General features: G+C 38.8%; 1 protein-coding gene across 1 annotated transcript; it reads left to right on the top strand.

The window, feature by feature from the left end:
• Nucleotides 1-29,412: 29,412 nt before the first annotated feature.
• LOC117871722 (TCR gamma alternate reading frame protein) lies at nucleotides 29,413-70,857 on the top strand. Its single transcript, XM_034759493.1, has 9 exons — nucleotides 29,413-29,457; nucleotides 36,461-36,506; nucleotides 47,568-47,873; nucleotides 48,520-48,603; nucleotides 49,810-49,949; nucleotides 61,289-61,388; nucleotides 68,073-68,378; nucleotides 69,912-69,965; nucleotides 70,716-70,857. The coding sequence occupies exons 1-9, from the start codon at nucleotides 29,413-29,415 to the stop codon at nucleotides 70,847-70,849; spliced, it is 1,215 nt and encodes a 404-aa protein (XP_034615384.1). The 3' UTR covers nucleotides 70,850-70,857.
• The last annotated feature ends 1,232 nt before the right edge of the window (nucleotides 70,858-72,089 follow it).

The following is a 72,089-nucleotide window of genomic DNA, read 5'->3' as shown; positions in this document are numbered from 1 at the left end:
AAAGGTGTTTTGAATACATATAAGACTTGAGTGAATAAATCATTTGGTAAACCTACTGTTCAAGCCCAATCCTGTATTCCTTGGTGGTTTTCAGAAAACTCTAGAATAGCCGGACAGCAGAAAAATAAGCTGAAATCATTTTAGAAAAGAAACCTTCACAAGCTTTAACATTAGTGGGACTACTCACAATGCATAAAATTAAGCACATGTGTAAGACTTTGTGGGAACAGGGCCTTAGTATTTATTAATCTATTTGTGTCTCAGTTGACTAAAGACAATGGGTGACATTATCAAAGGAACCTGAATTTCAAAGGGATTTGGGCACCTAAATCACTTCTTGCTAGCTTTAAAAATTCCAACCAATATATTTTGTGGGGTAAAGGCCAACTATTTTGTTAAATGGCCTCTAATTTTTCACTTCAAATTAAGTGTTAGAACAAATAGAGAATGCACATGATACATGGTGCCCATTTGGGAATCTTCGAAACTACTGAAATATCAACAACCTTCCGTTTCTTCTTTGTGATGCACGTTTATAACATGAGAATGTTGCCTCGTTCTGTAGAGAATATTTCTTTGGCAGTTAGCTGGGTTGGGAACCTTATTTTCTTGGTTGTATCCCACAGTGACAAACAGGAGACAGAAATTAGCAGCAGTAAAAGTGTTTTGAACCTGCTCACTTCTTGTGGGAACTAGTACATTCAATATACTGTTTTAAAAAAAATGTATTATTTAATGTCAGCCATATGAAATGAGCAGACAGTGATTTTAATGGGGAAGTCTTCTTTGGTCTAGTTCAGTATTTATTATTTCATGCACTTACACAAACACAGGGATCAAATAATCTTTTAATCCTTTCTAGTTCAGACTTAATAAAAATATTTTGGTTGTGTTTTATCCAATTTATAACAGGCAACAATTTTTAAAAATTTTATGAAGTGACAAAAATTTGTTTTTTTTTTGCAATTTTTTTGTGATCAGCTCTATTCCTAGAGTGACAAAATAAATACAGAGGCAGAATTATTTAAAAATAATTCAGGAGACACAGCAGACGTTAACTAATTGGCACTTCGCTAATCCACTCCAGGATTTGGACACAAGCAGCAACATCCCCTCTATTCCTCAGCAAAGATTTGATAGCTGAGTTCTGTTCAGGGCTGGCTCCAGGCACCAGCTCAGCAAGCAGGTGCTTGGGTTGGCCAAGGGGAAAGGTCAGCACGTCGGGCTCTTCGGCGGCGAGTCCCTCGGTCCCTCTCGGAGGGAAGGACCTGCAGCGGAATTGCCGCCGAAGAAGAAAGTAGCGCCGCGGCGCTGCCGCTGATCGCGGCTTTTTTTTTTTCCCCCGCCACTTGGGGTGGCAAAAACCGTGGATCCGGCCCTGGTTCTGTTGAGAGCTCCATTATTAGAAATGCTTCATAATCAAGATTTTCAGAAGTGATTGACTAAAGTTAGGCTCCTAAATACTTTTTGCGGCATTTAAGTGACTTGATTTTCAGAAGTGTTGAGCATTATGCATAACACTGCATTACATTTGCCAAATACATGACCAACGCATTTTAGGATGCATCATCCTTGCTAATTTCTTAATTGATATTTGTCATTGAGGGATACATGTTAATGTATTTACTGTAATTTTCCAAAATGACATTCAGCAACAGTTCCCCCGAAGTTGTATAGTCTGGGTCTGCTATAGAACATATCTTGTATGTTCTTATATAATTTTAAAGTGAATAATTAATAAAAAAAATATTTACAAAATGGTTCAATTTCTTAGTGTAGAAAAGGTTTAAAGATTACTTTTCTAACTCTCTTTTTAAAAGTGCTAACCAAGGTTCTTAAATTGTATACGCAGTTAGTTCAGGGCAAATTTATTTCCTGATAAAATATTCTAGTGATTTTTAAAGAGAGGCCTCATTAAAAGGTTTGTGGATTCTTTAATACCCTTCCCTTCAGGTACATCTACACTGTAATAAAAATCCTGTGGCACCAAGTCTCAGAGCCTGAGTCAACTGACTTGACTCATCGGACTCGGGGTGTGGAGCTAAAAACTGCAGTGTAGACATTCAGGCTCTGACTGATGGGATCTTAGACCACCTCTATCACTGGGTTTCAGTGCTTGCGCTCCAGCTCAAGCCTAAACATCTACACTGCAAATTTTAGCTGCACATCCCCAGCCCTGCAAGTCAGAATAAGGAAACTTGGGCCAGTCGTGGTCGTGCCACAGGGCTTTTATTGCAGTGTAGATGTACCTTTCCTCTCACTATCACTGTGTCTTTTATACACAAATTTTGGGTAAATAAAGGGGAAATTTTCAAAGTCACAAATTTTTTGAAATGAACCAGAACATAAAGCTGTACTCAGCATTCATTCAAAAAGTGTTTAATATATTTTGAGTTTGAAACTAAATTAGTGGGCACTCTCACAGATTCTTCTGTTCCACAAAAACCTGCCTTCAATTCAAGCACGTAAACTTCTGCAAATCCAACTCCCTAAAGCTGTAACTCATAAGTGGACAATTTACTCCCATCTTCAGAATTTAATAGGCAGTAACAATATGTTATAGACTTAAAGTAGATAAAATACGTTTGGCAATGAGATATCGTTCTCATGCTGAACTCAGAGTTAAGATTGTGTGCTTGCGTGCAATTTGGAGGAATTGGATGCAAGAAATGAAATTGCCTCTCTCTTCCACTTTCAAATCTGTGAATTCTTTCTTTATTGTTTCAAAAGCAAAGCATGATACGTATGATGCAATTCTGAATTTACTTAATTCCTAACAAATTCATTTCTCTCTCCAAAATGAATCCAGATATACAAGCAAAACTTGATTCCACCAAGATTCAGGTCCTACCTCTTTCTACTGAACACGATGGGAAAGTAGCATATTGTGGATTTTCACCCAAACGTTATTAAGGTGGCTTGGGAAGACGACAAGAAGAATACAGAAAAAAATGCAATCCACAAAGAAATTTGGCCCCCAATGACAATGAACAATCATACTCAATGAGCAGCTGGCTGACTGTAGATAAAAATAGCAACAAGAATTATTGCTTCAAATATCAACATGAAAGCAAAGAAGGTTTTGTCCCCACCAAATCTCCAGGTATATACTATATTATTAAAACTAGTTCTATATATATTTAGAGAGTTCACTGTTTCTTTACAATAAAATGTATTACTGTTCCTAAAAGGGTTTGCGCTCTCCAGGCCAATATTACTTTCCATTTCTCCATAAGTGGGCTATCACTGAAGCTTGTTTCTCCATCAAAAGCTCAGTTTTGGCTCCTCTCCCCCAGTTGAAAATCTTTCTATAATGAAAGAAAATGTTGGCTGAGCTCCTCAGCTAGTGTAAATCAATGTAACTCCACTGAAGTCAATGGAGCTCTGTAGATTTACACCCGCCAGAGACCTGGGGTAGAGTGTTTGGTTTTGAACAAGTGCTATATACTGCAACAAACGTAATAACACACACAGCACCTAGCTTATTAAAACAGACCAGAAGAATTACACAAAACAAAATCAAAAAGATAATGCAGGAGAAATCAGCTTCAGAGAAGTAATTTCTGTTTGGTTCTTATCTGAGATACAATAAATTAATAACAGCAGAGACAAATTTATCTCTTTCAAATGCAATGGAAAAGAAGGGTTTATTGACCTTCCCCCTCTTGCACATCAAAAATACCTAAGAGATGGGCCTTAGACTCTTCTCCTCATCAGGACTATTTTCTTTTGTCTTTTGTACAGCTATTAAATAACATTACCACTACCCGGAATGCCAACAATCTCAGGCTCCCTGAGGCTAGAGACAAAATTAGGCAGTCAGGTTTTTTCTGCCAAATATACGTACACATTGCAAAGGGGCAAACACAACTGGGTAATTTGGTGGGACAAAATGCATCTGGCGCTAAATGACCAGAAGCTTGCATACACAGAAGTGCCGACGTCCAGAACCTGCAATCAGTTCTGCTAGTTCCGACACAGGTGCTCAAGCAAATGCCAAAGACTTCAAGTGAGGTCGTTACAGACACAGAGGTCTGCACTGCCTGAGCATATATTAACTTTCCATATTTGAATCACTGTAGTTATAATACTTTTACCATCTTTCTCTTTGAACGTCTATCAGAAAAAGTATGACTTAATTTTCAACAAGAATCCCATTTGACAATTAAAGCCCTCTTTACGTGATATGCTTTTATCCTTTCAGACGAACATGTAGTGTCTCAAACCATAGGAAGTTGTATCAACAAACCTGAAAATGGCACCACACTTTCCACAGGTAATTGTTTCTCAGTTCTCATTTTCTATACAATACAGTTAAGAATTAAGCACTATTTGATATGGTTAAGACAAAACTGAAAATATTTTCTCTTTCAAAAAGGTCCAAACACAACTACTGTAGATGTGGAACATTGCTGTAAGCATAGGCCCCAACTCTGTGGGGGCTCCAGGGCAGGAGTACTCATGGAAAAAAATAGTGGATGCTGAGTACCCACCAACCACCTGCCGATCAGCTGTTTGGTCCGTCCAGCTGATCAGCTGCTCGGCAGGAAGCATTGGGGGGAAGGGCCAGAGCAGGGGTGGGGAAAGAGGTGGAGCGAGGGCAGGACGCGCTCAGGGGATGGGGCAGAGCGTGGGTGGGAAGAGGTGGGGCAGGTGCAGGGCCACAGGGAAGGGGGCAAAGCAGAGATGAGAAGAGGCAGAGCAAGGGTGGGACCTTAGCAGAAGGAGTGGAGTGGGGTGGAGCACCCACCCGGAAAGAAGAAAGTCTGCACCTGTTGCTGTACGTTAACATCTGCTGTGCGTTACCAAAAGGGTCCGAAACCTAATGCCCATGGGCAGCTCAGGTTAAACATTCTAGAAGTCCTACTGAAATACATGTTTTGGTGGTATTGTTGTGCTTTGTTAACATGCCACATGGGTCATTGTTCTTTAACCTGCACGTGCCACTGTTCCTTAATCTAACATTTAACATGTTAAATTATCAAAAGTATTCAAAGCCAAAATTTTCAAATGGTGCATAAAGGTGCTGAAAGCTTGAAGACCAAACAGATTTCAGTGTAATTTCAGTACTTCTGAAAATCAGACCATTTGATTGATCAGCTACTTGGACACAGATTCAGAATAAATTTAGGCACTCAGGCCTGACAATCTGGGCCTAAAATCATGGCACCAGCCTATTATAAGAAGCACTAGCATTCTGCTTACTCCTTAGCAGACACCAGCGATACCAGCACTGAGAGTGCCTCTTTGTTTCTCTCAGTGCTGCTGGATGGGAAGGTATGAGCAGAATGTAGACCTGTTTAGATAGAGTCAGATATTGATTTATGCATAATCAGATTAGGTGGTATAATTACTGCAATCAAATACAGGGGTGGCTCTATGTATTTTTGCCACTCCAAGCACGGCAGCCAATTGGCTTTTGGCGGCATGCCTGCGGGAGGTCTGCCAGTCCCGCGCCTTCAGAGTACTTGCCACCGAAACCGTGGGACTGGCTGACCTCCCACAGGCATGCCGCCGAAGGGAGCCTGACTGCCACCCTCACGGTGACCGGCAGGCCGCTCCCCGCGCGTTTGCTGTGCTGGTGCCTGGAACCAGGCCTGATCAAATACCATGTATACCTTACGCCATCACACACGGTTTTATATTTATTTTTCTTTGCAGCTAGAAGTTATGCAACGTTAACCACTTGTTGTTGTTCTATTTTGTGTAGATATTACAGAGCATTTCATGCACAGGACCGCCTATTTAATATACATTGTCCTACTCCTGAAAAGCACCATGTACTACGTCATCGTACTCTTCTTCATATACAGGATGCAAAGTCCAATCAAACATCGGGGGAAAAAACCTTAAACTTCTCCTTATACCTTCCAATGTCAGCATTTGTGTCTCAAATTTACTTTGCTTTGCTATAAGCCTGCTCATATGAAACACCTTGCTCTAAGACATGCATTTCAATTTGATTTTGTTGGTTAATTTTCTAATTAGCACAGATGGTTTCTTCTGCTTAAGAGCGAAGAGTTTTATATGTGACCATTTTTCCTATTTCATTATTTTAATTTTGTAACTGTGGAACTTCAAGGGCTGAGGCTACACTCCTTGATTTCAATAGGAATTTTACATCACAAAGCAGTGCAGGATGATTCTCTTAGTCTCTTAGCCTGCAAAAACACTTGTGCACACAAAGAACTTTTTCGATGTGGATAGGCCAATTTGCAGGGGTAGAGTCCTAATCTGTAATTTAAAATGATTTGTCATTTCATTTCTACTAAATACATTTATTTTCTTTATAAAACAAAAACAGGCTTTTTTTGAAAAAATATGACTAATTTTTTTAATTGACATATTAATGGATTTTAAATAAAATTCAGCATTGCAGAATTCTGTCCAGTTTATTTATTTAAAGGAAATCAATTCTAGGAACTGTAAGAGAGGGTTCTCTAGTGGTCAGAGACCCATTTGTTTCATCCCCTGCACCCAACCGTGTAACATATTTATATGGCTTTTACCACGGTAGTATTTGAATGCCTCACAATCACTAATGCATTTATTCACACAACACTGCTGTGAGATAAGGAAGTATTATTATGCCCATATTACAGATGGGGAACTGAGGTCTGAAGAGACTAAGTGACATGCCCAAAGCTACATGGAAAGCCTGTGGCAGAAGAGAGAATTAAACCCGGGTTTCCCAACTCCCAGATTAGCACTAAGCACTAGACCAGGCCTCCTCCCTTTAGCTCCAACTCTATCTGTGTCCCCCTCTCTCATATCCACCCCTCCCCTTCAGCTCCTATCCTCCTGCACATCCATGCCTATACACACCGATATTCTTCCCCTGCCACTCCCTCTAGTCCTAACCACCACCCGTTACTGACAGTCCATTTCCTCCTCTGCTGTCTCACCTGTCCCCTCCTCCCCGCACTGCTTCCTGTATCTCACTGCTTCCCCTCACTTCTGGCAACCATCCCCCCTCCCACTTTGCTTTTTCTCACACTCTGGCTCCTGCACCTATCTCTCCCTGTATTTCACCCCCGTCCCCATCTTTCCCCCACTCTTCACCCCTCTGCATTCTCAGTCAGGCTGCTTCCTATTCCTCCTCACCGCCTGGGTGCTAGCAGCGGGGGTGAAGAGGCATTGGTCACACAGAAGAGAGCGGGTCCTTGCTCTCAGATCTGGTGCTAAAGTGGCCTGCAGCAGCAACAGTGTTGTCAGCCTCAAAACTTGAGCTTTTGGCAAACACATGTGAAAAGTAGCCCCCAAAAATCACGGAGGTTGGTGACACTGCTCCTTCCACACTCCCCCTCCCCCGGCAGTAACATTGTTCCCTTCCTCCCTGCAGCGCTCTAGTGCATACGTCCCAACCTTTCAAGTGGCTAAAGTGGGCTACGGAGGGGCAGATGAGCCAAACCTAAGTGGTGCCATGACCCCATGTGCTAGGTCACAATGCCACTTGGTGGGAGGTCTGGGGCAAACAGAAGATTGTGGGTGTCTAAGGACAATCCCACAAAATCCAGGACTTTGGGTAATTTTGGTAATATAGTCACTTCCCCTCCTCGCAGTAACCCCCAAGGGGTGTACACATACAGGCTGTTGTTGGCCCTTGTTCTCCCCGTACCTGTGGCTGCAGCATCCCTTTCTCACACTGCTCTCTCCACTGCCTGCCTGGCCCTTTGTTTTCTGGTCCCCCCACCTCCCGCCTCCTCCTCTTCCTCACACGTATTGAAAGCAAACAAGCGTGATGGCTAAGGATACAGCTATGTCACGCTTGTCACCACTCTCACAGGCCGGGAACTTTGCTCGTTACATGGCCTCTGCTGCCACGCAGTATCAGAGAGTTAGGTCGCTTTGATCAGCTGCCACACAGTAACAGTTCGTGACTTCACTTTGAGCCAGTGGGTCCAAAGGTTTCCATGACTTGATCTGGAATGGAATGACTTGATCTGTTTTTACCATGACTGTGTTTGGCAAAGGTATAAGCAATTGAAAACAGGGTCTTCTAATGGGAAGTTTCAGGCAATGTTAACTTACAGTCATCTATACCTAAAGTGTGCCATCTATAATTAAAATGTTTGTCTATATCATGCACCTTGAAATTCAGGCCCTGCCAGTATCTGTCTCTTACCCCTTCATCCAACAAACCCATTTTTATTAAATGTAAACACCTATGTTAATTGTGTTGAAGTTCCTCCTCTATCTTGGTGGGTCCTACGCTTATTGGCGGATTTTCTTGTCTCCGAGATTCACCATGTGGGTTGGGGAACAGCCCAGAGACCTTCCCCTCTGGAAGAACCCACAGTCCAGGTCAATTGGGAGGTTTGGGGGGAATCCAGGCCCACCCTCTACTCCGGGTTCCAGCCCAGGGCCCTGTGGACTGCAGCTGTCTATAGTGCCTCCTGTAACAGCTGCATGACAGATACAACTCCCTGGGCTACTTCCCCATGGCCTCCTCCAAACACCTTCCTTATTCTCACCACAGGACCTTCCTCCTGGTGTCTGATAACGCTTGTGCTCCTCAGTCCTCCAGAAGCACACCCTCTCACTCTCAGCTCCTTGCACCTCTTACTCCCAGCTCCTCACACTCGCACCACAAACTGAAGTGAGCTCCTTTTTAAAACCCAGGTGCCCTGATTAGCCTACCTTAATTGATTCTAGCAGCTTCTTCTTAATTGGCTCCAGGTGTCCTAATTAGCCTGCCTGCCTTAATTGGTTCTAGCAGGTTTCTGATTACTCTAGTGCAGCCCCTGCTCTGGTCACTCAGGGAACAGAAAACTACTCATCCAGTGACCAGTATATTTGCCCTCTACCAGACTCCTGTACCCCACTGGTCTGGGTCTGTCACATAATGTATAATTATGGTTGCGCATTTAAAATAGAAAAACGAGGAGGCAAGAGGATGATTATTCTATTTCTCTTTTATTCACTCTCTTGGGTTCTAGAAGTGGGGAGATTTTGACCAGTCCTTACAACCTATCACAGAAACCATTGTTAGTCTATAGCCTTCCATGTCCTATTTTATATTGTTATTTATCGCTCATCACTGAAGTGTCTGAATGGTGATGCGTTAGGGTGATCCCAGTTGGCATGAGACAGGGTTATCTAAGCTGCTACAAAAGAGATGGGGTTAAACAGCTTCCCTTCCTGCTGTTGTAAGTGCTATGGAGGATAGGATTAAAATTCAAAATGATCTGGACAAACTGGAAAAATGATCTGAAGTAAATAGGATGAAATTCAATACAGACAAATGCAAAGTACTCCACTTAAGAAGGAACAATCAATTGCACACAAGCAAAAAGGGAAATAACTGCCTAGGAAGGAGTACTGTGGAAAGGAATCTGAGAGTCATAGTGAATCTCAAGTTAAATACAAGTCAACAATGTAACACTGTTGCAAGAAAAGTGAACGTCATTCTTGGATGTATTAGTAGTAGTGTGGTAAGCAAGACATGACACATAATTCTTCTGCTCTACTCAGTAGTGGATTAATGCATGGGCCCACAGAACTCATGCCCAGGGTCCTGGCCAATTTGGGAGCCCCCACAGGGGTGCTGAAACCTGTGTAAAAGTGTGGGGCAAAAAACACCAGGACTGTGACCCCACCCCCTGCTCCTCCTCTTTCTCCCAAGTCTCTGCCCCATGCAACTCCGCACCCTTTCTTGCATGACCAAGTCACTTATCCTCTCCAGGTTTCAGTTTCTCCAGCTGTGAATAATACCTGCCTCACATAGACATTGAAGCTTAATGCACTAAAGTACATTGAAATTCTTGGATGGAAAGTGCAACACCAGTGCAAGTTATTATGCATCATGATTAGACTATGGCTAAAATTCAGTTTTGCTCTCTCCATACTGGCAAGACCAAATCATATTATAACTACCATATTATATAATATATGACTATGACTTGGTATATTTGCTAGGTAAAAAGACAACGATGGATGTAATTTGTGAAATCTCCCGCTGTTGCACTAACATCAGTACAGCCCCACCAAGGACACCAAATGCAGAAGTGCTAGTGTCACTTAATCCTGCTCAGAGCAGGTCTAGAAGAAATAGTGGTAACAAGCGAGTGAATGCTATTGCCCTCACTACACCAGTTCTCCCAGGGCTCACCAGTGAAGATTCACCAGCACTATTGCAATGCTGGGAGATATTCCCAATAAAGTCCTGGGTGTAGACAAGCCCTTTGACACAACCACCTGCACATGTGGGAGGAACCTCTCTCTGTATGTTCCTTTTCAATTTTTCTTACCCACTGTCAGTTATTTCCCAGAATTATTCTGCAGGTGAGTGAGGTCGGGGTGTCTGTGTCTGTGAGAGAGATCAAATACTCTGGTTAGTTCCATTCCAGTTGCTAAATTCTCATCCACACCTAGTCTGAAATGAGGTGGGCTTTCTCAGATGTTATCTCTGTTCTGTTTTAAAACGTCTGTGTATGTAGAGGAAAATATTTTTCCCCGCCCCAGCAGCTATATAAAAAGATACCAGTAAATTGGTAACCCACAAACAAAAACAATCCTAACATACAGCAAAATATATATCTAGGGTACAGGCTCCCAGCTGCAGCCAATGGAGCTCTTTGTGCCAGTTGCTAGAGAGCTGGCTGATCACATAATGCTGGTTCCTCCTCATTACCTCTATTAAATTTCAGTAATACAGCTAAGAATGAAATTCTTTCCAGGTATCATTTTTGCAGGTAAGCAATTGCTATAGGGATGTGATGTGATTGCGGATGGGAGAAGGAGGTGGTCAATGCTATTGGGAATGGGACAGGGTTTGTATTCCATGAGATAATCTCTCTTTTCATATATGGACCACACGATGAAAATGTTTGAGAACCGTCTGATCCAACAGTCTATTTACAACATTAAAATGAAATAGAAGCCATCATCTAGTTTCCATTTTAAGGAGTGAGGATTCGTTAACAGAAAAGTTGCAAGGACATGCAAATAGAGTCACTGGGAAGAGAATTAATATATCAGCTGTACGCTGGCACACAAATGTGAAATTTGTTAAATTCTCCAAGCAATCTAGAGACCAAGAATACTTCATTAGGAGTATTTTCCCAGCTACTGGTTAGAGTACCTGGTTATTTGAGCAAGGACACAGCAGCATAAGTAAAGTACCACAGCTTATTGTAAAACGAAAAGTCAACGTGATACTTCCAGCTGGATCAAGGACTTTGGCACAGGAAACAAACTAGTTGTTTTGAGTAAGTGTTTTTATTCTTGATTGTTTTTCTTTTGGTAAATAGAATCAAGGGACAAAAAAACTGTACCGAATAAATGAATATTTAAAAAGGAATTTGCACATAGTCCATATATTGCTTTTGACCGGTGTATGGAACTCCCAAGGACACCAATGGGTTCACTGAGGGCAGTATATAATCCTAATGAGTAAAGTGAATACAAGAGTAAAAGTCTGGAATATTTACTGAATAACTATTAAGAATCAGGAAGGAGGAAAATGGAGAGATTTACATTTAAAATATTGGGCCAAGTTATTCTCTTGTGCAACTCCATTGAAAGAGTCCAAATGCCAGCAAGTATAAAATTCACAGCACAAGTTTCAATTTAACAGGTATGAGATTATTAAAAAAATTGTTATGGTTAGGACTATATCAGTGTACGATGATGAATCAAGGGAAATTGCCTGCGGTGCAACCGTCTTCAGGTTCTCAGTAAGTGGTTTTACTGAGAGTATCTTTTCCCCTTTGTGTATAATATTCTTTATCTGATTAAAGCTACAGAAACAGGACAATCAATAATATAACTGCTAGGTAACGTTGAGTACATAACAGTATTTATAATACATTGTCTAGCAAATGTCATTTTCTAAACTATATTTTAAGAGTATGTTAAAATGTGAAGTGAAGCACAGAGATTGTGATTTGCCAAAGGGCAGAGAGGGAGAGCCAGAAAAAAAGGCAAATCTCCTGAGTCTCACTCCGGTGCTTTAACCACAAGAACATCTTTCCTATCTAGGCACATTGGAGATCACAGGACTAAATCCTGCTCATCCACTGAAATTAATAGAATTGGGTGGTGACCAGGAAATCACCCCACTCAATTTGCCATGCAGTGATGTATGTCAAGGAGCAAAAAACATTTTTGGTAGCAAAAAGGAACAGGAATTCACAAAGTGCATAAACATGGTTTAGTACTCACACCATTAAGTGGCCGATAGCAAGTTTTGTTCAAAATTGTGGACTTTGTATTTAAAATATGAACTTTAGAATTTTAGTCTGATGAAATTCATAACTTGATCATTCATTAGTTTTTGTAGAGGATTTTAATGATGTGAGTATGGAGTAAAGTACTTTGGCTCGGGCACCAACTTGGTGGTTTCAAGTAAACTTCTCAAAATGTTTTCAAAGCATATATTTACTTTCTGTATTTACTATGCTTGTTACCCAGGACAAAATCAAGTTATTCATAAATATACTGGGTGAAATCCTGATTCCACTGAACTCAAAGGCAAAACTCCAATTGACTTCATTGGGGTCAGGATTTCACCCATAGTAGTCTCTCTATTTCAGAATGAACCAGTTAGACTTGTGTAATCAATGAGAATGATGTAAATTGCTTGGAGAGCTTGTTTAGTATTGTCACACTGTGCGATGATTATGCAAAAATATTCAGAAGTGGAACCAATTATTGTTAGCAGTAAATGTGAAATATTGAACTTATGTTTTTTCTACAATACCATATATTTAGCATCCCATCATATGAGTTGTTGAGCTTCTTTAATGCTCATTCATTTAAATAGGAGGTAAGGATGATCACTGCTTGGATGATCTGGCCATTAGGTAGCATTAAAAGGTACATTTCTATTAGTAATATCTTACTGCAATTGTGTTTTCTTTCCTAAAAAAAGCTACAGTTCAGGAAGGCACTTAAGCATGTTTCCATTCGTATTCATCAACGTATTTAACATGTGCTTAATTAAAGGCCAAATCAAGGCCAAAATGCAGTAAATTTGTTGATTCCATATAGTAATGGGGAATAAAGAGGTGTGCTTTTTTCCGTAAACACGAGGTATATGTGATAGAGTAATCCTTTTAATAAAATACAATAATTGATCCAATAATATGATTCTCAATTTTATTTTTAAAGATGATTTCCAACTGTTAAAATGTGTTAGCCATGTTTGGATTTCATGGGATTGAGAGAATTATATGACTTTAATTAAGCTTATTCTTCCCTCCAGATACTGCTAAATCGTCTTCCTGGGTGCCTAGTCCGTGAGACAAACAAATATTTCTGAAGAGCAAATGTTTTCTGTTAGGGAATATTTCTGATTACACCAAATGGCAGAAATTAGCCAAATTTTTTTCTCATGAATATACCCAATTTAAGAGCTATATTCTACCCTCAATCTGTCGTTGTCATTAGGAGCACTATCATGGAATGATGGCACCATGCAGGCTTAATTTTATAACCTCAGCCTATGGACCCTAATTTAAAAAGTAATTTGTTCCTTTCCACAAATTATTTGACATGCCCAAACTTAACCATGTTTTATCAGATTTATTTTAGGGGCAGATTTTCAATGGCACGTAGGTGCCCAGGAATGATAGTTAGATGTCTAAGTGTCTTTTGCCCCTTTGAAATCGCCTCCACAGTTTTCACATTATTTTACAAGCACTCTCCTTATTTACTATTTTATTGCAAGGCCAGAAAGCAATTTAAATAGCAAATCAATTTTTTTTTAAACCAACAACTACTTGTTCATCAATATAAAGATACTAGATCTGTACAGTATTTTGCAAAGGATTTGCTCACTGTGATACTTCTAGGGGCTATAGTATTTGGCTCTGGTACCAAGCTCATTGTAACAGGTAAGTTATGTGGTAATTACAGTAATGCAAAGATAAAGAGACTTATTGTGATCATAGAAAATCTTTTTATCACAGGAAAGGTCAACAATTGTAAGCTCGATCTTGTGAAGTACTAAGCACTTAATGTGAGGTTCTGAACACCATGAATTCCAGTAGATTTCAGTGCAACTTAGGGCTGTCAGCACCTCATAGGATCTGATCTCAAACACATCAACTTTTTAATTCCAGAACAAACCTGCAATTTTTACTGGTAGATTTAAAGTAGATTTTTTCAAGTTAATGATGAATATTTCTAAAGATCAGCTGTTAAATGTAATTTTTCAAAGGATGTGCCGCATGCAGGTCCTCGGGGTCCAGTTGCAAAAATTTATCTTAGCTTTGATATTACTCAAATTCTTTCACTAAAATTCATAAACATGCATAAAATTAAACTGTAAAATAAGTAACGTCATGCTTCTCAATTAAAACAAAAGAAGCAATCTATGAAGTAGTCAGCAACTTCCTATCTGAATACTTGTAGTTACACCAGTGTAAGTGAAAGAATTTGGCCCTAGAGATTGTCATCTTGTGTGAAGTACCTTGGCATTGCAGGCAAACTGACACTTGCAAATATTCTTAATAGTGTCTAACGATATATACTTGGGGCCTGTGTCTTCTTTGCCTTGCTCTTAGAAGCCATTTATAGTCACGAAAAGTCGATGGGAAATGCTATCATTCTGATTGAGTTGCATATTACACCCAGTTTGCATTGGTATAACAGACTGCACAAACACAGGACAAAGGAAAATCAGGTCCTTACTCTCTCAGAATTATGCTCTGCACATTTATATAAATCAACTAGAACAGTCAGTCTATTTTAAAGCTCAATTCACAATCAAGTTTACCTTAGTACCCCTATAGCTCTGAACTAAAGATAAATTGTTGTAATGCTGCCAATTAAAATTAATACACTATCATAATTAATTCTAAAAATATCAGATCAGGATCAGCATGTTAAGTGAATAATCTATGGTATTAAGAATGTAGATACAATTTAGTTAGAATTTTAGTTTACAATGGACAATTTTCCTAAATTGTCTTCCCTGTATAAGATCCTGCACTCTTTGACAGACAAAACTCCCATAGATTTACCAGGTGTTTTGACTATGTAAGGAATGGAGAACCATGTCTGTGATATGTATAGATTATTTATTACTGCATGAAAACCTACAATTCCTCACTTAATTTATTAGTATATTAAACCCGTAGGATACAATAAAATGTTTTAGTAACAAAATATCTTCTCAAAGAGAAATATCAAATATTGGCAAAAACAACAAGGAATCAGGTAGCACCTTAAAGACTAGCAGATTTATTTGGGCATAAGCTTTCATGGATAAAAAACCCACTTCTTCAGATGCATGTATCTGAAGAAGTGGGTTTTTACCCACGAAAGCTTATGCCCAAATAAATCTGTTAGTCTTTAAGGTGCCACCACACTCTTTGTTGTTTTTGTGAATATAGACTAACACGGATACCCCTGATATCAAATATTGGCTAAGTAAGTTCCTCCTAAGAAAAGAAAAACACCAAAAATCATGGAGAAATTCAGATCCTGGCACAATTTTAAATAAAATCAAAAGAAATTGTGGCTGTTTGTGCCAGTGCTGAATTTGATTCCAGAATTATAATAGTCGGGGCTTTTCCGTTCAAAGAACATGAGGTAAAATTCCAACGCCACAGAACTCAATAGCAATGACTTTTGGGCCAGGATTTTACCCATGTTGTATAACCATACTTTGATTTCCAGCAGCTGAAGATCTGGCCCAGGAGTTTTTGTAAAGCACATGAACACAGTGAGAACAATTATATCAAAGTCTTCGGCACAAAGCTCATTGTTTCAAGTAAGTTCTATAGTAGCATAGAGAAAAAGTTACTTGTGATAATATAAATTTAGCAACTGCCGAGCATAATTTATTCAAAAAGGATAACAGACAATTGAAATGTGATATGCAATCTACAGTAGAATGAATGTCTTTACTATCTAAATGTGAGGATAATGTACAGAATACAGAGTACAGAGTAAAACAGATGAGTGATCACATTGACAATTATTGATATAGAGGGTTGTTCTCTTGTGTAGGGGTCAATACCCCAGACCAGGAGAACATCCATAGTTCCATCCTGTGTGGGGGGCAAGCCAAAGAGGCAATTCTAGGATACCCTGTGCATCAAAGAACAGTTGGGATCAGGGGGAGGGGAGTGGTGAGGGCATGGAATGGGCAGTGGGTCTGTAACTTGTGAGATCAACTGGTTAAAACTCCAACTAAGTGAGTGGGCAACTGCATGGATATTACAAAAGCTCCTGGGCTATGATGTTCTAGCTAGGTTGGGGGAAAGATTTCATCTTCCGGTCCATCATATAGCTTCCTAGAGAAACCCCCTTTACTCTGCTTAGTGCGGTGACAAGAATTTAGCCTCTCGTATTTCAAGTATGTATTAATCAGGAGATGTAAGAGGTTAGGGATGAAATCTCAGCCCCGTTGATGTCAATGGAAATTTTGACATTGACTTGGATGGAGCCCGGATTTCATACTAATTTTTTTTCTCTCTTGTTAAGGGCATAGGGACAGGTGGAAGGTCTGGGAGAAAGGATGTGCACTGGAACCAAGAGAGCCAAGATTTGTGAATATTGTATATTTCATTACTGACATGAGCATTTTAGATTAGTATTGTAATTTTCTATTGCACAAAATCAGTTCAAATTCATACTAAAACATAAATGCCATCACATAAGAGTGGAGGGGTGCAGGAATAAAAGGGCCTGATTCAGCATCAAATTACCCATATTTTTAATAAGCATAGTATTGAGCCTGTAACATACACTGTGAGCCCAGTCCTGAGAGCTTATGATCTGCCATTGACTTTGATGGGAGTTGAGGCTCCTCAGTCAGAGTCAGGTTTCTTCTCTGACATATTGAAATACTATTTTCATAAGACAAGGAATTTTCCAAATTATGCAATAATTAGATGAGTGATTGTTCTCAAACACAAGCAATATGAAGGAAGATATTCTATCTGAATCAAATGCTTCTCTTGTTACATCAGTACAACTCTATCTCTGCTGTATTGAGAATTTGGCCCAACATGTTTTGTAGCCTGTCTATATCAGCCAAAGACTCTATGCAACATTTGCTATAGAAAGTCGAACTAGGATTTGGGCCTTCTTTCATAATGTTCAACAGAGCCATCTAGATTTACGTTGCTAAAATATGCATCTTAAAATATCTCTCTCCTTTGTCACTGAGACTTCATTCGGAATATAATCAATCCCCAAGCCTACTGGACTTTTACGATTATACTGCACAGGAAAGCAAAATTGTATTAGTTTTACATTTGAAACCATTCAGGAAACCATTCAAAATAGTGTTTAATGGGTGGAAAGATGTCATGAAACATCTTCAGAAAAAGGGATAGGTCACAGTGTACTGTAAAATGAGTATTTTTTTTCTAATTATATGTTTATTTATGTTGGTATTTTAAAAATGCACCCATTCGACCAATCTGACAGTACAGGGACAAAACCACTGAGCATCCAGCAGAATTTAACTGAAGTAGCCATTTCCATCAAACCACTAGGAAAGAGAAAATAGAACGAGTCCAACATTAAGTCTCAAACGTCAACCAGATCCTCTCTGTCAGTGAAATGAATGATTTTCTTTTGAACAGAATTGAAAAGCTACCAAACTACAGTATGTGAAAATACCAATACCAATACCAATGTAAGCTCACCCTGAAAAATACATTGAAATTTCCACCATTTCTTTGGTTGAAATAACTGGCTCGCAGTTGTGCCTATTTATGCTATGTTTCTTCAAATCTGGTCTCTCTGAATAGAAATGTCTTGGGGAGTTTGGGGAGTTTCAACATGGTGGGAACTGTGAAAATCTTTGGAACTGGCATAAAACTTGTCGTAACTAGTAAGTTTATAGACAAACTATTTTAAATGTTTCATAATGGCAAAATCTATCAAATTAAGCTCAATAATTTATCTCAATGCAAGAATGTACACAGGCTAAAATTTTGAGTTTAATAATTTATTAACAACACTAATGTTAATGAAATCAAAAGTCAGTTACTAGCAACAGAGAAATGTCATTACGATCCTTTTCTCATTTGGATGTAAATAATACCAGGTGCTGAGCACCCTCAAGGTCAGTTGTTTCAATGGGAAATCAGAACTTCTCAGGAGCATTCAGCACTTTGCTGGATCAAGTACATAATGCAAAATTAAAATTACAAGCATACCATTTACTTACCAAAACAACAAGTAGTTCTACACTGGAAACTATAATAGACTTGGAAATTAAGGTCTTAAAGTGTCTTATGCAAAGCCCATTGTAGCCAAATGAAAAAATCCAATTGGTCTTAAGGGGTTTTAGATCAGGCATAAAATGAGGTGACAAATTTAAAACTGATTTTGCTCATGCAGCTGCACATCCACTTATGCAAACACGCATGCTGCTCATATATATACAAAATTCAGATTTTATATTGGCTAGACACCCATCTAACCATGTGCAAATACAAAATACTACATGGGCTTGCAGAAGTGTCAACATATAAATGTGACTCCAATTTCTAAAAACATCTAATGATAAATGCCAGAAATAATCATTAGTTTTTGCAAAGCACAACATCACTGGGCAGGAAGCTATGTAAAGATTTTTTGAATACATGCAAGATTTGAGTGAGTAAATCATTTGGTAAACCTACTGTTCAAGCCCAATCCTGAATTCCTGGGTGCTTATGGGGCATATGGAATGTAAGATTGAGCCCCAAATGTTGAACTAATTAGTGCTGGAGCATGAGGATCGNTAAATCAATGTAACTCCACTGAAGTCAATGGAGCTCTGTAGATTTACACCCGCCAGAGACCTGGGGTAGAGTGTTTGGTTTTGAACAAGTGCTATATACTGCAACAAACGTAATAACACACACAGCACCTAGCTTATTAAAACAGACCAGAAGAATTACACAAAACAAAATCAAAAAGATAATGCAAGAGAAAAGAGCTTCAGAGAAGTAATTTCTGTTTGGTTCTTATCTGAGATACAATAAATTAATAACAGCAGATACAAATTTATCTCTTTCAAATGCAATGGAAAAAAGGGGTTTATTGACCATCCCCCTCATGCACATCAAAAATACCTAAGAGATGGGCTTTAGACTGTCTCATCATCAGGACTATTTTCTTCTGTGTCTTCTACAGCTATTAAACAACATTACCACTACCATGAATGCCAACAGTCTCAGGCTCCCTGAAGCTAGAGACAAAATCAGGCGGCCAGGTTTTTATCTGCCGAGCATACATACATATTGCAAAGGGGCAATTTGGTGGGACAAAATGTATCTGGTTTTACATGAACAGAAACTTGCATACACAGAAGGGCCAACGTCCAGACCCTGCAATCAGATCTGCTAGTCCAGACACCGGCACCCATGCAAATGCCAAAGACTTCAAGTGAGCTCATTACAGGCACAGGGCTCTGCACTGCCTGAGCGTAGGCATTTTTCCCAGTTTTATCTCTACTTAGTTTTGCACATCTATTATGTGCTGCTGAACATTTTTTCTGTGGATGGAATCTAAATGCTCATTTTTTAAAATATGAACTTTCCATATTTGAGTCGCTGTAGCTATAATACTTTTACCATCTTTCTCTTTGAACGTCTATTTGGAAAAGTTTGCCTTAATTTTCAACAAAATCCCATTTGACAATTAAAGCCCACTTTACAGGTTATGCTTCTATCCTTTCAGACAAACCTGTAGTGTCTCAAACCACAGGAGGTTGTAGCCTAAAACTTGAAAACAGCACCACACTTTCCACAGGTAATTGTGTCCCAATTCTCATTTTCTATACAATACAGTTAAGAATTAAGCACTACTTGATATGGTTAAGACAAAACTGAAAATATTCTCTCTTTCTAAAAGGTCCAAACATAATTACTGTAGATGTGGAACACTGCTGTAAGCACAGGCCCCAACTCTGTGGGTGCTCTGGGGCTGGAGCACCCATGGAAGAAAAATAGTGGGTGCTGAATACCCACCAGCCACATGCCAATCAGCTTCTTGGCACCAGGTGGGAGGCACTGGGGGGAGGCGCCGGAGCAGGGGGGGAGAGGTGGAGCGAGGGCAGGGCACGTTAGGGGCAGGGAGCAGAGCATGGGTGGGAAGAGGTGGAGCAGGTGCAGGGCCACAGGGAAGGGGGCAGAGCAGAGACGAGAAGAGGCAGAGCAAGGGTGGGACCTTAGGGGAAGGAGTGGAGTGGGGTGGAGCACCCACCCGGAAAGAAGAAAGTCGGCATCTGTCTCTGTACGTTAACATCTGCTGTGCGTTACCAAAAGGGTCCAAAACCTAATGGCCATGGGCAGCTCAGATTAAACATTCTAGAAGTCCTGCTGAAATACATGTTTGGTGGTATTTGTTGTGCTTTGTTAACATGCCACATGGGTCATTGTTCTTTAACCTGCATGTGCCACTGTTCCTTAATCTAACATTTATAAAAAGTATTCAAAGCCAGAATTTTCAAATGGTGCATAAAGGTGCTGAAAGCTTGAATATCCAACTGATTTCAGTGTAATTTCAGTACTTCTGAAAATCAGATCACTTCATTGATCAGCTGCTTGGACACAGATTCAGATTGGATAACAAACTTAGGCACCAAGGTCTGAAAATTTTGGCCTAAAATCATAGCAACAGCCTATTATAAGAAGCACTAGCATTCTGCTTACTCCTTAGCAGACCCCAGAGATACCAGCACTGAGAGTGCCTCTTTGTTTCTCTCAGCTCAGCTGGATGGGAAGGTATGAGCAGAATGTAGACCTGTTTAGAGGACACAATCAAATATTGATTTATGCATAGTCTGATTAGGTGGTATAATTACTGCAATCAAATACCATGTATACCTTGCACTATCATACATGGTTTTATATTTATTTTTCTTTGCGGCTATAGAATTAACCACTTGTTGTTGTTGTTGTATTTTGTGTAGATATTACAGACAGTTTCATGCACAGGACAGCCTCTTTAATATACATTGTACATTGTCCTTCTCCTGAAAAGCACCATGTACTACGTCATCGTACACTTTTCTTCGTGTTCAGAATGCAAAGTTCAATCAAGCACCAGGGAAAGAAACCTTAAACTTCTCCGTACACCTTCCGAAGTCAGCATTTCTGTCTGAAATTTACTTTGCTTTGCTGTAAGCCTGTTCATATGAAACTAGGGTGACCAGATAGCAAGTGTGAAAAATCGAGACAGGGATGGTGGGGAACAGGCGTCTATACAAGGAAAAATCCCCAAATATCGGGACTGTCCCTATCAAATCAGGACATCCGGTCACCCTCTTTGAAACACCTTGCTCTAAATATTAAGACATGCATTTCAATTTGATTTTGTTGGTTAATTTTTTCAAATTTACTTTGCTTTGCTATAAGCCTGCTCATATGAAACACCTTGCTCTAAGACATGCATTTCAATTTGATTTTGTTGGTTAATTTTCTAATTAGCACAGGTGTCTTCTTCTGCTTGAGAGCAAACAGTTTTATATGTGACCATTTTTCCTATTTTATTATTTTAACTTTGTAACTGTGGAACTTCAAGGGCTGAGGCTACACTCCTCGATGGGAATTTTACATCACAAAGTAGTGCAGAATCAGTCTCTCAGGCTCTTATCCTGCAAAAACACTTTTTGGATGTGTTTAGGCCAACTGCATTCAGTGAAGTCAATGGGAAAACTCGTCCCATAAATATTTGCAGGGGTGGAGTCCTAATCTGTAACTTACAATGATTTGTCATTTCATTTCTACTAAATACATTTATTTGCTTTATAAAACAAAAACAGGCTTTTTAATTGAAAGATTAATGTATTTTAAGTAAAATTCAGCATTGCAGATTTCTGTCCAGTTTATTTATTTAAAGGAAATCAATTCTAGGAACTGCAAGGGAGGGTTCTCTCGTGGTCAGAGACCCGTTTGTTTCATCCCCTGCACCCAACCATGTAACATATTTATATGGCTTTTACCACAATAGTATCTGAACGCCTCACAATCTCTAGTGCATTTATCCACACAACACCACTGTGAGATAAGGAAGTACTATTATGCCCATATTACAGATGGGGTACTGAGGTTTGTAGAGACTAAGTAATTTGCCCAAAGCCACATTGAAAATCTGTGGCAGAAGAGAGAATTAAAGTCTGGTCTCCCAAGTCCCAGGCTAGCACTAAGTGCTAGACCATGCCTCCTCCCTCCTCCCCAACCCTGTCTCTCTCCCCCACTCTCATATCCACCCCTCCCCTTCTGCTCCTATCCTCCCACATATCCATCTCCTGCCCCATCCCTTTCTGCTCCTATCCTCCCCCACATGCTATATCCTCCCCCATGCCTATACATACCAATATGCCTCCCATTCCGCTCCTTCTAGTCCTATCCACCACCCATTACCTCCAGTCCCGGGATCTGGCCTTCCCAGCTCCAAGATGGACCTGACTTAGGTGTCCGGTTTCTGTACCTACAAACTCTGTTTTGGACTGTGTTCCTGTCATCTAATAAACCTTCTTCTATTTTCTTTTATTCACTCTCCTGGATTCTAGAAGTGGGGAGATTTTGACCAGTTCTTACAACCTATCACAGAAACCATTGGTAGTCTATAGCCTTCCATGTCCTATTTTATATTGTTATTTATCGCTCATCACTGAAGTGTCTGAGTGGTGATGCATTAGGGTGATCTAAGTTGGTATGAGCCAGGGTTATCTAAGCTGCTACAAAAGGAATGAGGTTAAACAGCTTCCCTTCCTGCTGTTGCAAGTGCTTTGGAGGATAGGATTAAAATTCAAAATGATCTGGACAAACTGGAAACATGGTCTGAAGTAAATAGGATGAAATTCAATAAAGACAAATGCAAAGTACTTCACTTAGGAAGGAACAATCAACTGCACACATACAAAATGGGAAATAACTGCCTAAGAAGGAAAGGGATCTGGGGGTCATAGTGAATCTCAAGTTAAAAACGAGTCAACAATGTAACACTGTTGCAAGAAAAGTGAACGTCATTCTTGGGTGTATTAGCAGGCGTGTGGTAAGCAAAACATGAGATGTAATTCTTCCGCTCTACTCAGTAGTGGATTAACACATGGGCCCCATCGGACCCGGGCACAGTGCCCTGACCGATCTGGGGCCCTCCCAGGGGTGCTGGAACCTGTGTAGAAGTGGGGGGTGACCAGCACCGGGACTGTGACCCCGCCCCCTGCTCCTCCTCTTTCTCCCAAGTCTCTCCCCCTGCATCTCCGCACCCTTTCTTGCATGAGCAAGTCACTTATCCTCTCTGGGTTTCAGTTTTTCCAGATGTGAATAATACCTGCCTCACATAGACATTGAAGCTTAATGCATTAAAGTACATTGACATTCTTGGATGGAAAGTGCAACACCAGTGCAAGTTATTATGCATGATGGCTAAATTCAGTTTTGCTCTCTCCATACTGGCAGGACCAAATCATATTACAATTACCGTGTTATATAATGTATGACGATGACTTGGTATATTTGCTAGGTAGAGGGGCGACAATGGGTTTATTTTGTGAAACCTCCTGTTGTTGCACTAATATCAGTACAGCCCCACCGAGGACACCAAGTGCAGCAGTGCTAGTGCTGGTGTTTATATGACGGTGTCACTGTAGTGGGGCAGCTGCCTCACTCCTGAAAAACAGGGGTTAAAAGCAGCCCTGGAGAGGGCTGCAGCTCTGAAAGGCTAGCCTGATTGGGGAAGCAGCCGCAGCTGGGGCCACATCCCAGTCAGGCCACAGCTGGCCCTATAAAAGGGCTGTGCGGCAGGTGCTGAGAGAGTCTCTCTCTAGCTGTAGAGAGAGAAGGACCAGGCTGCCTGGAAGCTGAGCAGGGTACCTAGAGTGGAGCAGGGCTGGGAGAAGGCCAGAGGAGCTGGGGGAATGCCAGAGGAGCTGGGGAGCTCCAGCTTGGAAAACCCCCAGGCTGCAGGCCCTGGTGAAGGGCTACACAGGTACCGGGGCTACAAAGGTGCAGCCTGGGGATAGGCAAAGGCAGCAAGTCCTAAACCCTTGCCAATGATGAGTGGCCTTTACAGACTGCAATTTGCCCCAGTGAGGGGGGTACAGGATGGCTGTCAGTAGCCTCTGAGGCAAAGTGGGGATAGAGGGGGGGTTCCCTGGGAGGGGAGACCCAGACTGTGGGTTACTGCTGGGAGCAGAACCCAAAGGTAAAAGGCACTGGAGTCTGGGAGGGACACGGGGCCTGAGACAAGCGAGACATCGGCCAGCAGAGAGCGCTCCGGAGCTGGTGAACAGCTAATTCCCAAGATGACCAGCGGGAGGCACCATGCCAGTGAGTCGTCATTCACTACAGTTACTTAATCCTGCTCAGAGCAGGTCTAGAAGACATGGTGGTAACATGCTAGTGAATGCTATTGCCCTCACTACACAGGTTCTCCTAGTGCTCACCAGTGAAGATTCACCAGCACTATTGCAATGCTGGGAGATATTCCTAATAAACTCTTGGGTAGTAGACAAGCCCTTTGACACAACCACCTATACATTTTGGAGGAACCTCTCTCTCTATGTTCCTTTTCAAATTTTCTTACCCATTGTCAGTTATTTCCCAGAATTATTCTGCAGATGAGTGAGGTGGGGGTGGCTGTGTCTGTGACAGAGATCAAATACTCTGCTTAGTTCCCTTCCAACTGCTAGATTCTCATCCACACCTTGTCTGAAATGAGGTGGGCTTTCTCAGATGTTATCTCTGTTCTGTTTTAAAATGTCTGTGTATGCAGAGGAAAATATTTTTCCCCTCCCCATCAGCCATTTAAAAAGATACCAGTAAATTGGTAACACTCAAACTACAACAATCCCAACATACAGCAAAATATACATCTAGGGTACAGGGTCCCACTGCAGCCAATGGAGCTCTTTGTTCTAGTCGCTAAAGAGGTGTCTGATCACATAATGCTGGTTCCTCCTCATTACCATCTATTAAATTACACTAATACAGCTAAGAATGAAATTCTTTCCAGGTATTATTTTTCCATGTAAGCAATTGGTACAGAGATGTGATGTGATTGCAGATTGGAGAAGGAGGAGGAGTTGGTCAATGCTATTGGGAATGGGAGGGGGGTTGTAGTCCATGAGACAATCTCTCTTTTCATATATGGACCACAAGATAAAAATGTTTGAGAACCGTCTGATCCAACAGTCTATTCAGAACATTAAAATCAATAGAAGCCATCATCTAGTTTCCATTTTAATGAATGAGGATTCGTTAACAGAAAAGTTGCAAGGACATGCAAATAGAATCACTGGGGAGAGAATTTATGTATCAGTATATGAGGGCACAAAAATGTGAATTTGTTAATTTCTCCAAACAGTCAAGAAACCAGAAATACTCCATTAGAAGTATTTTTCCAGCTACTGGTTAGAGTGGCTAGTTATATGAGTAAGGACACAGCAGCATAAGTAAAGTACAGCAGCTTATTAAAACAAAAAGTTAACGTGATACTTCAAGTTGGATCAAGTACTTTGGCACAGGAACCAAACTCTTTGTTTCCGGTAAGTATTTTTATTCTTAATTGATTCTATTTACCAAAAGAAAAACAAAGGACAAAAAAATTGGACCGAATAATTGAATATAAAAAACGGAATTTGCACATGAACCGTGTATTGCTCTTGATCTGAATGTGGAACTGCCAAGGACACCAATGCATTGACTGAGGGGAGTATATGGACCTAATGAGTAAAGTGAGTACAAGTGTAAAAGTCTGGAATATTTGCTGAATAGCTGTTAAGAATCAGGAAGGAGGGAAATTGAGAGTTTTATATTTAAAATATTGGGCCAACTTCATCTCTTGGGCAACTCGATTGAAAGAGTCCAAATGTCAGCAAGTGTAAAATTCACAGCACAGGTTTCAATTTAGCAAGTGTGAGTTTGTTATTGTCAGTGCTATATCAGTGTATGTTGATTAATGAAGGAACATTGCCTGAGGTGCAACAGTCTTTAGGTTCTCAGTAAGTGTTTTTACTGGAAGTACCTTTTCCCTTTTGTGTATAATGTTCTTTATCGGATTAAAGCTACAGAAATGGTTGAATCAATAATATAAGTGCTAGTTAATGTTGACTACATAACAGTATTTATAATGCATTGTCTAGCAAATGTCATATTTTAAGAACACGTTAAAACGTGAAGTGAAGCACAGAGGTTGTGATTTGCCCAAGGTCACACAGGGAAAGCCAGAAACAAAGACAAATCTCCTCACTCCCACTCTGGTGCTTTAACCACAGGACCATCCTTCCTATCTAGGCACATTGCAGATTGTAGGATTAAATCCTGCTCATCCACTAAAATTAATGGAACTGCTTGCTTACCAGCAATTCACTCCACTCTATTTGCCATGCACTGACGTATGTGAAGGAGCAAAAAATATTTTTGGTAGCAAAAAGGCACATAAACATGGTTTAGTACTCACACCATTAAGTGGCCGATAGCAAGTCTTGTTCAGATTGTGGATTTTGTATTTAAAATATGAACTTCAGAATTTTTGGTCTGATTAAATTCATAACTTGATCATTCATTAGTTTTTGTAGAGGATTTCAATGATGTGAGTATGGAATAGTAAAGTACTTTGGCTCGGGCACCAAACTGGTGATTTCAAGTAAGTTTCTCAAAATGTTTTCAAAGCATATATTCACTCTGGGCATTTACTATATTTGTTATCCAGGACAAAATCAAGCTAATCATAAGTATATAAGGTAAAATCCTGATTCCACTGAAGTAAAAGGCAAAACTCCAATTGATTTCAATGGGGTTAGGATTTCACCCATGATAGTCTCTCTAATTCAGAACAAACCAGTTACCAGGGCCGGCTCCAGGCACCAGCCCACCAAGCTTGTGCTTGGGGCGGCACCTGGAGGGGGGCGGCGCGGCGCTCCGGCTCCGGGGAGAGCGGGGCCACGGCCGGGCTCGCCGCCCTCCCCCCGGCACTCAGGCTTAATTTTATAACCTCAGCCTGTGGACCCTAATTTAAAAAGCAATTTGTTTCTTTCCACAAATTATTAGAAACATCTAATGTAAACCATATTGAATCAGATTAATTTTAGGGACAGAATTTCAATGGCACGCAGGTGTCCAGGAATGATAGTTAGATGTTCTAAGTGTCTTTTGCCCCTTTGAAAATCTTCCCCACCATTTTCACATTATTTTACATGCATTCTCCCTTTTTACTATTTTATTGCAAGGCCAGAAAGCAATTTAAATAGCAAATCAGATTTTTTTTAAAGCAACAACTTCTGGTTCATCAATATACTGATACTAGATCTGTACAGTATTTTGTAAAGGATTTGCTCACTGTGATACTTCTAGTGGCTACTACTTCAAAGTATTTGGCTCCGGTACCAAGCTCATTGTAACAGGTAAGTTATGTGGTAATTACAGTAATGCAAAGATAAAGAGGCTTATTGTGATCATAGAAAAGCTTTTTATCACAGGTTAGGTCAACAATTGTAAGCTCGATCTTCTGAAATACTGAGCACTTACTGTGAGGTGCTGAAAACTGACAATTCCTGTAGACTTCAGTGCAAGTCAGGGTTGTTACCACCTCGTAGGATCTGATCCCAAATACATCAACTTTTGAATCCCAGAGCAAACCTGCAATATTTACTGATAGATTTAAAGTAGATTTTTTTCAAGTTAATGAAAATTTCTAAAGATCAGCTGTTTAATGACATTTTTCAGAGGATGTGCCGCCGTAAGCAGGCTGGTCCTTGGTCCAGAGACAAAAATTTATGTTAACTTTGATATTACCCAAATTCTTTCACTAAAATTCATAAACATGCATAAAATTAAACAACTGTGAAATAAGTAATGTTATGCATTTCAATTAAAACAAAAGAAGTAATCTCTAAAGTAGTCAGCAACTTCATAGCTGAATTCTTGCAGCTATCAGTGTAAGTGAAAGAATTTGGCCCTAGAGATTGTCGTCTTGTGTGAAGTACCTTGGCATTGCAGGCAAACTGACACTTGCAAGTGTTCTTAATAGTGTTTAACAATATATACTTGGGGCCTGAGTCTTCTTTGCCTGGCTCTTGGGAGCCATTTACGCTCATGAAAAGTCAATGGGAAATGCTACCATTTTGATTAAGTTGCATGTTACACCTAGTTTGCATTGGTATACCTGACTGCACAAACACAGCACAATGGAAAATCAGGTCCTTACTCTCTCAGAATCATTATCTGCACAATTATGTAAACCATCTAGAACGGTCAGTCTATTTTAACCCTTAATTCACAATCAAGTTTACCTCAATACTCCTATAGCTCTCAACTAAAAGTAAATTTTTGTAATGCTGCCAACTAAAATGAATACGCTATCATAATTAATTCTAAGCATATCAGATCAGGGTCAGCATGTTGCTGTAAGTGAATATTCTATGGACAAAACTCCCATAGATTTACCAGGTGTTTTGACTGTGTAAGGAATGGAGAAGCAAGTCTGTAATATGTGCAGATTGTTTATTACAGCATGAAGAGCTAAGATTGCTCACTTGATTTATTAGTGTATTAAAACTGTAGGATACAATAAAATGTTTTAATAACAAAATATCTTCTCAAAGAGAAATATTAAATATTGGGTAAGTAAATTCCTCCTAAGAAAAAAATAACCCTAAGATCATGGAGAAATTCAGCCCTTGGCACAATTCTAAATAAAATCAAAAGAAATTGTGGCTGTTTGTGCCAGGGCTAAAGTTGACTACAGAATTATGAGAGTCGGGGCTTTTCTGTTCTAAGAAGATGAGGTGAAATCCCGACTCCACAGAACTCAATGGCAATGACTTTTGGGCCAGGATTTTACCTATGTTGTGTAAGCGTACTTCTTAGCAGGGACAACATTATTCACAAGTATATTGAACAAGCAGAAATTGCTTGTAAAGTCATATATAGTGAGCAGTCCTGATTTTGCTCTCACACTCGTCATGCCTCTTTTTAAACTGACTTCCCTCCATTCATTTAAAATGGAGTTACTCCAGATTTACACCAGTGTAAGTGAGAGCAGGATTTTCAATATAGTAGTTTCCAGTGCTGTCAATTTGGCACCTTTCACAAGTACTACATTCACTTTAAAAGAAAAATGGAAATTTCAAGTGATGCTGAGGGATCCCAGTCCAAGGAAATCCTAAGCCTTTGGTAGGTAGAATGCATTTGAAGTTTTTGACTTATTTTGTATGTCCACTCCTAAAGTACTCCAAACATCCAATGCTGTCTATTGGAGTTTTGATGTCAGAGGAATACAGGATCAAGCATTTGCCATTTTGTAAGGAAAAGCCATTTAAATCAGAAGTCTAGTATATTAAAGTGATTCTTTCAACTTCTGTTCACAATTGCACATTGAATAATATGAATCTATATTGGACCACATGGAAGCTATATGGGCCAGATCCTCAGTGGAGCTCCTTTGATTTCCAGCAGCTAAATATCTGGCCCAGGAGTTTTTACAAAGCATGTGAACACAGTGAGAACAATGATATCAAAGTCTTCGGCTCTGGCACAAAGCTCGTTGTTTCAAGTAAGTTCTATAGTAGCATAGAGAAAAAATTACTTGTTATAATATAAATTTAGCAACTGCCAAGCACAATTTATTCAAAAAGGATAACAGACAATGGAAACGTGATATGCAATCTACAGTAGAAGAATGAATGTCTTTACTATCTAAATGTGAGGTTAATGTACAGAATTCAAAGTAAAATGGATTAGTGATCACATTGACTATTAATTATTAACATAGAATGTTTTTTGATCACCCTGTGTCAAAGCTGGGTTGTTCTCCTGTGTTGGGGTCAATGCCCCGGACCAGGAAAACATCCACAGTTCCATCCAGTGCGGGGGGCAAGCCAAAACGGCAATTCTAGGGGACCCCTGTGCACCAAAGAACATCGGGGATCAGGGGTAGGGGAGTGGTGAGGGCATGGAATGGCCAGTGGGTCTGTGACTAGGGAGATCAACTGGTCAAAATCCATGCTCAGTGTGGGGGCAACTGTATGGAGATTATTAAAGCTCACAACCTATGATGCACTAGCTAGGTTGGGGGAAAGATTTCATCTTCCCGTCCATCATGTAGCTCTCCTAGAGAAACCCCCTTTACTCTCCTTAGTGCGGTGACCAGGATTTATCCTCTCGTATCACAAGTATGTATTAGTCAGGAGTTGTAAGATGTTAGGGATGAAATCTCAGCCCCATTGATGTCAATGGGAGTTTTGACATTGACTTGGATGGAGCCCGGATTTCATCCTAATTTTTTTTCCCTTTTGTTAAGAGCGTAGGTCTGGGAGAAAGGATGTGCACTGGAACCAAGAGAGCCAAGATTTGTGAATATTGTATATTTCATTACTGACATGAGCATTTTAGATTAGTATTGTAATTTTCTATTGCACAAAATCAATTCAAATTCATACTAAAACATAAATGCCTTCACATAAGAGTGGAGGGGTGCAGGAATAAAAGGGCCTGATTCAGCATCAAAATTTCCCATATTTTTAATAAGCATAGTATTGAGCCTGTAACATGCATTGTGAGCCCAGTGCTGAAAGCTTCTGGTCTTCCATTGACTCTGATGGGAGTTGAGGCTCCTCGATACTTCACGATCAGAGTCCCTGTCAGTTCTTGACAAATTTAGTCACACTGCATGGGAGAGAGTGTTTCTTCCCTGACACATTGAAATACTGTTGTCATAAGGAATTTTCCAAATTATGCAACAATTAAATGAGTGATTGTTCTCAAACACAAGCAATATGAAGGAAGATATTCTATCTGAATTAAATTATCCTCTGGTTACATCAGTACAACTCTATCTCTGCTGTGTCGAGAATTTGGCCCCACATATTTTTTAGCCTGTCTATATCAGCGAGACTCTACACAACACGTGCTATAGAAAGTCGAACTACGATTTGGCCCTTGTTTCATAATTGTCAATAGAACCGGTTAGTTTTAGGTAGCTAAAATATGCATCTCAAAGTATCTCTCTACTTTGTCATTGAGACTTCAATAGGAATACAACCAATCCCAAAGCCTGCTGGCCTGTTACGATTCCTTTTAATTATACTGCACAGGAAAGCAAAATTGTATTAGATAGCTTTACATGTGAAACCATTCAGGAAACCATTCAAAATAGTGTTTGGTGGGTGGAAAAATGTCATGAAGCATCTTGAGAAAAGGGAATAGGTCACAGTATAATGTAAAATTAGTATTTTTGTCTAATTATGTCTTTATTTATATTGGTATTTTAAAAATGCACCCATTCGACCACTGAGCATCCAGCAGAATTTAACTGAAATAGCCATTTCAATCCACTAAGCAAGAGAAAATAGTACAAGTCCAACATTACGTTTCCACTGTCAACCAGATCCTCTCTGTCACTGAGATGAATGATTTTCTGTTAAACAGAATTTAAAAGCTACCAAATTAATATTAATATACAGTATTTGAAAAGACCAATGTAAGCTCACCCTGAAAAATACATTGAAAATTCCACCATTTCTTTGCTTGAACTAACTGGCTCTCAGTTGTGCCTATTTAGAAATATTTGTTCAGGTCTGATTCCTCTGAATAGACATGTCTTGGGCAGATTTTGTAGTAAGTTGCAACACTGTTGGAGCTGTGAAAATCTTTGGAACTGGCACAAAACTTGTCGTAACTAGTAAGTTTTTAAAGAAACTATTTTAAATGTTTAATGGCATAATCTATCAAATTAGCTCAATAATTGATCTCAATGCAAGAATGTACACTGGCAATAATTTATTAACAACACTAATATTAATGAAATCATAAGACACTGGCTAGCAACAGAGAAATGTCGTAACGATCCTTTTCTCTTTTGGATGTAAATAATACCAGGTGCTGAGCACCCTCAATGTCTGTTGGTTTCAATGGGAAATAAGAAGCATTCAGAACTTCAGAGGAGCATTTGGCACTTTGCTGGACCATTTACTTATTTTTTAATAAGTGGCATGCAGATTGCAAACACACACAAAAATTAGTTAGCAGTGAGTCACTTACAACTTAGCCCTGGAATCCTCCCTTTAGAAAACCTCCCATTGAAATTAATAGGAATTTCTTTTGAGCAAAGAGTGAAGCCAAAGGGCCCAAAGTCAACTGCCATCTTAAAAAAGAGAAGAGATACTTAAAGTAATAAGAATATATCACATATATTCTTTTACAACACACCTTCCTTGTTAAAAATTCTACTTAAATAAATTAGACAAGCAAGGTGTTTTGAAAAGTTAGGTTGGGACTGATCTTCTTAAAGTGTCTTATCCAAAGCCCATTGATGCCAAGGGAGAAAATCCCATTGGCCTTAAGGGGTTTTAGATCAGGCATAAAATTAGGTGACAAATTTAAAACTGATTTTGCTCATGCAGCTGCAAATCCACTTATGCAAATACACATGCTGCTTATATATGTACAAAATTCAGATTTTATATTGGATAGACACCCATCTAACCATGTGCAAATACAAAATACTACATGTACTTACAAAAGTGTCAACATGTAAATATGACTCTAATTTCTAAAAAACATCTAGAGAGAAATGTCAGAAATAATCATTAGTTTTTGCAAAGCACAGCATCACCGGGCAGGAAGCTATGTAAAGATTTTTTGAATACATACAAGACTTGAGTGAGTAATATATTTTGTGGAGTATAGGCCAACTATTTTGTTAAATGGCCTCTAATTTTTCACCTCTATATAAGTGTTGGAACAAACAGAGAATGACATGATACCTGATGCCCATTTGGGAACCTTCAACACTACTGAAATATCAACAACCTTCTGTTTCTTCTTTGTGATGCACATTTATAACATGAGAATGTTGCCTCGTTCTGTAGAAAATACTTCTTTGGCAGTTAGCTGGGTTGGGAACCTTATTCTCTTGGTAGTATCCCACAGTGACAAACAGGAGACGGAGATTAACGGTACTAAATGTGTTTTGAACCTGCTCACTTCTTGTGATAACTAGTAAATTCAATATACTGTTTAAAAAAATGTATCATTTACCGTCAGCCATATGAAATGAGCAGACAGATAGTGATTTTAGTAGGGGAGTCTTTTTGGGACCAGTTCAGTATTTATTATTTCATGCACTTAACAAACTCAGGGATCAAATAATATTTTTATCATTTCTAGTTCAGACTTTTAATAAAAATATTTTGATTCTTTTATCCAATTTATAGCAGGCAGCAATTTTAAAAAATGTTATGAAGTGACAAAAAATTGATTTTTTTGCAGGTTTTTTTTTTTTGACCAACTCTATTCCTAGAGTGACAAAATGAATACTGTGGCAGAATTATTTAAAAATAACTCAGGAGATACAGCAGAAATTCACTAATTGGCACTTTGCTAATCCACTCCAGGATTTTGACACAAACAGTAACAATCCCTCTATTCCTCAGCAAAGATTTGATAATTGCGTTCTCTTGAGAGCTCCATTATTATTAATGCTTCATAATCAAGATTTTCAGAAGTGGTTAGCTAAAGTTAGGTTCCTAAATACTTATTGGGGCATTTAAGTGACTTAATTTTCAGAAGTGTTGAGCATTATGCATAACACTCCATTACATTTACCAAATACATGACCAACGCATTTTAGGATGCATCATCCTTGCTAATTTCGTAATTGATATTTGTCACTGAGAGATACATGTTAATGTATTTACTGTAATATCCCAAAATGGTGTTCAGCAATAGTTTCCCCAAAGTTGTATTGCCTGGGTCTGCAATAGAACATATCTTGTATGTTCTGATATCATTTTAAGGTGAATAATTGATTAAAAAAAAACATTTCAAAATGGTTCAGTTCCTTAGTGTGGAAAAGGCTTAAAAATTACTTTTCTGACTCTCTTTTTAAAGGTGTTAATCAAGATTCTTAAATAGTATATACAGTTGGTTCAGGGCAAATTTATCTCCTGATAAAATATTCTAATGATATTTAAAGAGAGGCCTTATTAAAACGATTGTGGAATCTTTAATACCCTTCCAGTCAGGTACATCTACACTGTAATAAAAATTCTGTGGCACCAAGCCTGGGTCAATTGACTTGGGCTCATGTGGCTCAGGCTTTGGTGCTAAAAACAGTGTAGACATTCAGGCTCTGACTGAAGCCTGGGCTCTTAGACCACCTCCGTCACTGGGTTTCAGCGCTTGCGCTCCAGCTAAAGCCTAAACATCTACACTGCAATTTTTAGCCGCACCACCCCAGCCCTGCAAGTCAGAATCAGGAGATTTGGGCCAGTGGTGGTCATGCCGCAGGGCTTTTAGTGCAGTGTAGATGTACCCTTCCTCTCACTATCACAGTGTCTTTTATATACAAATTTTGGGTAAATAAAGGGCAGATTTTCAAAGTCACAAATGTTTTGAAATGAACCAGAACATAAAGCTGTACTCAGCATTCATTCAAAAAGTGTTTAATATTTGACACAACCACCTGTACATCTGGGAGGAATCTCTCTCTGTATGTTCCTTTTCAATGTTTCTTACCCCCTGTCAGTTATTTCCCAGAATTATTCTGCAGGTGAGTGAGGTGGGATTTGCGGTGTCTGTGTCTCTGAGAGTGATCAAATACTCTGGTTAGTTCCCTTACAATTGCTAGATTCTCATCCACACCTTTTGTCTGTAATGAGGTGGGCTTTCTCAGATGTTATCTCTGTTTGTTTTAAAACGTCTGTGTATGTAGAGGAAAATATTTTTCTCCTCCCCAGCAGCCATGTGAAAAGATACCAGTAAATTGGTAACCCACAAACTACAACAATCCCAACATACAGCAGAATAAGTATCTAGGGTACAAGGTCCCAGCTGCAGTCTATGGAGCTCTTTGTGCTAGTCTCTGGAGAGCTGGCTGATCACATAATGCTGGTTCCTCCTCATTACCATCTATTCAATTTCAGTAATACAGCTAAGAATGAAATACTTTCCAGGTATCATTTTTCAATGTAAGCAATTGCTACAGAGATGTGATGTGATTGCGGATGGAAGGAGGAGGAGGTAGTCAATACTATTGGGAATGTGAGAGGGGTTGTAGTCCATGAGATAATCTCTCTTTTAATATGAAAATGTTTGAGAACCGTCTGATCCAACAGTCTATTTACAACATTAAAATCAAATAGAAGCCATCATCTAGTTTCCATTTTAAGGAGTGAGGACTCGTTAACAGAAAAGCTGCAAGGACATGCAAATGGAGTCACTGGGATGAGAATTTGTGTATCAGCTTTATGGGGGGACAAAAATGTGAATTCATTAAATTCTCCAAACAGTCAAGAAACCGGAAATACTTAATTAGAAGTATTTTCCCAGCTACTGGTTAGAGTGCCTGGTTATTTGAGCAAGGACACAGCAGCATAAGTAAAGTACCACAGCTTATTGTAAAACGAAAAGTCAATGTGATACTTCAAGCTGGATCAAGTACTTTGGCACAGGAACCAAATTAGTTGTTTCTGGTAAGTATTTTTATTCTTGATTGTTTTTCTTTTGGTAAATAGAATCAAGGGACAAAAAAACTGTACCGAATAAATGAATATTAAAAAAGGAATTTGCACATAATCCGTGTATTGCTGTTGACCTGTGTATGGACCTCCCAAGGACACAAAGGGGTCCACGGAGGGCAATATATGATCCAAATGAGTAAAGTGAATACAAGAGTAAAAGTCTGGAATATTTAATGAATAGCTGTTAAGAATCAGGAAGGAAGGAAATGGAGAGCTTTACATTTAAAATATTGGCCCAAGTTCATCTCTCGTGCAACTCCATTGAAAGAGTCCAAATGCCAGCAAGCGTAATATTCACAGCACAGGTTTCAATTTAGCAGGTGTGAGATTATTAAAAAGTTTGTTATGGTTAGGACTATATCAGTGTATGATGATTAACGAAGGAAAATTGCCTGAGGTGTAACAGTCTTCAGGTTCTCAGTAAGTGCATCTTTTCCCTTTTGTGTACTGTATAAAATTCTTTATTGGATTAAAGCTACAGAAACAGGACAATCAATAATACAACTGCTAGGTAATGTTGAGTACATAACAGTATTTATAATACATTGTCTAGCAAATGTCATTTTCTAAATTATATTTTAAGAGTATGTTAAAATGTGAAGTGAAGCACAGAGACTGTGATTTGCCCAAGGGCAGAGAGGGAGAGCCAGAAAAAAAGGCAAATCTCCTGAGTACCACTCTGGTTCTTTAACCACAAGATCATCCTTCCTATCTAAGCACATTGGAGATCACAGGACTAAATCCTGCTCATCCAATGAAATTAATGGAATCGAGTGGTGACCAGGAATTCACCCCACTCAATTTGCCATGCAGTGATGTATGTCAAGGAGCAAAACACATTTTTGGTAGCAAAAAGGCACAGGAATTCACAAAGTGCATAAACTCAGTTGAATACTCACACAATTAAGTGGCTGACAGCAAGCCTACTTTAGATTGTGACCTTTGCATGAAAAATATGAACTTCAGAATTTTATTCTTATGAAATTCATAACTTGATAATTCATTAGTTTTTGTAGAGGATTTCAATGATGTGAGTATGGAATAAAGTACTTTGGCTCGGGCACCAAACTGGTGGTTTCAAGTAAGTTTCTCAAGATGTTTTCGAAGCATATATTTACTTTCTGTATTTACTATGCTTGTTATCCAAAATCAAGTTATTCATAAATATACTGGGTGAAATCCTGATTCCCCTGAAGTTAAAGGTAAAACTCCAATTGACTTCACTAGGGTCAGGATTTCACCCATAGTAGTCTCTCTATTTCAGAATGAACCAGTTACACTTGTGTAATCAATGAGAATTATGTAAATTGTTTGGAGAGCTTGTTTAGTATTGTCACACTGTGAGATGATTGTGCAAAAATATTCAGAAGTGGAACCACTTATTGTTAGCAGTAAATGTGAAATGTAGAACTTATGATTTTTATACAATACCGCATATTTAGCACCCCAGAGTTGCTGAGCTTCTTTAATGCTCATACATTTAAATAGGAGTTAAGGATACTCAGCACTTGGAGGATCTGGCCATTAGGTAGCATTAAAAGGTACATTTCTAGTAGTAATATCTTAATGCAATTGTGTTTTCTTTCCCAAAAAAGGCTCCAGTTCAGGAAGGCACTTAAGCATGTTTCCATTCGTATTCATCAATGTATTTAAGTATATGCTTAATTAAGGCCAAAAGAAGGCCAAAATGCAGTAAATCTTGTTGATTCCATATAGTAATAGGGAATAAAAAGGTGTGCTTCTTTTTTACATAAACATAAGGTATATGTGATAGAGTAATCCTTTTAATAAAATATGATAATTGATCCAATAAAATGATTCTCAATTTTATTTTTAAAGATGATTTCCAATTGTTAAAATGGTTTGGCCATGTTTGGATTTAGTGGAATTGAGAGAACTCTGGGTCTTTAATTAAGCTTATTCTTCCTTCCAGATCCTGCTAAATCGTCCTTGTTGGGTGCCTAGTCCGTGAGACAAACAAAATATTTCTGTAAAGCAAATGTTTTCTATTGGGGAATATTTCTGATTACACCAAATGGTAGAAGTTAGCCAAAATAATTCTCATGAATATACCCAATTTAAGAGCTATATTCTACCCTCAATCTATCGTTATCATTAGGAGCACCATTGTGGAATAATGGCAGCAGGCAGGCTTAATTTTATAACCAGAGCATGTAGACCCTAATTTAAAAAGTAATTTCTCCTTTCCACAAATTATTTGACATGCCCCATCTTAACCATGTTTTATCAGATTTATTTTAGGGGCAGATTTTCAGTGGCATGCAGGTGCCCAGGAATGATAGTTAGATGTCTAATTTCAGAGTAGCAGCCGTGTTAGTCTGTATCCACAAAAAGAACAGGAGTACTTGTGAGTCTCTAAGGTGCCACAAGTACTCCTGTTCTTTTTTTAGATGTCTAAGTGTCTTTTACCCCTTTGAAAATCACCTCCACAGTTTTCACATTATTTTACATGCACTCTCCTTATTTACTATTTTATTGGAAGGCCAGAAAACAATTTAAATAGCAAATCAGATTTTTTTTTAAAGCAACAGCTACTAGTTCGTCAATATAAAGATACTAAATCTGTACAGTATTTTGTAAAGGATTTGCTCACTGTGATACTTCTAGGGGCTATAGCTTCAAAGTATTTGGCTCTGGTACCAAGCTCATTGTAACAGGTAAGTTATGTGGTAATTACAGTAATGAAAATATAAAGACACTTATTGTGATAGTTGCAAATCTTTTTATCACAGGTTAGGTTAACAATTGTAAGCTCGATCTTGTGAATTACTGAGCACTTAATGTGAGGTGCTGAACACCATCAATTCCTGTAGACTTCAGTGCAGGTCGGGGTTATTAGACCTCGTAGGATCTGATCCCAAATACTTCAACTTTTCAATCCCAGAGCAAACCTGCAATATTTACCGATAGATTTAAAGTAGATTTTTTCAAGGTAATGAATAGTTCTAATATTTCAGCTGTTAAATGTCATTTTTCAGAGGATGTGCCGCCAGAAGCATGCTGGTCCTTGGTCCAGTTGCAAAAATTTATCTTAGCTTTGATTTTATTCAAATTCTTTAACTAAAATTCATAAACAAGCATAAAATAAAACAACTGTGAAAGAAGTAACAACATCATACTTCTCAATTAAAACAAAAGAAGCAATCTCTGTAGTAGTCAGTATCGTCATAGATGAATTCTTGTAGTTACACCAGTTCAAGTGAAAGAATTGGGCCTAGAGATTGTCATCTTGTGTGAAGTACCTTGGCATTGCAGGCAAACTGACACTTGCAATTATTCTTAATAGTGTTTAACAATATACACTTGGGGTCTGAGTCTTCTTTGCCTTTCTCTCGGAAGTCACTTACGCTAATGAAATGTCAATGGGAAATGCTATCATTCTGATTAAGTAGCATGTTAAACCCAGTTTGCATTGGTATAACTGACTGCACAAACACAGGACAAAGGAAAATCAGGTTGTTACTCTCACAGAATCACGCTCTGCACATTTATATAAATCAGCTAGAACAGTCAGTCTATTTTTAAGCTCAATTCACAATCAAGTTTACCTTAGTACCCCTATAGCTCTCTTCTAAAGGTAAATTGTTGTAATGCTGCCAATTAAAATAAATACACGATCATATTAATTCTAAAAATATCAGATCAGGATCATCATGTTGCTTTTAGTGAATATTCTATGGTATTAAGAATGTAGATACAATTTAGTTAGCATTATAGTTTACAATGGACAGTTTTCCTAAATCCTCTTATCTGTATAAGATCCTGCACTCTTTGACAGGCAAAACTCCCATAACTTTACCAGCTATTTTGACTGTGTAAGGAATAGAGAACTATGTCTGTGATATGTGTAAATTATTTAACACAGCATGAAAACCTAAGATTGCTCACTTGATTTATTAGTGTATTAAACCTGTAGGACACAATAAAATATTTTAGTAACAAAATATCTTCTCAAAGAGAAATATCAAATATTGGCTAAGTAAGTTCCTCCTAAGAGAAAAATAACACTAAGATCATGGAGAAATTCAGACCCTGGCACAATTCTAAGTAAAATAAAAAAAAAATGTGGCGGTTTGTGCCTAGGAGTGAATTTGACTCACTATAACTGATATTTATTTTGATGATAAGATTCTCAAGTAGTCTAGGGTTGGTTTAAATTGGTTTGCTGCCTTTTGAAACAGTTCTAGGTATTGATTGTTGACATTACCGATTGAATATAACAAACTCTTTATAGAAAAAAATATATAAGTATCTGATCCAAACCCCATTGGTCCTAAAAGACCAAATACAAATTTATGGCAGAAAGTGATGTGCACTTGTGACCAAAGAATCTTCAGAGGACAGGTGTCCGCCTTAAAAATTTTCATCATGATAGGCACTATTGCTGGCACTTTTACCAGAAATACCAAGAATTTAGGGGATATTAAGCATAATTTACCGTCTCATCCTTTAAAGGTGATCTTTGCAAATAGAGTTCAAATACATTGTTAAGACCAGGTGAGAAAGCCAGCATTAAATAAAAGAGATTCTCCAGCAATAGTCCAACATCACTCATCACATTTTACAATAGCATTATTAAGCACTGGACCACTGTTGTAGAATTCTGAAGTATTTTCAATATAGGTAGTTTCCAGTGCTGTCAATTTGGCACCATTCACAAACCCTAAATTCACTCTAAGAGAAAAATAGAAATTTCAAGTGATGCTGAGGGATCCAAGCACGGGAAAATTCTAAGCCTTTGGTATGTAGAACGCATTTGACGTTTTTGACTCATTTTGCATGTCTGCTCCTAAACCACTCCAAACATCCAATGCAATCTATTGGAATTTGGGGTGTCAGCGGAATACAGAATTAAGCATTTGCCATTTTGTAAGGGAAAGCCATTTTAGTCACACATCTAGCATATTAAAGTGATTCTGTCAACTTCTGTTCACAATTGCACATCAAATAATTGGGCCATATGGAATCTATATGGGCCAGATCCTCAATTTCCAGCAGCTGAAGACCTGGCCCATGAGTTTTTGCAAAGCACATGAACACAGTGAGAACAATTATATCAAAGTCTTCGGCTCTGGCACAAAGCTCATTGTTTCAAGTAAGTTCTATAGTAGCATAGAGAAAAAGTTACTTGTGATAATATAAAATTAGAGACTGCAGAGCACAATTTATTCAAAAAGGATAACTGACAATGGAAATGTGATATGCAATCTACAGTAACGGAATGAATGCCTTTACTATCTAAATGTGAGGCTAATGTACAGAATTCAGAGTAAAACGGATGAGTGATCATATTGACAATTATTGATAGAGGTTTTTTTACTCATCCTGAGTCAAAGCTGGGTTGATCTATTGTGTAGCGGTCATTAGCCCAGACCAGGAGAACATCCATAGTTCCATCCAGTACGGGGGGGCAATTCTAGGGTACCCCTGTGCACCAAAGAACAGTGGGGATCGGGGGTAGGGGAGTGGTGAGGGCATGGAATGGCCATTGGGTCTGTGACTAGTGAGATCAACTGGACAAAACACCTGCTCAGTGGGTGGGCAACTGCATGGACTTTACTAAAGCTCCTGGCTATGATGCTCTAGCTAGGTTGGGGAAAAGATTTCATCTTCCCGTCCATCATGTAGCTCTCCTAGAGAAACCCCCTTTACTCAGGTTAGTGCGGTGACAAGAATTTAGTATCTTGTATCAGAAGTATGTACTATTCCGGAGATGTAAGAAATTAGTGGGTGCAAAGATGTGATGAAACATCTTGAGAAAAGGGGATAGGTCACAGTGTACTGTAAAATAAGTATTTTTTTCCAATTATGTCTTTATTTTTATGGCAGAATTTTAACTGAAATACCCTTTTCCATCAATCCACTAGGCAAGAGAAAATACAAGTCCAACATTAGGTCTCAAATGTCAACCAGATCCTCTCTGTTACTGAGATGAATGATTTTCTGTTAAACAGAATTTAGAAGCTACCAAATTAATATTAATATACAGTATTTGAAAAGACCAATGTAAGCTCACCCTGAAAAATACACTGAAATTTCCACCATTTCTTTGCTTGAATTAACTGGCTCTCAGTTGTGCCTATTTAGAAATATTTGTTCAGCTCTGATCCCTCTGAATAGAAATATCATGGCAGAACTGGCACAAAACTTGTCGTAACCAGTAAGTTTTTAGACAAACTACTTTAAATGTTTCATAATGGCAAAATCTATCAAAATAAGCTCAATAATTGATCTCAATGCAAGAATGTGCACTGGCTAAAATTTTATTATGAGTGTAATAATTTATTAACAACACTAATGTCAATGAAATCATAAGTCACTGGTCAGCAACAGAGAAATGTCATAACAATCCTTTGCTCTTTTGGGTATAAATAATACACTCAGTAAATAATACTGAGCACCCTCAATGTCCGTTGGTTTCAATGGGAAATGAGAAGCGTTCAGAACTTCACAGGCACATTCAGCACTTTGCTGGACCAAGCACATAATGCAAAATTAAAATTACAAACATACCATTTACTTATTTTTTAAATAAATTCTGACAGCATAATTGACTTTGTCCTCAAATAGTACATCAGCATTATTTATGTATGATAGTTTACCTATAAGTGGCATGCAGATTGTGCGGTGACCAGGATTTAGCCTCTCGTATCACAAGTATGTATTAGTCATGAGATGTAAGACGTTACGGGTGAAATCCCAGCCCTGTTGATGTCAATGGGAGTTTTGACATTGACTGGAATGGAGCCCGGATTTCATCCTACTTTTTTTTCTCTCTTGTAAAGGGTGTAGGGGCAGGTGAAAGGTCTGGGAGAAAGGATGTGCACTGGAACCAAGAGAGCCAATGTTTGTGAATATTGTATATGTCATTACTGACACGAGCATTTTAGATAAGTATTGTAATTTTCTATTGCACAAAATCAATTCAAATTCATACTAAAACATAAATACCATCACATAAGAGTGGAGGGGTGCAGGAATAAAAGGGCCTGATCCAGCATCAAAAATCCCCATATTTTTAATAAGTATAGGGTTGAGCCTGTAACCTGCATTGTGAGCCCAGTGCTGAAAGGTTCTGATCCGCCGTTGACTCTGATGGGAGTTGAGGCTCCTCAGTACCTCAGGATAAGAGTCCCTGTCAGTTCTTGACTAATTTAGTCACACTGCACGGTGGAGCGGGTTTCTTCCCTGATATATTTAAATACTGTTGTCATAAGACAAGGAATTTTCCAAATTTTGCAACAATTAAATGAGTGATTGTTCTCAACAACAAACACAAGCAATATGAACGAAGATACTCTATCTGAATCAAATTCTCCTCTCGTTACATCAGTACAAATCTATCTCTGCTGTGTTGAGAATTTGGCCCCACATATTTTGTAGCCTGTCTATATCAGCGAGACTACGCAACACGTGCTATAGAAAGTCGAACTAAGATTTGGCCCTTGTTTTGTAATGGTCCATAGGGCCAGTTAGATTTAGGTAGCTAAAATATGCGTCTCAAAGTATCTCTCTCCTTTGTCATTGAGACTTCAATAGGAATATAACCAATCCCCAAGCCTACTGGCCTTTTATGATTCCTTTTAATTATACTGCACAGGAAAGCAAAATTGTATTAGATAGCTTTACATGTGAAACCATTTAGGAAACCATTCAAAACAGTGTTTGGTGGGTGGAAAGATGTCATGAAACATCTTGAGAAAAGGGGAAAGGTCACAGTGTACAGTAAAATGAGTACTTTTTCCAATCATTTCTTTATTTTTATGGGTATTTTTAAAATGCACCAACATGACCACTCTGACAGTACAGGGACAAAAACACTGAGCATCCAGCAGAATTTTAACTGAAATACCCTTTTCCATCAATCCACTAGGCAAGAGAAAATACAAGTCCAACATTAGGTCTCAAATGTCAACCAGATCCTCTCTGTCACAGAGATGAATGATTTTCTGTTAAACAGAATTTAAAAGCTACCAAATTAATATTAATATACAGTATTTGAAAAGACCAATGTAAGCTCACCCTGAAAAATACATTGAAAATTCCACCATTTCTTTGCTTGAACTAACTGGCTCTCAGTTGTGCCTATTTAGAAATATTTGTTCAGATCTGATTCCTCTGAATAGACATGTCTTGGGCAGATTTTGTAGTAAGTTGCAACACTGTGGGAGCTGTGAAAATCTTTGGAACTGGCACAAAACTTGTCGTAACTGGTAAGTTTTTAGAAAAACTACTTTAAATGTTTCATAATGGCAAAATGGCAAAATCTATCAAAATAAGCTCAATAATTTATCTCAATGCAAGAATGTGCACTGGCTAAAATTTTATTACGAGTGTAATAATTTATTAACAACACTAATGTTAATGAAATCATCATTCACTGGCTAGCAACAGAGAAATGTTGTAACAATCCTTTTCCCTTGCGGGTGTAAATAACACCAGGTGCTTCCGTTGGTTTCAGTGGGAAATGAGAAGCGTTCAGAAATTCACAGGGACATTCGGCACTTTGCTGGACCAGGCACATAATGCAAAATTAAAATTACAAGCAAAACATTAGCTTATTTTTAAAATAAATTCTGATGGTATAATGGACTTTGTTCTCAAATAGTACATCAGCATTATTTACATATGAGAGTTTACCTGTAAGTGGCATGCAGATTGCAAACACACACAAAAATAGTTGAGTCACTTACAACTTAACTCTGCAATCCTCACTATAGAAAACCTCCCATTGAAACTAATAGGAATTACTTTTGAGCAAGGAGTGAGACCAAAGGGCCCAGAGTCAATTGCCATCTTAAAAAAGAGAAGTGATACATAAATTAATAAAAATATATCACATATATTATTTTTCAACACGCCTTCCTTGTTAAAAGTTCAACTTAAATAAATTAGACAAGCGAGGTGTTTTGAAAGGTTTAGTTGGACCAAAACAACAAGTAGCTCCACACTGGAAACTACAATTGACTTGGAAATTAAGGGTCTGATCTTCTTAAAATGTCTTATGCAAAGACCATTGAAGCCAAAGGAGAAAAATCTCATTGGCCTCAAGGGATTTTAGAACAGACCTAAAGTGAGGCCAGAAATTTAAAACTGATTTTGTTAATGCATCTTCACATCCACTTATGCAAACACAAAAGCTGCTTATATATGTACAAAATTCAGATTTTATATGGGATAGACACCCATCTAACCATGTGCAAATACAAAAAACTACATGTATTTGCAGAAATGTTAACATGTAAATGTGACTCCAATTTCTAAAAACATCTAAGGAGAAATGCCAGAAATAATCATTAGTTTTTGCTAAGCACAACATCACTGGGCAGAAATCTATGTAAAGGTTTTTTGAATACATACAAGACTTGAGTAAGTAAATCATTTGGTAAACATATTATTCAAGCCCAATCCTGTATTCCTGGGTGTTTTTGGTGCATACGGAATGTAAGATTGAGCTCCAAATGTTGAACTAATTAGTGCCGGAGCATGAGGATCTAAATTGAAAAGAAGAGAAAAATCAATTCCCTTAATTGGTGACAATTTCCAAAATGAGAGAAAGTTCTTCAATGAAGGATTTTTGCTTGGTTAGGTAGTCTTACATCTCAGCTATGTTCATTTGCTTTTAAATTTAAGATATTTTAAATACTTTTTGACATAACACTAGTTACAGGGTTATAGTTTGGATCAGTTCCAAGTAGTTTCAGAAAACTCTAAAATAGCCACACTGCACAAAAATAAGCTGAAATCATTTTAGAAAGGAACCTTCACAAGCTTTGACATCAGTGGGACTATTCACAATGTATAAAAGTAAGACTTTGTGGGAGCAGGGTATTAATCTATTTGTGTCTCAGTTGACTAAAGACAATGGCTGACATCATCAAAGGAGCCTGAATTTCAAAGGGATTTGGGCACCTACATCCCTTCTTACTGCCTTTAAAAATTCCAATCAAAATGTTTTGTGGAGCATAGGCCAACTGTTTTGTTAAATGGCCTCTAATTTTTCACCTTAAATTAAGTGTTGGAACAAATAGAGAATTCACAGAATACATGGTGCCCATTTGGGGACCTTCAATACTACCGAAATACCAACAACTTTCCGTTTCTTCTTTGTGATTCACATTTATAACATGAGAATGTTGCCTCATTCTGTGGAGAATACTTCTTTGGCAGTTAGCTGGGTTGGGAACCTTATTCTCTTGGTAGTATCCCACAGTGACAAACAGGAAACGGAGATTAGCGGTACTAAATGTGTTTTGAACCTGCTCACTTCTTGTGATAACTAGTAAATTCAATATACTGTTTAAAAAAATTTATCGTTTACTGTCAGCCATATGAAATGAGCAAATGGATAATTATTTTAGTAGGGAAGTCTTCTTTGGTCTAGTTCAGTTATTATTTCATGCACTTACACAAACTCAGGGATCAGATAAGATTTTTATCCTTTCTAGTTCAAAATTTTGATAAAAATATTTTTGGTTGTGCTTTATCCAATTGCTGGCAGGCAGCAATTTTTAAAAATTTAATGAAGTGACAAAAAAAAATTTTGCAATTATTTTTGATCAGCTCTATTCCGAGTGACAAAATTAATACTGTGGCAGAAGTTCACTAATTGGCACTTTGCTAATCCACTCCAGGCTTTGGACACAAGCAGCAAAATTCCCTCTATTCCTCAGCAAAGATTTGATAGCTGAGTTCTGTTGAGGGCTCCATTATTAGTAATGCTTCATAATCAAGATTTTCAGAAGTGGTTGACTAAAGTTAAGCTCCTAAATACTTATTGGTGCATTTAAGTGACTTCATTTTCAGAAGTGTTGAGCATTATGCATAACACTGCATTACATTTGCCAAATACCTGAACAAAGTCATTTTAGGATGCATCATCCTTGCTAATTTCTTAAGGGATATTTGTCACTGAGGGATACATGTTAATGTATTTACTGTAATTTCCCAAAATGGCGTTCAGCAACAGTTCCCCCAAAGTTGTATCAGCTGGGTCTGCAATAAACATATCTGGCATGTTCTTATATCATTTTAAGGTGAATAATTGATAAAAAAAAATTCAAAATGGTTCAGTTTCTTAGTGTGGAAAAGGCTTAAAGATTACTTTTCCAATTCTCTTTTTAAAGGTGCTAACCCAGGTTCTTAAATAGTATGCACAGTTAGTTAAGGGCAAATTAATATCCTGATAGAATATTCTAGAGATTTTTAAAGAGAGGCCTTATTAAAAGGTTTGTGGAATCTTTAATACCCTTTCCTTCAGGTACATTTACACTTTAATAAAAATCCCATAGCACCATGTCTCAGAGCCTGGGTCAATTAGCTTGGGCTCCTGGTCTCGGGCTTTGGTGCTAAAAACTGCAGTGTAGACATTCAGGCTCTGACTGGAGCCTGGGCTTTTAGATCACCTCCGTCACTGGGTTTCAGAACTTGTGCTCCAGCTCAAGCATAAACATCTACACTGCAATTTTTAGCCGCGCCACCCCATCCCTGCAAGTCAGAATCTGGAGACTTGGGCCAGTCATGGTCGTGCCGTGGGTCTTTCATTGCAGTGTAGATGTACCCTTCCTCTCATTATCACGGTGTCTTTTATACACACATTTTGGGTAAATAAAGGGGAGATTTTCAAAGTCACAAATGTTTTGAAATGAACCAGAACACAAATCTGTACTCAGCATTCATTCAAAAAGTGTTTAATATATTTTGAGTTTGGAAGCTAAGTTAGTGGGCACTCTCATAGATTCTTCTGTTCCACAAAAACCTGCATTCAATTCAAGCACGTAAACTTCTGCAATTCCAAATCCTTAAAACTTTAACTTATAAGTGGACAATTTACTCCCATCTTCAGAATTTTAATAGGCAGTAACAATATATTATAGACTTAAATAGTTAAAATATGTTTGGCAATAAGGTATCGTTCTCATGCTGAACTCAGAGTTAAGATTGAGTACTTGTGTGCAATTTGGAGGAATTGGATGCAAGAAATTAAATTGCCTCTCTCTTCTACTTTCAAATCTGTGAATTCTGTCCATATTGTTTCAAAAGTAAAGCATGATACGTATAATGTAATTCTGAATTTACTTAATTCCTAACAAATTCATTTCTCTCTCCAAAATGAATCCAGATATTCAAGCAAAACTTGATTCCAAAAAGGTCCAGGTCCTGCCTCCTTCTACTGAACAAGATGGGAAGGTATCATACATGTGCCTCATTGAGGATTTTTACCCAAATGTTATTAAGGTGACTTGGGAAGATGAGAAGAAGAATGCAGAGAAAAATGCAGTGCACGAGGAAATTTGGCCCCCTGGTGACAATCAACAATCATACTCAATAAGCAGCTGGCTGACTGTAGATAAAAATAGCAACAAGAATTATGGCTGCCACTATCAACATGAAAGCAAAGAGGATTCTGTCCTCCCCCCATCTCCAGGTATATACTATATTATTAAAACTAGTCCTATATATATTTAGAGAGTTCACTGTTTCTTTACAATAAAACAATAAAATGTATTACTGTTCCTAAAAGGGTTTGCGCTCTCCAGGCCAATATTACTTTCCATCTCTCCATAAGTGGGCTATCACTGAAGCTTGTTTCTCCATCAAAAGCTCAGTTTTGGCTCCTCTCCCCCCGTTGAAAATCTTTCTGTAATGAAAGAAAATGTTGTCTGAGCTCCTCAGCTAGTGTAAATCAGCGTAACTCCACTGAACTCAATGGAGCTCTGTAGATTTACACCCGCCAGAGACCTGGGCTAGAGTGTTTGGTTTTGAACAAGTGCTGTATACTGCAACAAACGTAATAACACACACAGCACCTAGCTTATTAAAACAGACCAGAAGAATTACACAAACCAAAATCAAAAAGATAATGCAAGAGAAAAGAGAATCAGAGAAGTAATTTCTGTTCGGTTCTTGTCTGAGATACAATAAATTAATAACAGCAGATACAAATTTATCTCTTTCAAATGCAATCTACCATCTTTCTCTTTGAACGTCTATCAAGAAAAGTTTGCCTTAATTTTCAACAAGAATCCCATTTGACAATTAAAGCCCTTTTTTACATGTTATGCTTTTATCAGGCACCATTTCAGACACCACTGTAGCGCCTCAAACCACGGGAGTTTGTAACAAGCATGCTGAGAATGGCACCACGCTTTCCACAGGTAATTGTGTCTCAATTCTCATTTTTTATTCAATACAGTTAAGAATTAAGCACTATTTGATATTGTTAAAGCAAAAGTGAAAATATTCTCTCTTTCTAAAAGGTCCAAACATAATTATGTAAATGTGGAACACTGCTGTAAGCACAGGCCCCGACTCTGTGGGTGCTCTGGGGCTTGAGCACCCATAGAAAAAAAAATAGTGGGTGCTGAATACCCACTAGCCACCTGCCGGTCAGCTGTTTTGTCGGCCCAGCCAATCAGCTGCTCGGCGGCAGGTGGGAGGCATTGGGGGGAGGGGCAAGAGCAGGGGCGGAAGAGGAGGAGCGAGGGCAGGGCACGCTTGGGGCAGGAGGCAGAGCATGGTGGGAAGAGGTGGGGCAGGTGCAGGGCCAAAGCTAAGGTGGAAGAGTGGGGAGGAGAAGAGGCAGAGCGAGGGTGGGACCTTAGGGGAAGGAGTGGAGTGGGGTGGAGAACCCACGCGGAAAGAAGAAAGTTGGCACCTGTCTCTGTAAGTTAACATCTGCTGTGGGTTACCAAAAGGATCAAAAACCTAGTTCCCTTGGGCGGTTTAGGTTAAATATTGTAGAAGTCCTGCTGAAATACATGTTTTGGTGGTATTTGTTGTGCTTTGCTAACATGCCACATGGGTCATTGTTCTTTAATCTGCTCGTGCCACTGTTCCTTAATCTAACATTTAACATGTTAAATTATAAAAAATATTCAAAAGCCAGAATTTTCAAATGGAGCTTAAAGGTGCTGAAAGCTTGAAGACCCAACTGATTTCAGTGTAATTTCAGTACTTCTGAAAATCAGACCACTTCATTGATCAGCTGCTTGTATACCGATTCAGAACAAACTTAGGCACCCATGTCTGAAAATTTTGGCCTAAAATCATGGCAACAGCCTATTATAAGAAGCACTAGCATTCTGCTTACTCCTTAGCAGACACTAGCAATACCAGCACTGAGAGTGCCTCTTTGTTTCTCTCAGCTCGACTGGATGGGAAGGTATGAGCAGAAAGAGACCTGTTTAGAGGACACAATCAGATATTGATTCATGCATAGTCTGATTAGGTGGTATAATTACTGCAATCAAATACCATGTATACCTTGCGCTATCATACATGGTTTTATATTTATTTTTCTTTGCAGCTATAGTATATGCAACATTAACCACTTCTTGTTATTGTTGTTATATTTTGTGTAGATATTACAGACAGTTTCATGCACAGGACGGCGTATTTAATATACATTGTCCTTCTCCTGAAAAGCACCATGTACTACGTCATCGTACTCTTCTTCATGTACAGAATGAAAAGTCCAATCAAGCACCGGGGAAAGAAACCTTAAACTTCTCCGTACACCTTCCAATGTCAGCATTTCTGTCTCAAATTTACTTTGCTTTGCCATAAGCCTGTTCATATGAAACACCTTGCTCTAAATATTAATTTGATTTTGTTGGCTATTTCTCTAAATAGCACAGATGGCTTCTTCTGCTTGAGAGCGAACAGTTTTATATGTGACCATATTTCCTATTATATTATTTTAATTTTGTAACTGTGGAACTTCAAGGGCTGAGGCTACACTTCTTGATTTCAATAGAAATTTTGCATCATAAAGTAGTGCAGAATCAGTCTCTTCGGCTCTTATCCTGCAAATACACTTGTACACACAAAGAAATTTTTGGATGTGGATAGGCCAACTGCATTCAGTGAAGTCAATGGGAAAACTCGTCCCATAAATATTTGCAGGGGTGGAGTACTCATCTGTAATTTAAAATGATTTGTCATTTCATTTCTACTAATTACATTTATTTGCTTTATAAAACAAAAACAGGCTTCTGAAATATGGCTAATTTTTTAATTGGAAGATTAATGGATTTTAAATAAAATTCAGCATTGCAGAATTCTGATGAGTATTTATTTATGGGAAATCAATTCTAGGGAATTGCAAGGGAGGGTTCTCTAGTGGTCAGAGTCTCATTACTTCAATCCCATTCACCCAACCATGTAACATATTTATATAGTTTTTACCACAGTAGTATCTAAACACCTCACAATCTCTAATGCATTTATCCACACAACACAGCTGTGAGATAAGGAAGTACTATTATCCCCATATTACAGAAGTGTGTAGAGACTGAGTGCTTTCCCCAAAGCCACATGGAAAGCCTGTGGCAGAAGATAGAATTGAATGTGGGTCTCCCAGGTCCCAGGCTAGCACTAAGCACTAGACCATGCATCCTCTCTTCAGCCCCAACCCTGTCTCTGTCCCCCTCTCTCATATCCACCCCTCCCCTTCAGCTCCTATCCTCCCCCCATCCTCCATCTTCTGCCCCATCCCCTTCTGCGCCTATCCTCCCACACATCCTATATCCTCCTCCCATGCCTATACACACTGATATGCCTCCTCTGCTGCTCCCTTTAGTCCTATCCACCACCTGTTACCTCCAGTCCATTTCCTTCTCTGTTGTCCCACCTGTCCCCTCCTCTGCATACTGTTTCCTATACCCCACTTCTTCCCCTCCCCCCCCCCCCCGCCGACTTCTGTTAACCATTCCCCCTCCCATTCTGCTGCTTCTCACACTCTGGCTCCTGCACCTGTCTCCCCCTGTGTTCCCCCCCCCACACACACACATTCCTCACCCCTCCGCACTCTCAGTCAGACTGCTTCCTCCTCCTCCTCACTGCCTGGGTGCTAGCGGAGGGGCTGGGGAGGCACTGATTACACAGAAAAGAGCAGGTCCTTGTTCTTACATCTGGTGCTAAAGTGGCCTGCAGCAGCAACAGTGTTGTCAGCCTCAAAACTTTCGCTTTTGGCAAACACATGTGAAAAGTAGCCCCCAAAATCGCTGAGGTTGGTAACACCGCTCCTTCCACACTCCCCTCCCCCAACAGGAACACTGTTCCCCTCCTCCCCGCAGGGCTCTAGTGCATACGTCCCAACCTTTCCAGTGGCTAAAGTGGGCTCTGGAGATGGAGGGGCGGATGAGCCAAACCTAAGTGGTGCCATGACCCCATGCACTAGGTCACGATGCCACTTGCGGGGGGGCCTGGGGTAAACAGGGGATTGTTGGGGTCAAAGGACAGTCCCACAAAATCCAGGACTTTGGGGAGTTCTGGTAACATAGTCACTTTCTCCCCCTCCCCCCGCAGTAACCCCCAAAGGATGTACACACACAGGCTGCTGTTGGCCCTTCCTCCTCCCTGTACCTTTGGCTGCAGCATCCCCTTCTCACACTGCTCTCTCCAGTGCTTGCCAGGGTCTGTTTCCTGGTTCCCCCACCTCCCGCCTCCTCCTCTTCCTCACACGTATTGAAAGCAAACAAGCATGAGGGCTAAGGATACAGCTATGTCACAGTTGTCACCACTCTCACAGGAAGGGAACTTTGCCCATTACATGGCCCCTGCTGCCACACGGTATCAGAGAGTTAGGTCACTTTGACACACATTAACAGGTCGTGACTTCACTTTGAGCCAGTGGGTCCAAAGGTGGCCATGACCATGGAGTGACTTGATCTGTTTTTACTATGACGGTGCTGTGAATTATGCATAATTTTACCAGAATAAAATCATATCTAGAATCATGGCGGTGGCTATGGGCAGGCCATACTCAGCCTTTCCCCTCTCTCACTGGTGCTGTGCTGGGGGAGGGGCACAAAGCAGCAGAGGAAATAGCTCCAGGTGGTAGGAGGGAAAAGGTGCCCCCTTCCACTGGATGAAACAGGCGCTGGGAGCTGTTGCCCCTGTCAGGGGCGGCTCTATGTTTTTTGCCACCCCAAGCACGGCAGTCAGGAAGCCTTTGGCAGCATGCCTGTGGATTCAGCAGCGTTTCTGCGGGTGATCTGCTGGTCCCATGGCTTCGGCGTAACCGCCGCCGAATTGCCGCCGAAACTGCAGGACCGGCGGACCTTCCACAGGCATGCCACCGGCAGGCCGCCCCCCGTGGTTTGCCGCCCCAGGCACGCGCTTGCTGCACTGGTGCCTGGAGCCGCTTCTGGCCCCTGTGCACTCCATGGAGGTGTCATGGCAGCAACCGCATCTTACTCGCACGTGGGACAATTCTGGGTTTATACCCTGCCCCCACTTCTCCATTGGCTGCCTCCCCACCCAGCTGTGCACGCACCGTGGTGGCTGCTCATTCACAAAGGGCACCCATGGCAGCAGAGACAGGGCCCATCTGAATCGCCCAGAGAGCACCCAAAAAGTCTCCTGTCGCCAACTAAAGGGTTATTGGGATGTGCAGGGGAGGTTTGCTGCCAAGGCCTTCCAAAACGAGGCAAGGCAGCGAAAAATTACCAAAGTTGGCAACACTGAGCAGCAATTACAAGGAAAGTCCTGCTCAGCCCCTGAAGCACCAGGTTGCAGCATGCTCAGTAGCTTTGTGGGGATGCCACATGGGCAGACTGACCACACAACTGAACCGGGAGGACCCTATAGCGTGCTTATTGCAGATGGAGTCTTCAGGGACTGGAGCTGCCCAGATTGAAAGTCAGAACAGGAGGAGGAGAGAGGATGATTCTTATATTTCTCTTTTATTCACTGCTCCTAGGGCCTAGAAGTGAGGAGGTTATGACCAGTCCTTACAATCCATCACAGAAACCATTGGTAGTTTACTGCCTACCATATCCTATTTTATATTGTCATTTATCGCTCATCACTGAAGTGTCTGAGTGGTGATGCATTAGGGTGATCCCAGTTGGTATGAGCATGGGTTATCTTGGCTGCTACAAAAGGATTGGGTTAAACAGCTGCCCTTCCTGGTGTTGCAAGTGCTTTGGAGGATAGGATTAAAGTTCAAAATGGACAAACTGGAGAAATGATCTGAAGTAAATACGATGAAATTCAATAAGGACAAATGTAAAGTACTCCACTTAGGAAGGAACAATCAATTGCACACATTCAAAAGGGGAAATAACTGCCGGGGAAGGAGTACTGTGGAAAGGGATCTGGGGGTCATAGTGAATCTCAAGTTAAATACGAGTCAACAGTGTAACACTATTGCAATAAAATTGAACGTCAGTCATGGGTGTATTAGCAGGAGTGTGGTAACTAAACGTGAAATGTAATTCTTCTGCTCTACTCAGTAGTGGATTAATGCATGGGCCCATGGGACCCATGCCCAGGGCCCTGGTCAATTTTGGGGGCCCCCACAGGGGTGCTGGAACTTATGTAGAAGTGGGAGGTGACCAGCACCAAGACTGTGACCCCACCCCAGCTCCTCCTCTTTCTCATGAGTCTCTGCCCCCTGAATCTCCGCACCCTTTCTTGCATGACCAAGTCACTTATCCTCTCTGCGTTTCAGTTTCTCTTGCTGTGAATAATACCTGCCTCACATAGACACTGAAACTTAATGCATTAAAGTACATTGAAATTCTTGGATGGAAAGTGCAACACCAGTGCAAGTTATTATGCATCATGATTAGACTATGGCACAATCCAAGCAGCAGTTTATATGCCAGAGGGTGTGTGTGAACACTCCAGGAGTAGGGGTTCTCACAGTAGAGAAAGGTAAGACTGGCTCCTTGAATCAAGGATTGGAGTGACCTAGCAGATCGCTGGTCCGGATCACACCAGAGGGGACCGTCCAAACCTCCTGCTGTTGCACTAACGTCAGTACAGCCCCACCAAGGACACCAAGTGCAGCAGTGCTAGTGCTGGTGTTTTTATGATGATGTCACTTAATCCTGCTCAGAGCAGGTCTCGAAGACATGGTGGTAACATGCCAGTGAATGCTATTGTCCTCACTACACCAGTTCTCCCAGGGCTCACCAGTGAAGATTCACCAGCACTATTGCAATGCTGAGAGATATTCCCAATAAACTCTTGGGTAGTAGACAAGCTTTTTGAAACAACCACCTCTCTCTGTATGTTACTTTTCAATTTTTCTTACCCATTCTCAGTTATTTCTCAGAATTATTCTGCAGGTGAGTGAGGTGGAGGTAGGGATGGGGGTGGGGGTGACTGTGGCTGTGAGAAAGATCAAAGACTCTGATTAGTCCCCTTCCAATTGCTAGATTCTCATCCACACCTTTTGTCTGAAATGAGGTGGGCTTTCTCAGATGTTATCTCCATTCTGTTTCAAAACATCTGTGTATGCAGAGGAAAATATTTCCCCCCACCCCATGCAGTCATGTAAAAAGATACCAGTAAATTGATAACACAAACTGCAACAATCCCAACATACAGCAAAATATATATCTAGGGTACAAGCTTCTCGCTGCAGTCTATGGAGCTCTTTGTGCTAGTCACTAGAGAGCTGGCTGATTACATTATGCTGGTTCCTCCTCATTACCATCTATTAAATTTCAGTAATACAGCTAAGAATGAAATTCTTTCCAGGTATCATTTTTCCATGTAAGCAATTGCTACAGAGATGTGATGTGATTACGGATGGGAGAAGGACGAGGTGGTCAATGCTATTGGGAATGTGAGAGGGGTTGTAGTCCATGAGACAATCTCTCTTTTCATATATGGACCACACAGTGAAAATGTTTGAGAGCCGCCTGATCCAACAGTCTCTTTACAACATTAAAATCAAATAGAAGCCATCTCCTAGTTTCCATTTTAAGGAGTGAGGACTCGTTAACAGAAAAGCTGCAAAGACATGCAATTAGAGTCACTGGGAAGAGAATTTATGTATCAGCTTTATGAGGGCACAAAAATGTGAATTAATTAAATTCTCCAAATAGTCAAGAAACGAGGAAAACTTCATTAGAAGTATTTCCCCAGCTACTGGTTAGAGTGCCTGGTTATTTGAGCAAGGACACAGCAGCATAAGTAAAGTACCACAGCTTATTGTAAAATGAAAAGTCAATGTGATACTTCAAGCTGGATCAAGTACTTTGGCACAGGAACCAAATTAGTTGTTTCTGGTAAGTATTTTTATTCTTGATGGTTTTTCTTTTGGTAAATAGAATCAAGGGACAAAAAAACTGTACCGAATAAATGAATATTAAAAAAGGAATTTGCACATAATCCGTGTATTGCTCTTAACCTGTGTATGGAACTTCCAAGGACACCAAGGGGTTCACTGAGGGCAGTATATGATCCTAATAATAAAGTGAATACAAGAGTAAAAGACTGGAATATTTACTGAATAGGTGTTAAGAATCAGGACGGAGGGAAATGGAGAGCTTTACATTTAAAATTATGTCCAAATGCCAGCAAGTGCAAAATTCACAGCACAGGTTTCAATTTAGCAGGTATGAGATTATTAAAAAGTTTGTTATTGTTAGGACTATATCAGTGTACGATGATTAATGAAGGAAAATTGCCTGAGGTGCAACAGTCTTCAGGTTCTCAGTAAGTGTTTTTACGGAAAGTATCTTTTCCCTTTTGTGTGTAATATTTTTTATCAGATTAAAGCTACTTAAACAGTCCGATCAATACTATAAATGCTAGTTAATGTTGAGTACATAACAGTATTTATAATAGATTGTCTAGTAAGTGTCATTTTCTAAACTATACATTAAGATGTAAAGTGAAGCACAGAGATTGTGATTTGCCCAAGGGCAGAGAGGGAGAGCCAGAAAAGAAAAGGCAAATCTCCTGAGTCTCTCTCCAGTGCTTTAACCACAAAACCATCCTTCCCATCCAGGCACATTGGAGATCACAGGACTAAATCCTGCTCATCCACTGATATTAATGGAATCGGGTGGTGACCAGGAAATCACCCCACTCAATTTGCCATGTAGTGATGTATGTCAAGGAGCAAAACACATTTTTGGTAGCAGGTGGCACAGGAATTCACAAAGTGCATAAACTCAGTTGAATACTCACACAGTTAAGTGGCTGACAGCAAGCTTACTTTAGATTGTGACCTTTGTATTAAAAATATGAACTTCAGAATTTTATTCTTATGAAATTCATAACCTGATAATTCATTAGTTTTTGTAGAGGATTTCAATGATGTGAGTATGGAGTAAAGTACTTTGGCTCGGGCACCAAACTGGTGGTTTCAAGTAAGTTTCTCAAGATGTTTTCAATACATTTACTCTCTGTATTTACTATGCTTGTTATCCAGGACAAAATCAAGTTATTCATAAATATACTGGGTGGAATCCTGATTCCACAGAACTCAAAGGCAAAACTCCAATTGATTTCATTGGGATCAGGATTTCACCCATAGTAGTCTCTGTAATTCAGAGCAATCCAGTTACACTTGTGTAATCAATGAGAATTATGTAAATTGTTTGGAGAGCTTGTTTAGTATTGTTACACTGTGAGGTGATTGTGCAAAAATATTCAGAAGTGGAAACACTTATTGTTAGCAGTAAATGTGAAATGTAAAACTTATGGTTTTTGTACAATACCGTTTATTTAGCACCCCATCATATGAGTTTTGAGCTTCTTTAATGCTCATTCATTTAAATAGGAGTTGAGGATCATCAGCCCTTGGAGGATCTGGCCATTAGGTAGCATTAAAAGGTACATTTCTAGTAGTAATATCTTAATGCAATTGTTTTCTCTTTCCTAAAAAAAGCTCCAGTTCAGGAACCATTCGCATACGGCAATGTATTTAAGCATGTGCTTAATTAAAGGCCAAAAGGCGGCCAAAATGCAGTAAATCTTGTTGATTCCATGTAGTGATGGGAAATAAAGAGGTGTTCTTCTTTTTTACATAAACATAAGGTATATGTGCTACAGTAATCCTTTTAATAAAATACAATAATTGAGACAATAATATGATTCTCAATTTTATTTTTTAAAGATGATTTCCAATTGGTAAAAGGTTTTAGCCATGTTTGGATTTATTGGAATTGAGAGAATTCTGGGTCTTTAATTAAGTTTATTATTCCCTCCAGATACTGCTAAATCGTCCTTGCTGGGTACCTTGTCCCTGAGACAAACAAATATTTATGTAAAGCAATGTTTTCTGTTGGGGAATATTTCTGATTACACCAAATGGCAAAAGTTAGCCAAAATAATTCTCATGAAAATACCCAAATTAAGAGCTATATTCTACCCTCAATCTATCGTTATCATTAGGAGCACCATCATGGAACGATGGCAGCATGCAGGCTTAATTTTATAACCTCAGCTTGTGGACCCCAATTTAAAAGTAATTTGTTCCTTTCCACAAATTATTAGAAACAGCCAATCTAAACCATATTGAAACAGATTAATCTTAGGGACAGATTTTCAATGGCACATCTAACTTAACCATGTCTAAGTTTCTTTTGCACCTTTGAAAATGGCCTCCACAGTTTTCACATTATTTTACATGCACTCTCCTTATTTACTATTTTATTGCAAGACCAGAAAGCAATTTAAATAGCAAATCAGAATTTTTTAAAGCAACAGCTACAGGTTCATCAGTATAAAGATACTAGATCTGTACAGTATTTTGCAAAGGATTTGCTCACTGTGATACTTCTAGTGGCTATCGCACCAAAGTATTTGGTTCTGGGACCAAACTCATTGTAACAGGTAAGTTATGTGGTAATTACAGTAATGCTAAGATAAAGAGACTTATTGTGATAATTGAAAAGCCTTTTATCACAGGTAAGGTCAACAACTGTAAGCTCAATCTTGTGAAGTACTGAGCACTTAATGTGAGGTGCTGAACACCATCAATTTATGTACGCTTCAGTGCAAGTTAGGGCTCTTTGCACCTCCTGGGATCTGATCCCAAATACATCAACTTTTCAATCCCAGAGCAAACCTGCAATATTTACCGATAAATTTAAAGTAGATTTTTTCAAGATAATGAATATTTCTAATATTTCAGCTGTTAAATGTCATTTTTCAGAGGATGTGCTGCCATAAGCATGCGGGTCCTTGGTCTAGTTGCAAAAATTTGTCTTAGCTTTGATATTATTCAAATTCTTTAACTAAAATTCATAAACATGCATAAAATTAAACAACTCTGAAAGAAGTAACATCATGATGCTTCTCAATTAAAACAAAAGAAGCAATCTCTGAAGTAGTCAGTATCTTCATAGCTGAATTTTTGTAGTTTCACCAGTGTTAGTGAAAGAATTTGGCCTAGAGATTGTCATCTTGTGTGAAGTACCTTGGCATTGCAGGCAAACTGACACTTAATAGGTGTTTAACAATATATTTTTGGGGTCTGAGTCTTCTTTGCCTTTCTCTTGGATGTCACTTATGCTCATAAAAAGTCAGTGGGAAATGCTATCATTCTGATTAAGTTGAACGTTACACCCAGTTTGCATTGGTATAACTGACTGCACAAACACAGGACAAAGGAAAATCATATCCTTATTGTCTCAGAAATTAGAACGGTCAGTCTATTTTAAACCTCAATTCAAAATCAAGTTTACCTTAGTACCCCTATAGCTCTCAACTAAAGGTAAATTGTTGTAATGCTGCCAATTAAAATAAATACACTATCATAATTCATTCTAAAAATATCAGATCAGGATCAGCATGTTGCTTTAAGTGAATATTCTATGGTATTAAGAATGTAGTTACAATTTAGTTAGCATTATAGTTTACAATGGACAGTTTTCCTAAATCCTCTTACTTGTATAAGATCCTGCACTCTTTGACAGGCAAAACTCCCAGAGCTTTACCAGCTCTTTTGACTGTGAAAGGAATGGAGAACCATGTCAGTGACATGTGCAGATTATTTATTACAGCATGAAGACTTAAGATTGCTCACTTGATTATCATTTACCACTGACCTGGATATAATAAAATGTGTTAGTAACAAAATATCTTCTCAAAGAGAAATATCAAATATTGGCTAAGTAAGTTCCTCCTAAGAGGAAAAATAACACTGAGATCATGGAGAAATTCAGACCCTGGCACAACTCTAAGTAAAATCAGAAGAAATTGTGGCGGTTTGTGCCCAGGGCTGAATTTGACTCCAGAATTATAGGAATAGGGGCTTTTCCATTCTAAGAAGATGAGGTGAAATCCCGACTCCACAGAACTCAATGGCAATGACTTTTGGCCAGGATTTTACCCATGTTGTATAACCGTACTTCTTAGCATGGACAACATTATTCACAAGTATACTGAACAAGCAGAAATTGCTATTAAAGTCATATATAGTGAGCAGTCCTGATTTTGCTCTCACACTCATCATTCCTCTTTTTAAACTGACTTCCCTCCATTCATTTAAAATGGAGTTACTCCAGATTTACACCAGTATAAGTGAGAGCAGGGTTAGGACCTACCAGAAGTCTTCCTAATTCTTGCTTAGTGGAATAGATGAGTAAAAAGATTTGGAAACAGAACCAAGCTTGCTGCTATCAATGAGCATGACATGGGAATAATGGTGCTTCTCTTATTGTATCCATTAAAGTGCATCTAGTCATCATTAAAGAAGTTTACATTAAAATGGAATAACTGGATTCTTCTGAATGCAATATTCTAGAAAAAACCTGATACTAATGGCAGGCTCGGTGCAGAAGCCAAAGAGTGAATTGGAGACTGAACTGTCCCCTCATCTCTAGAGGTTGTCCTTCCAGGACAAAAATGACATGGCTCGGTGGGATGGTGTGAAGAAGCTTCTCCTGTCCCTGCCTGTGTTGTATCTATCCTGTGAGGGAAGGGATTCAGTCTACAATGCTATCTGACAACTTTCAGAAGTACTTAGTCATTTTGTTTAAAATAAGAAAAATAATTCACCAAAACTTTACATTCTTTCATAGAAAAAATAAATGGAAAAATATTTGGAATGCTTATTAAAAGGTTGTCCAAAGATCATATCTCACATTATATGATGGAAGTTACTTGGGATTTTGTAAAACAAAGTGCATTAAGAACGGAGTGATCAGTGCAGATCATTAGTTATAACGTACAAAGGAGCTACTATTACTGATTTATTTTGCTGATAAGATTCTCAAGTAGTCTAGGGCTGGTTTAAATCAGTTTGCTGCCTTCTCAAACAGTTCTAGGTACTGATTTTTGACATTACTGACTGAACATAAACTCCTTATAGAAAAAATATATAAGTATCTGATCCAAACCCCATTGGTCCTAAAAGACCAAATCCAAATTTATGGCAGAAAGTGATGTGCAGTTGTGAGCAAAGAATCTTCAGAGGACAGGTGTCCACCTTAAAAAACTTCATCATGACAGGCATTATTGATGACACTTGTATCAGAAATACCAAGAACTTAAGGGATATTAAGAATAATTTACCATCTCATCCTTTAAAGGTGACCTTTGCAAACAGATTTCAAACACACTGTTAGGATCTGGTGAGAAATCCAACACTAAATAAAATAGATTCTCCAGCAATAGTCCAAAATCACTCAGCACATTTTACAATAGCATTATTAAGCACTGGACCACTATTGTAGAATGCTGAAGTATTTTCAATATAGGTAGTTTCCAGTGCTGTCAATTTGGCACCATTCACATACCCTAAATTCATTCTAAGAGAAAAATAGAAATTTCAAGTGATGCTGAGGGATCCAAGCACGAGAAAATTCTAAGCCTTTGATATGTAGAACGCATTTGAAGTTTTTGACTCATTTTGCATGTCTGCTTCTAAAGTACTCCAAACATATAATGCTATCTATTGGAGTTTGGGGTGCCAGCGGAATACAGGATCAAGTATTTACCATTTTGTAAAGAAAAGCTATTTTATTCACAAGTCTAGTATATTAAAGTGATTGTCAACTTCTATTCACAATTGCACATCAAAAAATATGAAGCTATATTCAGCTATATGGGCCAGATCCTCAATGAAGCTCCTTTGATTTCCAGCAGCAGAAGATCTGGCCCATGAGTTTTTGCAAAGCACATGAACACAGTGAGAACAATTATATCAAAGTCTTCGGCTCTGGCACAAAGCTCATTGTTTCAAGTAAGTTCTATAGTAGCATAGAGAAAAAGTTACTTGTGATAATATAAAATTAGAGACTGCAGAGCACAATTTATTCAAAAAGGATAATTGACAATGGAAATGTGATATGCAATCTACAGCAGAAGAATGAATGTCTTTACTATCTAAATGTGAAGCTAATGTACAGAATTCACATTGACAATTATTGATATAGAGGGGTTTTTTATTCATCCTGAGACAAAGCTGGGTTGTTCTCTTGTGTAGGGGTCAATACCCCAGACCAGAACATCCATGGTTCCATCCTGGGGGTGGGGGGGCAAGCCAAAGAGGCAATTCTAGGGTACCCTCATGCACCAAAGAACAGTGGGGATCGGGGATAGAGGAGTGGTGAGGGCATGGAATGGCCATTGGGTCTGTGACTAGTGAGATCAACTGGCCAAAACGCCTGCTCAGTGGGTGGGCAACTGCATGGACTTTACTAAAGCTCCTGGGCTATGATGCTCTAGCTAGGTTGGGGAAAAGATTTCATCTTCCCGTCCATCATGTAGTTCTCCTAGAGAAATCCCCTTAACTCTGCTTAGTGCGGTGACCAGGATTTATCATCCCGTATCAGAAGTATGTATCAGTCAGGAGATGTAAGAAGTTAATGTGTGGAAAGATGTCATGAAACATCTTGAGAAAAGGGGATAGGTCACAGTGTACTGTAAAATTAGTATTTTTTTCTAATTATATGTTTATTTATACTGGGATTTTTAAAATGCACCAATTTGACCACTCTGGTAGTACAGGGACAAAAACACCGAGCATGCAGCAGAATTTAACTGAAATACCCTTTTCCATCAGTCTATTAGGAAAGAGAAAATAGTACAAGTCCAACATTAGGTCTCAAATGTCAACCCAATCCTCTCTGTCAATGAAATGAATGATTTTCTTTTAAACATAATTTAAAAGTTACCAAATTAATATTAATATACAGTATTTGAAAAGACCAATGTAAGCTCACTCTGAAAAATACATTGAAAATTCCACCATTTCTTTGCTTGAATTAACTGGCTCTCAGTTGTGCCTATTTAGCAATATTTGTTCAGATCTGATCCCTCTGAATAGACATGTCTTGGGCCGTTTTTGTAGTAAGTTGTAACACTGTGGGAGCTGCAAAAATCTTTGGAACTGGCACAAAACTTGTTGTAACTGGTAAGTTTTTAGAAAGTTTTTAGTCAAACTACTTTAAATGTTTCATAATGGCAAAATCTATCAAAATAAGCTCAATACTTTAGCCAGTGTACGTTCTTGCATTGAGTGTAATAATTTATTAGGAACACTAATGTTAATGAAATCATAAGTCACTGGCCAGCAACAGAGAAATGTCATAACAATCCTTTGCTCTTTTGGGTGTAAATAATACCAGGTGCTGAGCACCCTCAATGTCCATTGGTTTCAATGGGAAATGAGAAGCATTCAGAACTTCACAGGCACATTCAGCACTTTGCTGTACAAAGCACATAATGAAAAATTAAAATTGCAAGCATACCATTTACTTATTTTTTAATATATTCTGATGGCATAATGGACTTTGTTCTCAACTAGAACATCAACATTATTTACGTATGAGAGTTTACCTATAAGTGGCATGCAGATTGCAAACACACACAAAAATAGTTATCAGTGAGTCAATTATAACTTAACCCTGCAATCCTCATTTTAGAAAACCTCCCATTGAAACTAATAGGAATTTCTTTTGCACAAGAAGTGAAACTAAGAGGCCCAAAGTTAATTACCCTCTTAAAAAAGAGAAGTGATACTTAGAGTAATAGGAATATAGCACGTATACTCTTTTAAAACACGCCATCATTGTTAAAAATTCCACTTAAATAAATTAGACAAGCGAGGTGTTTTGAAAAATTAAGTTGGACCAAAACAATAAGTAGCTCCACACTGGAAACTCTAATTGACTTGGAAATTAAGGGTCTTATCTTCTTAAAGTGTCTTATCCAAAGGCCATTGAAGCCAAAGAAAAAAATCCCATTGGCTTAAGGGGTTTTATATCTCACCTAAAATGAGGCAAGATATTTAAAACAGATTTTGCCCACTTATGCAAACACACATACTGCTTATATATGTACAAAATTCAGATTTTATATTGGATAGACACCCATCTAACCATGTGCAAATACAAAAAACTATGTGTGCTTGCAAAAGTATCAACATGTAAATGTGACTCCAATTTCTAAAAACATCTAAAGAGAAATGCCAGAAATAATCATTATATTTTGCAAAGCACATCATCACTGGGCAGGAAGCTGTGTAAAGGTTTTTTGAATACATACAAGACTTGAGTAAATAAATCATTTGGTAAACCTACTGTTCAAGCCCAATCCTGTATTCCTGGGTGCTTATGGTGCATTTGGAATGTAAGATTGAGCCCCAAATGTTGAACTAATTAGTGCTGGAGCATGAGGATCTAAATTGGAAAGAAGAGAAAAATCAATTCCCTTTTTGGTGACAATTTCCAAAATGAGGGAAAGTTCTTTAATGAGGAGATTTTTCTTGGTTAGGTGGTCTTACATCTCAAGTATGTTTATTTGCTTCTAATTTCAAGATATTTTAAATACTTTTTGACACAACCCTAATTACATACAGGGTTATAGTCTGGTTCAGTTCCAAATAGTTTCAGAAAACTCTAGAATAGCCAGACAGCACAAAAATAAGCTGAAACCATTTTAGTAGAAGAACCTTCACAAGCTTTGACATCAGTGGAACTACTCACAATGCATAAAATTAAGCACATGTATAAAACTTCTTTGATCTCCTTCTTTGAGAGGTAACAGATTTTTTTTAGACAAAGGAAATGCAGTGGATCTAATTTACCTCGATTTCAGTGAGGCATTTGATACGGTTCCACATGGGGAATTAGTAGCTAAATTGGAAAAGATGGGGATCAATATGAAAAGTAAAAGGTGAATAAGGAACTGGTTAAAGGGGAGACTACAACAGGTCATACTGAAAGGTGAACTGTCAGGCTGGAAGGAGGTTACTAGCGGAGTTCCTCAGGGATTGGTTTTGGGATCAATCTTATTTAATCTTTTTAGTACTGACCTTGGCACAAAAAGTGGGAATGTGCTAATAAAGTTTGCGGATGACACAAAGCTGGGAGGTATTGTTAATACAGAGAAGGACCGGGATGTCATACAGGAAGATCTAGATGACCTTGTAAACTGGAGTAATAGTAATAGGATGAAATTTAATAGCGAAAAGTGCAAGGTCATGCATTTAGGGATTAATAACAAGAATTTTGGTTATCAATTGGGGACACATCAGTTGGAAGTAACAGAAGAGGAGAAGGACCTCGGAGTATTGGTTGATCACAGGATGACTATGAGCCGCCAATGTGATATGGCCATTAAAAAAGCTAATGCGGTCTTGGGATGCATCAGGCGAGGTATTTCCAGTAAAGATAAGGAGGTGTTAATACCGTTATACAAGGCACTGGTGAGATCTCATCTGGAATATTGTGTGCAGTTCTGGTCTCCCATGTTTAAGAAGGATGAATTCAAACTGGAACAGGTTAAAGAGAAGGGCTACTAGGATGATCCGAGGAATGGAAAACCTGTCTTATAAAAGGAGACTCAAAGAGCTTGGCTTGTTTAGCCTAACCAAAAGCAGGCTGAGGAGAGATATGATTGCTCTTTATAAATATATCAGAGGGATAAATATCAGGGAGGGAGAGGAATTATTTAAGCTTAGTACCAATGTGGACACAAGAACAAATGGATATAAACTGGACATTAGGAAGTTTAGACTTGAAATTAGATGAAGGTTTCTAACCATCAGAGGAGTGAAGTTCTGGAACAGCCTTCCAAGGGGAGTAGTGGGGGCAAAAGACATATCTGGCTTCAAGACTAGGCTTGATAAGTTTATGGAGGGGATTGTATGATGGGATAGCTTAATTTTGGCAATTAATTTAGCTTGATTATTAGCAGGTAAATATGCCCAATGGTCTGTAATGGGATGTTAGATGGGGTGGGATCTGAGTTACTACAGAGAATTCTTTCCTGGGTGCTGGCTGGTGAGTCTTGCCCACGTGCTCAGGGTTTAACTGATCGCCATATTTGGGGTCGCGAAGGAATTTTCCTCCAAGGCTGATTGGCAGAGGCCCTGGAGCTTTTTCACCTTCCTCTGCAGCTTGGGGCAAGGGTCACTTGCTGGAGGATTCTCTGCACCTTGAGGTCTTTAAACCATGATTTGAGGACTTAAATAACTCAGGCATAGGTTAGGGGTTTATTACAGGAGTGGGTGGGTGAGATTCTCTGGCCTGCGTTGTGGAAGAGGTCAGACTAGATGATCATAATGGTCCCTTCTGACCTTAAAGTCTACGAGTCTATGACTTTGCGGGAGCAGGGCCTTAGTATTAATCTATTTGTGTCTCAGTTGACTAAAGACAATGGCTGACATTATCAAAGGAGCCTGAATTTCAAGGTGATTTGGGCACCTAAATCCCTTCTTACTGCCTTTAAAAATTCCAATCAACATGTTTTGTGGAGTATAGGCCAACTATTTTGTTGCAGTTAAGTGTTGGAACAAATAGAGAATGCACAGAATTCATGGTGCCCATTTGGGGACCTTCGACACTACTGAAATATCAACAACCTTCCGTTTCTTCTTTGTGATGCACATTTATAACATGAGAACGTTGCCTCATTCTGTAGAGAATATTTCTTTGGCAGTTAGCTGGGTTGGGAACCTTATTCTCTTGGTTATAGCCCACAGTGACAAACAGGAGACAGAAATTAGCAGCAGTAAAAGTGTTTTGAACCTGCTCACTTCTTGTGAAAACTAGTAAATTCAATATACTGTTTAAAAACATGTATTGTTTAATGTCAGCCATATGAAACGAGCAGACAGATAATGATTTTAGCAAGGAAGTATTTTCTGGCCTTGTTCAGTGTTATTTCATGCACTTATACAAACTTGGGGATGAAATAAAATTGTCATCCTTTCTAGCTCAAACTTTTAATAAAAAATATTTTTGGTTGTATTTTATCCAATCCTATAGCAGGCCGCAATTTTTTAAAATTTTATGAAGTGAAAAAAAAATGATTTTTTTGCAATTTTTAAAGCTCTATTTCTAGAGTAACAACATTAATACTGTGGCCGAATTTTAAAATAATTTAGGAGATACAGCAGAAATTCACTAATAGGCACTTTGCTAATTCACTCCAGGATTTGGACACAAGCAGCAACATACCCTCTATTCCTCAGCAAAGATTTGATAGCTGAGTTCCATTGAGAGTTCCATTGTTAGTAATACTTCATAATCAAGATTTTCAAAAGTGGTTGACTAAAGTTAGGCTCCGAATTACTTATTTGGGCATTTAAGTGACTTGATTTTCAGAAGTGTTGAGCATTATGCATAACACTCCATTACATTTGCCAAATACATAAACAAAGTCATTTCAGGGTGTATTATCCTTGATAATTTCGTAATTGATATTTGTCATTGAGTGATTTATGTTAATGTATTTACTGTAATATCCCCAAATGGCGTTCAGCAACAGTTTCTCCAAAATTGTATTGGCTGGGTCTGCAATAGAACATATCTTATATGGTCTTATATCATTTTAAGGTGAATAATTGATAAAAAATGTTTTCACAAAGGTTAAATTTCTTAGTGTGGAAAAGGCTTAAAGATTACTTTTTTAACTCTCTTTTTAAAAGTGTTAACCAAGGTTCTTAAATAGTATATGAGTTAGTTCAGGGCAAATTTATCTCCTGATAAAATATTCTAGTGATTTTTAAAGAGAAGCCTCATTAATAAGGTTTGTGGAATCTTTAATACCCTTCCCTTCAGGTACATCTACACTGTAATAAAAACCCTGTGGCACCAAGTCTCAGAGCCTGGGTCAATTGACTCGGGTTGGTGGTCTCGGGCTTTGGTGCTAAAAACTGCAGTGTAGACATTCAGGCTCTGACTGGAGCCCGGGCTCTTAGATCACCTCCATTGTTGGGTTTCAGCGCTTGCGCTCCAGCTCAAGCCGAAACAACAACAATGCAATTTTTAGCCGTGCTACGCAAGCCCTGCACGTCAGAATCAGGAGACTTGGGCCAGTCATGGTTGTGCCGCAGGTCTTTTATTGCAGTGTAGATGTACCCTTCCTCTCACTATCACGGTGTCTTTTATACACACATTTTGGGTAAATAAAGGGGATATTTTTCAAAGTCACAAATGTTTTGAAATGAACCAGAACATAAAGCTGTACTCAGCATTCATTCAAAAAGTGTTTAATATGTTTGGAGTCTGGAAGCTAAGTTAGTGGGCACTCTCACAGATTCTTCTGTTCCACAAAAACCTGCATTCAATTCAAGCATGTAAACTTCTGCAATTCCAACTCCCTAAAGCTGTAACTCATAAGTGGATAATTTACTCCCATCTTCAGAATTTAATAGGCAGCTACAATATATTATAGACTTTAAGTAGTTCAAATATGTTTGGCAATGAGATATTGTTCTCATGCTGAACTCAGAGTTAAGATTGTGTGCATGAGTGCAATTTGGAGGAATTGGATGCAAGAAATGAAATTGCCTCTCTCTTCACTTTCAAATCTTTGAATTCTTTATTGTTTCAAAAGCACAGCATACCATGTATACTGCAATTCTGAATTTACTTAATTTCTAATAAATTCATTTCTCTCTCTAAAATAAATCCAGAAACAGAAGCAAAACTCGATTCCAAAAAGGTCCAGGTCCTGCCTCCTTTTACTGAAAAAGATGGGAAAGTAACACACATATGCCTCATTGAGGATTTTTACCCAAATGTTATTAAAGTGACTTGGAAAGACGACAAGGAGAATGCAGAGAAAAATGCAGTGTTTGGGGAAATTTGGCCCCCTGATGACAATCGACAATCATACTCAATAAGCAGCTGGCTGACCGTAGATAAAAATAGCAACAAGAATTATCGCTGCCACTATCAACATGAAAGCAAAGCGGATTCTGTCCCCACCGCATCTCCAGGTATATACTATATTATTAAAACTAGTTCTATATATATTTATATTTAGAGAGTTCACTGCTTCTTTACAATAAAACAATAAAATTCATTACTGTTCCTAAAAGGGTTTCCGCTCTCCAGGCCAATATTAGTTTCCATCTCTCCATAAGTGGGCTATCTCCATCAAAAGCTCAGTTTTGGCTTCTCTCCCTCAGTTTAAAATCTTTCTAGAATGAAAGAAAATGTTGGCTCAACTAGTGTAAATCAGCGTAACACCACTGAACTCAATGGAGCTCTGTAGTTTTACACCAGCCACAGACCTGGGCTAGAGTGTTTGGTTTTGAACAAGTGCTGTATATTGTATATATTGCAAGAAAAGTAACACACACAGCATCTAGCTTATTAAAACAGACCAGAATAATTACACAAACCAAAATCAAAAAGAAAAGGCAAGAGAAAGAGAAAATAAATTAAGAGAAGTACCGTAATTTCTGTTTGATTCTTATTTGAGATCAGGTTTAGATCTTTAAGCACAAAATCTTTCTCCGTTCTTTTGATTGAATAGGTATTTTTCCAACTTCTATTCCCACATAGCTAGATTCTCAGATGGTGTAAACTGGCATAGCTCTAGTCAAGTTAATAGAGCCAGGCCAGTTGACACTAGCTCAGAATCTGGCCCATAATCCTTACATTTCAGTTCTCAAAGTGCCTTCTGATAAAAATATATTTTCAGGTTATTTATTGATTTGCAGTATGTATCTTACCCCCAGGTCTCAGTCAGCATGGAGGCAATTAATAAGAGAAGATACAAATTTATCTATTTCAAATACAATAGAAAAATAGACTTATTGACCATCCCCCTCTTGCCCATCCAAAAGGCCTAAGAGATGGGCCTTAGAAGAAAATAATCCTGATGAGGATACAGTCTGTCTCTTGTACAGCTATTAAACAACATTACCATGAATGCCAACAATCTCAGGCTCCCTCTGACTAGAGACAAAATAAGGCGGACAGGTTTTTATCGGCCGAGTATACATATACATTGCAAAGGGGCAAACACAACTGAGTAATTTGATGGGACAAAATGCATCTGCCGTTACATGAACAGAAACTTGCATACACAGAAGGGCCAATGTCCAGACCCTGCAATCAGATCTGATAGTCCAGGCCCCGGCACCCATGTAAATGCAAAGACTGCAATTGAGCTCCTAAAGGGTCAGAGGTCTGCACTGACTGATCTGATTGCAACATCAGTACCTAAATCTCTATATAAGGCATACAAGTACTCACTTGCAGGAGCATATGCATTTTTCCCAGTTTTATCTCTACTTGGTTTTGCACATAAATTACATGCTACTGAGCATTTACTCTGGATGGAATCTAGGTACTTATTTTTTAAAATATTAACTTTCCATATTTGAGTCACTGTAGTTATAATACTTTTACCATCTTTTTTTTCTTTAAACTTCTGTCAAGAAAGGAGTGTGTTAATTTGCAACAAGAATCCCATTTGACAATTAAAGCCCTCTTTACATGTTATGCTTCTATCCTTTCAGGCACCTCCATAGCGCCTCAAAGCACAGCAGACTGTACCAACAGACTTTTCATAGGTAATTGTGTCCAATTCTCATTTTCTCTACAATATAGTTAAGAATTAAGCACTATTTCATATGGTTAATACAAAGAGAATATTTTCGTTTTTGTCAATAGTCCACACACAATTATTCTAGGTGTGGAACACTGCTGTAAGTTAACATTTGCAGTGTGTCCAGTACCTAATGCCCATGGGTAGCTCAGGTTAAACACTAGGTTCTGCTGAAATACATGCTTTGGTGGTATTAGTTATGCTCTGTTAACATGCCACGTGTCATTTTTTTTAGCCTACACATGCAACTGTTCTTTAATCTAATACTTAACATGTTAAATTATAAAAGCATCCAAGGCCAACATTTTCAAATGGTGCGTAAAGGTGCTGAATGCTTAATGACCCAACTTATTTCAGTACAATTTGTGGGTGATCAGGAAGTCTTAAAATCAAACCACTTTTATTTAGCTGCTTGAATATGGACTTAGAAGAAACTTCCAGGTCTCAAAATTTTGGCCTAAAATCATGGCAACACCCTATTATAAGCTGTCAATGCCAGAAGCACTAGCATCATGCTTACTCCTTAGCAGATAGTAGCGATACCAGCACTCAGAGTGCCTCTTTTCTATCAGCTCTGCTGGATGGGCAGGTATATTCGGAATGTAGACCTGGTTAGCAGACACTCATTCATGGTTTTATACTTATTTTTCTTTGAGGCTGTAAAATATGCACCATTAACTGTTTGGGTTTTTTTAATTTTGTGTTGCTATTACAGAGCGGTTCATGCACAGGACGGCATATTTAATATACATTGTCCTTCTCCTGAAAAGCACCATGTACTATGTCATCGTACTCTTCTTCATGTACAGGATGCAAAGTCCAATCAAGCGCCAGGGAAAGAAACCTTAAACTTCTCCTTGCACCTTCCAAACTCAGCATTTTTGTCTGAAATTTACTTTGCTTTGCCCTAAGCCTGTTCATATGAAACCCCTGGCTCTAAATATCAAGATGTGCATTTCAATTTGATTTTGTTGGTTTATTCTCTAGTTAGCACAGATGGCTTCTTCTGCTTGAGAGTGAACAGTTTGACGTGTTCATTTTTTCTATTTTATTCTTTTAATTTTGTAACTGTAGAACTTAAAGGACTCCTTGATTTCAATGGGAATTTTGCATCACAAAGCAGTGCACGATCAGTCTCTTAGGCTCTTATCCTGCAAAAACACTTGTGCACACAAGCAACTTTTTGGATGTGGATAGGCCAACTACATTCAGGGAAGTCAATGGAAAAAACTCACCGCTATAATCATTAGCAGGCGTGGAGTCCTAATCTGTCATTTTAAATCATTTGTCATTTCATTTCTATTAATTTCATTTATTTCCTTTATAAAACAAAAACAGGCTTTGAAATATGAGTAATTGTTTTTTAAAAATTGAAGATTAATGTATTTTAAATAAAATTCAGCATTACAAAATATTCTGTCCAGTTTATTTATTTAAAGGAAATCTAAACACTTTTTAAAAAGATTTTTCAAGACAGACATACACAAGTCTGGAAGACAATGGTAAAGCTCAACACCTACACTTGCCTCATACATGGCAATCTTCCATATTATATCTTTTAACAACATACAAGTTATAATGAATGAAATACAATGTTAACTAGATATACCCTCTTCAGTATATGCCTAAAGAATTTCAAAAAGTGAAATACTCTCTTCAATGCATACTGTAAGTTCAAACAGTTCATTTTAAACCAATAAATAAAGGTAAGAGTTCTCGGGTATCACTCTGAACTCCTCTCCAAACTTTGCAAGTCCTTATTTTGATAAAATCATTAATATTAATCTGTTCTAAAATTTTTGTCCAAGTCTGGGCAAATTATTGGCATAAGTACAAGCACATTGGACCCTGAATGTTTGCAGTATCCATATAGGAAAAATCATATTCGCTGTATTTTACATATATACACAATTAGCAGTATATCTTTTACTTCAATAATTTGTGCAGCTATGTGCTTAGTATTCCCACATCCTGTATAAAGATTAGACGGGCTCTGCATACTTATATTTACTTCTCAAGAGGTTAAAATTCTTTAAAGCAAACAATTGTGTTATTTCCTGCATCATACATAGGATGTGTTTTCCATTAT

Source organism: Trachemys scripta, chromosome 2 (genome assembly GCF_013100865.1).
Source record: "Trachemys scripta elegans isolate TJP31775 chromosome 2, CAS_Tse_1.0, whole genome shotgun sequence".
Taxonomy (NCBI): Eukaryota; Metazoa; Chordata; order Testudines; family Emydidae; genus Trachemys; species Trachemys scripta.
This window is presented reverse-complemented; position numbering and strand designations above follow the sequence as displayed.

What these genes read in the sequence shown, in the direction of transcription:
- LOC117871722 (XM_034759493.1), top strand. Translation starts at nt 29,413, where the DNA reads ATGATATCAAAGTCTTCGGCTCTGGCACAAAGCTCGTTGTTTCAA. An exon ending in CACAAAGCTCATTGTTTCAA is followed by an intron (nt 61,389 to 68,072) that starts GTAAGTTCTATA and finishes AAATAAATCCAG; the next exon opens with AAACAGAAGCAAAACTCGAT. An exon ending in TACCAACAGACTTTTCATAG is followed by an intron (nt 69,966 to 70,715) that starts GTAATTGTGTCC and finishes TTGCTATTACAG; the next exon opens with AGCGGTTCATGCACAGGACG.